General features: G+C 36.7%; 2 protein-coding genes and 1 non-coding gene across 4 annotated transcripts; 2 read left to right on the top strand and 1 right to left on the bottom strand.

The window, feature by feature from the left end:
- Positions 1 to 15,097: 15,097 nt before the first annotated feature.
- Positions 15,098 to 15,204, bottom strand: LOC145038114 (small nucleolar RNA R71). The gene has a single exon (XR_013679181.1). It is a non-coding gene; the product is annotated as a small nucleolar RNA R71 (small nucleolar RNA).
- A 12,685-nt stretch (positions 15,205 to 27,889) lies between these two features.
- On the top strand, positions 27,890 to 31,402 carry LOC145036629 (uncharacterized). 2 transcript variants are annotated; one of them, XM_078985089.1, is made up of 2 exons: positions 27,890 to 30,887; positions 31,030 to 31,402. In XM_078985089.1, the coding sequence occupies exons 1-2, from the start codon at positions 27,890 to 27,892 to the stop codon at positions 31,308 to 31,310; spliced, it is 3,279 nt and encodes a 1,092-aa protein (XP_078841215.1). In that variant the 3' UTR covers positions 31,311 to 31,402. The 2 variants fall into 2 exon arrangements, with proteins under 2 accessions (XP_078841215.1, XP_078841214.1); XM_078985088.1 differs by having other exon boundaries at positions 27,890 to 30,905; positions 31,030 to 31,103.
- Positions 31,403 to 34,942: 3,540 nt separating this feature from the next.
- On the top strand, positions 34,943 to 37,981 carry LOC145036630 (uncharacterized). Its single transcript, XM_078985090.1, has 2 exons — positions 34,943 to 37,350; positions 37,499 to 37,981. Exons 1-2 carry the CDS (start codon positions 35,001 to 35,003, stop codon positions 37,783 to 37,785), a joined length of 2,637 nt encoding a protein of 878 aa, XP_078841216.1. The 5' UTR covers positions 34,943 to 35,000; the 3' UTR covers positions 37,786 to 37,981.
- The last annotated feature ends 34,108 nt before the right edge of the window (positions 37,982 to 72,089 follow it).

The raw sequence follows: 72,089 nt of genomic DNA, 5'->3' as shown, positions 1-72,089 counted from the left end.
ACGAGTTCATCAGGCGGAGGCTAGATTTTTTGACTTTTGAGGTTAGAGAAATTCAACAATGCATCAAATACAAAAGAAAAACGAACTTGTCTCTCATACCACTGTTGGGTTATGAGCAAAACATCAATCCTATGGTGCATATGCAAACCCTAAAGCTTTGGATCTAGGTTTTTCTATTTGTACATGCAATAATCATCCATAGCTCATAAACCCTAATATAGCATCCAACAAAAACAAAATTAACATCTAAAAAACAAGTTAGAAAGTTACCTTTGATTATTGATTGTTGCTCTTGATCTTTTGAGAATCTAGCACCTCAAATTTCATGCCCCTAATGAATCATAAACACCAAAGCAATTGGAGAATCTTGGAAAGAGGGGGAGGAGGCTCAAAAACGGCTCTATGCTCCTTAGGGTTCAAGTGGCCGGTTTTGGGATGCTAGAGGGGTCTTTATATATAGTTGAAGTAATTGGATTTCAGTCAAAGACCTCATCCGGTTGCTTAGGCTCTAAGCAGCCCACAAGAATTTTCCAGAACCTTAGCCCTTTGGCAAAATATGGTTGCCCTAACTCGTTGAGTTCATCAGGTGACTCGACGAGTTCATCAGGCCGAGGCTAGATTTTTTGACTTTTAAGGTTTGAAAAATTCAACAATGCATCAAATACAAAAGATAAACAACCTAGTCTCTGATACCACTATTCGGTTATGAGCAAAACATCAATCCTATGGTGCACATGCAAACCCTAAAGCTTTAGATCTAGGTTTTTCTATCTGTACATGTAATAATCATCCATAGCTCATAAACCCTAGTCTAGCATAACACAAAAACGAAATTAACATCTAATAAACAAGTTAGAAAGTTACCTTTGATTATTTCTTGTTGGTCTTGATCTTTTGATAATCTAGCACCTCAAATGTGATGCTTCTAATGAATCATAAACACCAAAGCAATTAGAGAATCTTGGAAAGAGGGGGAGGAGGCTAAAAAACGACTCTATGCTCCTTAAGGTTCAAGTGGCCGGTTTTAGGATACCAAAGGGGTCTTTATATATAGTTGAAGAATTAGGATTTCAGTCAAAGAACTCATCCGGTTGCTTAGGCTGTAAGCAGCCCACAAGAATTTTCTAGAACCTTAGCCCTTGGACATAATCCGGTTACCCTGACTCGTCGAGTTCATCAGGTGACTAGACGAGTTCATCAGGAAGAAGCTAGATTTTTTGACTTTTGAGGTTTGACAAATTCAACAATGTATTAAATACAAAAGAAAAACGAACTAGTATATTATACCACTGTTGGGTTATGAGCAAAACATCAATCCTATGGTACACATGCAAACCCTAAAGCTTTGGATCTAGGTTTTTTCTATTTTTACATGCAATAATCATCCAAAGCTCATAGACCCTAATCTAGCATACAACAAAAATGAAATTAACATCTAATAAACAAGTTAAACAGTTACCTTTGATTATTGCTTGTTTATCTTGAGCTTTTGCGAATCTAGCACCTCAAATGTGATGCATCTAACGAATCATAAACACCAAAGCAATTGGAGAATCTTGTAAAGAGGGGGAGGAGGCTCAAAAACGATGTTATGATCCTTAGGGTTCAAGTGGCCATTTTTGGGATGCCAAAGGGGTATTTATATATGGCTGAAGAATTAGGATTTCAGTCAAAGACCTTATCCGGTTGCTTAGGCTCTAAGCAACCCACAAGAATTTTCCAGAACTTTAGCCCTTGGATGAAATCCGGTTGCCCTGACTCATCGAGTTGATCACGTGACTCGACGAGTTCATCCGGCAGAGGCTAGATTTTTTGACTTTTGAGGTTTGAAAAATTCAACAATGCATCAAATTCAAAAGAAAAACGAGCTAGTCTCTGATACCACTGTTGGATTATGAGCAAAACATCTATCCTATGGTGCACATGAAAATTCTAAAGCTTTGGATCTTGGTTTTCTTTACTTGTACATGCAATAATCATCCAAAGCTTATAAACCCTAATCTAGCATACAACAAAAACGAAATTAACATCTAATAAACAGGTTAGAAAGTTACCTTTGATTATTGCTTGTTGATCTCGAGCTTTTAAGACACTGGCACCTCAAATGTGATGCCTCTAATGAATCATAAACACTAAAGAAGTTGGAGAATCTTGGATAAAGGGGGAGGAGGCTCAAAAAGGGCTCTATGACCCTTTGGGTTCATGTGGCCGGTTTTGGAATGCTAAAGGGGTCATTATATATAGCTGAAGAATTAGGATTTCAGTCAAAGACCTCATCCGGTTGCTTAGGATCTAAGCAGCCCACAAGAATTGTCAAGAACCTTAGCCCTTGGACGAAATCTAGGTGCCCTGACTGGTCGAATTCATCATGTGACTCGACGAGTTCATCCAGCAGAGGCTTGATTTTTTGACTTTTGAGGTTTGAAAAATTCAACAATGTATCAAATACAAAAGAAAAACGATGTAGTCTCCGATAACACTGTTGGGTTATGAGCAAAACATCAATCCTATGGTGCAGATGCAAACCCTAAAGCTTTGGATCTAGGTTTTTCTATTTGTACATGCAAGAATCATGCAAAGCTCATAAACCCTTATCTAGCATCCAAAAAAACGAAATTAACATCTAATAAAGAAGTTAGATAGTTACATTTGATTATTGCTTGTTGGTCTTGATCTTTTGAGAATCTAGCACCTCAAATGTGATGCCTCTAATGAATCATAAACAACAAAGCAATTGTAGAATCTTGGATAAAGGGGGAGGAGGCTCAAAAAGGGCTCTATGATCCTTAGGGTTCATGTGGCCCGTTTTGGGATGCCAAAGGGGTCTTTATATATAGCTGAAGAATTAGGATTTCAGTCAAACACCTCATACGGTTGCTTAGGATCTAAGCAGCCCACAAGAATTTTCCAGAACCTTAGCCCTTGGACAAAATCCAGTTGCCCTGACTCGTCGAATTCATCATGTGACTCGACGAGTTCATCCGGTAGAGGCTTGATTTTTTGACTTTTGAGGTTTGAAAAATTCAACAATGTATCAAATACAAAATAAAAACGACCAAGTCTCCGATAACACTGTTGGGTTTTGAGCAAAACATCAATCCTATGGTGCACATGCAAACCCTAAAGCTTTGGATCTAGGTTTCTCTATTTGTACATGCAATAATCATCAAAAGCTCATAATCCCTAATCTAGCATACAACAAAAAAAAATAACAATTAATAAACATGTTAGAAAGTTAATTTTGGTTACTACTTGTTGATCTGAGCTTTTGAGAATCTAGCACCTCAAATGTGATGCCTTTAATGAATCATAAACACCATAGTAATTGGAGAATCTTGGAAAGAGGGGGAGGAGGCTCAAAAACAACTCTATGATCGTTAGGGTTCAAATGGCTAGTTTTTGGATGCCAAAGGGGTCTTTATATATAGATAAAGAATTAGCATTTCAGTCAAAGACCTCATCCGGTTGCTTAGGCTCTAAGCAGCCCACAAGAATTTTCCAGAACCTTAGCCCTTGGACGAAATCCGGTTTCCTTGACTCGTCGAGTTCATCAGGTGACTCTACGAGTTTATCCGATAGAGGCAAGATTTTTTGACTTTTGAGGTTTGAAAAATTCAACAAAGTATCATATACAAAAGAAAAACGACATAGTATTTGATACCACTGTTGGGTTATGAGCAAAACATCAATCCTATGGTGCACATGCAAACACTAAAGGTTTGGATCTTGGTCTTTCTATTTGTACGTGCAATACTCATCCAAAGCTCATAAAACCTAATCTAGCATACAACAAAAACGAAATTAACATCTAATAAACAAGTTTGAAAGTCAAGTTTGATTATTGCTTGTTGATCTTGAGTTTATGAGAATCTAGCACCTCAAAGGTGATGCCTCTAATGAATCATAGACACTAAAGAAATTGGAGAATCTTCGAAAGAAGAGGAGGAGTTTCAAAAATGGATATATGATCCTTAGAGTTCAAGTGACCAGTTTTGGGATGCTAAAGGGGTCTTTATATATAGCTGAAAAATTAGGATTTCAGTCAAAGACCTCATCAGGTTGCTTAGGCTCTAAGCAGCCCACAAAATTCTTCTAGAACCTTAGCCCTTTGATGAAATCCGTTTGCCCTGACCCGTCGAGTTCATTAGATGACGCGAACTAGTCTCTGATACCACTGTTGCGTTATGAGTAAAACATCAATCCTATGGTGCATATGCAAACCCTAAAGCTTTGGATCTAGGTTTTTCTATTTGTACATGCAATAATCATCCAAAGCTCATAAACCCTAATCTAGCATCCAACACAAACGAAATTAACATGTAATAAACAAGTTCGAAATCTACATTTGATTATTGCTTGTTGGTCTTGATCTTTTGAGAATCTAGCACCTCAAATGTGATACCTCTAATGAATCATAAACACCAAAGCAATTCGAGAATCTTGGAAGGAGGGGGGGAGGCTCAAAAACGGCACTATGATCCTTAGGGTTCAAATGGCCGGGTTTTGGATGCCAAAGGGGTCTTTATATATAGCTTAAGAATTAGGATTTCAGAAAAAGACCTCATCCGGTTGCTTAGGCTCTGGGCAGCCCACACGAATTTTCCAGAACTTTAGCCCTTGGACGAAATCCGGTTGCCTTGACTTGTCGAGTTCATCAGGTGACTCAACAAGTTCATCAAGTGACTCTACGAGTTCATCCGATAGAGGCAAGATTTTTTGACTTTTGAAGTTTGAAAAATTGAACAACCTATCAAATGTAAAAGAAAAACGACCTAGTCTTTGATACCACTGTTGGGTTATGAGCAAAACATCAATCCTATGGTGCACTTGCAAACACTAAAGCTTTGGATCTTGGTTTTTCTATTTGTACATGCAATAATCATCCAAAGCTCAAAAAACCTAATCTTGCATACAACAAAAATGAAATTAACATCTCATAAACAAGTTAGAAAGTTAAGTTTGATTATTGCTTGTTGATCTTGAGATTTTGAGAATCTAGCACCTCAAATGTGATGCCTCTAATGAATCATAAACACCAAAGCAATTGGAGAATCTTGGAAAGAGGGCGAGGAGGCTCAAAAATGGATCTATGATCCTTATGGTTCAAGTGGCCAGTTTTGGGATGCCAAAGGGGTCTTTATATATAGCTGAAGAATTAGGATTTCAGTCAAATACCTCATCCGGTTGCTTAGGCTCTAAGCAGCCCACAAGAATTTTCCAGAACCTTAGACCTTTGACGAAATCCGGTTACCCTGCTCGTCGAGTTCATCAGGTGACTCAACGAGTTCACCAGGCCGATGCTAGATTTTTTGACTTTTGAGGTTTGAAAAATTCAACAATGCATCAAATACAAAAGAAAAACGCACTAGTCTCTGATACCACTGTTGGGTTATGAGTAAAACATCAATCCTATAGTGCTCATGCAAACCCTAAAGCTTTGGATCTAGGTTTTTGTATTTGTACATGTAATAATCTTCCAAAGCTCATAAACCCTAATATTGCATACAACAAAAACGAAATTAACATCGAATAAACATGTTAGAAAGTTACCTCTGATTATTTCTTGTTAGTCTTGATCTTTTCAGAATATAGCAACTCAAATGTGATGCCTCTAATGAATCATAGACACCAAAGCAATTGAAGTATCTTGGAAAGAGGAAGAGGAGGCTCAAAACCGGATCTATGGTCCTTAGGGTTCAAGTGGCTGGTTTTCGGATGCCAAAGGGGTCTATATATATAGCTGAAGAATTAGGATTTCAGTTAAAGACCTCATCTGGTTGCTTAGGCTCTAAGCAGCCCACAAGAATTTTCCAGAACCTTAGCGCTTGGACGAAATCCGGTTGCCCTGACTCATCGAGTTCATTAGGTGGCTCGACGAGTTCAATCCTTTGGTGCACATGCAAACTCTAATGCTTTGGATCTAGGTTTTTTTATTTGGACATGCAATAATTAAGAAAAGCTCATAAACCCTAATCTAGCATACAACAAAAACGAAATTAACATCTAATAAACAAGTTAGAAAGTTACCTTTGATTATTGCTTGTTGATCTGGAGGATTTGAGAATTTAGCACCTCAAATGTGATGCCTCTAATGAATCATAGACACCAAAGCAATTGGAGTATCTTGGAAAGAGGAGGAGTAGGCTCAAAAAAGGATCTATGATCCTTAGGGTTCAAGTTGCTGGTTTTGGGATGCCAAAGGGGTCTTTATATATAGATGAAGAATGAGGATTTCAGTCAAAGACCTCATCCGATTGCTTAGGCTCTAAGAAGCCCACGAGAATTTTCCAGAACCTTAGCCCTTTGATGAAATCCGGTTGCCTTGACTCGTCAAGTTCATCAGGTGACTCGACGTGTTCATCAGGCAGAGGCTAGATTTTTTGACTTTTGAGGTTTGAAAAACTAAACAATGCATCAAATACAAAAGAAAAACGACCTAGTCTCTTATACCACTGTTGGGTTATGAGCAAAATATCAATCCTATGGTGCACATGCAAACAGTAAAGCTTTGGATGTTGGTTTTTCTATTTGTACATGCAATAATCATCAAAAGCTCATAAAACCTAATCTAGCATACAACAGAAACGAAATTAACATCTAATAAACAAGTTAAAAAGTTATGTTTGATTATTGCTTGTTGATCTTGAGCTTTTGAGAATCTAGCACCTTAAATGAGATGCCTCTAAAGAATCATAAACACCAAAGCAATTGGAGAATCTTGGAAAGAGGGGGAGGAGGCTCAAAAAGGGCTCTATGATCCTTAGGGTTCAGGTGGCCGGTTTTGGGATGCCAAAGGGTTCTTTATATATAGATGAAGAATTAAGATTTGAGTCAAAGACCTCATCCGGTTGCTTAGGCTCTAAGCAGCCCACAAGAATTTTCCAGAACCGAAGCCCTTGGATGAAATTCGGTTGCCCTGACTCGTCGAGTTCATCAGGTGATTCGACGAGTTCATCCGGAAGAAGATAGATTTTTTGAGTTTTGAGGTTTCAAAAATTCAACAATGTATCAAATACAAAGGAAAAACAACCTAGTCTCTGATAGCACTGTTGGGTTATGAACAAAACATCAATCCTATGGTGCACATGCAAACCCTAAAGCATTGGATCTAGGTTTTTCTATTTGTACATGCAATAATCATGAAAAGCTCATTAACCCTAATCTAGCATACAACAAAAATGAAATTAACATCTAATAAACAAGATAGAAAGTTATGTTTGATTATTGCTTGTTGATCTTGAGCTTTTGAGAATCTAGCACCTCAAATGTGATGCCTCTAATGAATCATAAACACCAAAGCAATTGGGGAATCTTGGAAAGAGGGGGGAGGCTCAAAAACGGATCTATGATCCTTAGGGTTCAAGTGGCCGGTTTTCGGATGCCAAAGGGGTCTTTATATATAACTGAAGAATTAGGCTTTCAGTCAAAGGCCTCATTTGGTTGCTTAGGCTCTACGAACCCCACAAAAATTTTCAATAACCTTAGCCCTTTGATGAAATTCGGTTGCCCTGACTCGTCGAGTTCATCAAGTGACTCGACGAGTTCATCAAGCTGAGGCTAGATTTTTTGACTTTTGAGGTTCGAAAAATTCAACAATGCATCAAATACGAAAGAAAAATGACATAGTCTCTGATACCACTGTTCGGTTATGAGCAAAACATCAATCCTATGGTGCACATGCAAACCCTAAAGCTTTGGATCTAGGTTTTTTTAGTTGTATATGCACTAATCATCTAAAGCTCATAAACCCTAATCTAGCATACAACAAAAACAAAATTAACATCTAATAAACAAGTTTGAAAGTTACCTTTCATTATTGCATGTTGATCTTGAGCTTTTGAGAATCTAGCACCTCAAATGTGATACCTCTAATGAATCATAAAGACCAAAGCAATTGGAAAATCTTGGAAAGAGGGGGAGGAGGCACAAAAAGGTCTGTATGATCCTTAGGGTTCAAGTGGCCGGTTTTTTATGCCAAATGGGTCTTTATATATAGCTGAAGAATTAGCATTTCAGTCAAAGACCTCATCCAGTTGCTTAGGCTCTAAGCAGCCCACAAGAATTTTCAAGAACCTTAGCCCTTTGACGAAATCCCATGTCCCTGACTCATCGAGTTCATCAGGTGACTCGACGAGTTCATCAGGCTAGATTTTTTGACTTTTGAGGTTTGAAAAATTCATCAATGCATCAAATACAAAAGAAAAACGAACTAGTCTCTGATACACTATTGGGTTATGAGCAAAACATCAATCCTATGGTGCACATGCAAACCCTAAAGCTTTGGATCTAGGTTTTTTTAGTTCTACATGCAATAATCATCCAAAGCTCATAAACCCTAATCTAGCATACAACAAAAACGAAATTAGCATCTAATAAACAAGTTAGAAAGTTACCTTTCATTATTGTTGGTTGATCTTGAGCTATTGAGAATATAACACCTCAAATGTGATGCCTCTAATGAATCATAGACACCAAAGCAATTGGAGTATCTTGGAAAGAGGAGGAGGAGGCTCAAAAAACGGATGTATGATCCTTAATGTTCAAGTGGCCAGTTTTGGGATGCCAAAGGGGTCTATATATATAGCTGAAGAATCAGGATTTCAGTCAAAGACCTCATTTGGTTGCTTAGGCTCTAAGCAGCCTAAAAGAATTTACCAGAACCTTAACCCTTGGATGAAATTCGGTTGCCTTGACTCATCGAGTTCATCAGGTGACTCTAGGAGTTGATCCGATAGAGGCTAGATTTTTTCACTTTTGAGGTTTCAAAAATTCAACAATGTATCAAATACAATAGAAAAATGATATACTTTCTGATACCAATGTTGGGTTATGAACAAAACATCATTCCTATGGTGCACATGCAAACCCTAAAGCATTGGATCTAGGTTTTTTTTAGTTGAACGTGTTATAATCATCTAAAGCTCTTAAACCCTAATGTAGCATAAAAGAAAAACGAAATTAACATCTAATAAACAAGTTAGAAACTTACCTTTGACTATTGCTTGTTGATCTTGATCTTTTGAGAATCTAGCACCTCAAATGTGATGCTTCTAATGACTCATAAACACCAAAGCTATTGGAGAATCTTGGAAAGAGGGGGAGGAGGCTCAAAAAGGTCTCTATGATCCTTAGGGTTCAAGTGGCCAGTTTTGGGATGCCAAAGGGGTCTTTATACATAGCTGAAGAATTAGGATTTCAGTCAAAGACCTCATCCAGTTGCTTAGGCTCTAAGCAGCCCACAAGAATTTTCCAGAACCTTGGCCCTTTGACGAAATCTGGTAGCCCTCACTCGTCGAGTTCATCAGGTGACTCGACAAGTTCATCAGGCGAAGGCTAGATTTTTTGACTTTTAAGGTTTGAAAAATTCAACAATGCATCAAATACAAAAGAAAAACGAACTAGTCTCTGATACCACTATTGGGTTATGAGCAAAACATGAATCCTATGGTGCACATGCAAACCCTAAAGCCTTGGATCTAGGTTTTTTTTAGTTGTACATGCAATAATCATCCAAAGCTCATAAACCCTAATCTAGCATACAACAAAAATGAAACTAACATATAATAAACAAGTTAGAAAGTTACCTTTCACTATTGCTTGTTGATCTTAAGCTTTTGAGAATCTAGCACCTCAAATGTGATGCCTCTAATAAATCATAGACACCAAAGCAATTGGAGTATCTTGGAAAGAGGATGAGGAGGCTCAAAAACGGATCTTTGATCCTTAATTGTCAAGTGGCCTTTTTTGGGATGCCAAAGGGGTCTTTATATATAGCTGAAGAATTAGGATTTCAGTCAAAGACCTCATCCGGCTGCTTAGCCTCTAAGCAACCCAAAAGAATTTACCAGAACCTTAGCCCTTGGACAAAATCCAGTTGCTCTGACTCGTCGAATTCATCAGGTGACTCGACGAGTTCATCAGATAGAGGCTAGATTTTTTGACTTTTGAGGTTTCAAAAATTCAACAATGTATCAAATACAAAAGAAAAACGACCTAGTCTCTGATACCACTGTTGGGTTATGAACAAAACATCAATCCTATGGTGCACATGCAAACCCTAAAGCTTTGGATCTAGGTTTTTCTATTTGTACATGCAATAATCATCCAAAGCTCATAAACCCTAATCTAGCATACAACAAAAACGAAATTAATATCTAATAAACAAGTTAGAAAGTTAAGTTTGATTATTGCTTGTTGATCTTGAGCTTTTGAGAACCTAGCACCTCAAATGTGATGCCTTTAATGAATCATAAACACGAAAGCAATTGGAGAGTCTTGGAAAGAGGGGGAGGAGGCTCAAAAACTTCTCTATGATCCTTAGGGTTCAAGTGTCCGGGTTTTTGTTGCCAAAGGGGTATTTATATATAGCTGAAGAATTAGAATTTCAGTCAAAGACTTCATCCGGTTACATAGGCTCTAAGAAGCCCACAAGAATTTTCCAGAACCTTAGCCCTTGGACAAAATTCGGTTGCCCTAACTCGTCGAGTTCATCAGGTGAGTCGACGAGTTCATCATACGGAAGCAAAATTTTTTGACTTTTGAGGTTTAAAAAATTCAACAATGCATCAAATACAAAAGAAAAACGACCTAGTCTCTGATACAATTATTGGGTTGTGAGCAATACATCAATCCTATGGTTCACATGCAAACCCTAAAGCTTTGGATCTAGGTTTTTCTATTTGTACATGCAATAATCATCCAAAATTCATAAACCCAAATCTAGCATACAACAAAATAGAAATTAACATCTAATAAACAAGTTAGAATGTTAACTTTGATTATTGCTTGTTGATCTTGAGCTTTTGAGAACCTAGCACCTCAAATGTGATGCCTCTAATGATTCATAAACAACAAAGCAATTGGAGAATCTTGGAAATAGGAGGAGGAGGCTCAAAAACGGCTCTATGATCCTTAGGGTTCAAGTGGCCGGTTTTGGGATGCCAAAGGGGTTTTATATATAGCTGAAGAATTAGGATTTCAGTCAAAGACCTCATCAAGTTGTTTAGGCTCTAACCAATCCACAAGAATTTTCCAGAACCTTAGCCTTTGGACGAAATCCGGTTGCCCTGACTCGTCGAGTTCATCAGGTGACTCTACGAGTTCATTAGGAAGAGGGTAGATTTTTTTTTTTACTTTTGAGGTTTGAAAAAATCAACAATGCATCAAATACAAAAGAAAAATGACCTAGTCTCTGATACCACTGTTCGGTTATGAGCAAAACATCAATCTTATGGTGCACATTCAAACCTAGAAGCTTTGGATCTAGGTTTTTTTTAGTTGAACATGTTATAATCATCCAAAGCTCATAAAGCCTAATGTAGCATACAACAAAAACGAAATTAACATCTAATAAACAAGTTAGAAACTTACCTTTCACTATTGCTTGTTGATCAGTAGCTTTGAGAATCTAGCACCTCAAATGTGATGCCTCTAATGAATCATAAACACCAAAGCAATTGGAGAATCTTCGAAAGAGGGGGAGGAGGCTCAAAAGGCCTCTATAATCCTTAGGGTTCAAGTGGCCGGTTTTGGGATGCCAAAGGGGTTTTATATATAGATGAAGAATTAGGATTTCAGTCAAAGACCTCATCAAGTTGTTTAGGCTCTAACCAACCCACAAGAATTTTCCAGAACCTTAGCCTTTGGATGAAATCCGGTTTCCCTGACTCGTCGAGTTCATCAGGTGACTCTACGAGTTCATCAGGAAGAGGCTAGATTTTTTTTTTTTTTTTACTTTTGAGGTTTGAAAAAATCAACAATGCATCAAATACAAAAGAAAAACGACCTAGTCTCTGATACCACTGTTCGGTTATGCGCAAAACATCAATCCTATGGTGCACATTCAAACCTAAAAGCTTTGGATCTAGGTTTTTTTTTAGTTGAACATGTTATAATCATCCAAATCTCATAAAGCCTAATGTAGCATACAACAAAAACGAAATTAACATCTAATAAACAAGTTAGAAAGTTACCTTTCACTATTGCTTGTTGATCTTGAGCTTTTGAGAATCTAGCACCTCAAATGTGATGCCTTTAATCAATCATAAACACCAAAGCAATTGGAAAATCTTGGAAAGAGGGGGAGGAGGCTCAAAAAGGTCTCTATAATCCTTAGGGTTCAAGTGGCCGGTTTTGGGATGCTAAAGGGGTCTTTATATATAGTTGACGAATTAGGATTTCAGTCAAAGACATCATCCGGTTGCTTAGGCTCTAAGCAGCCCACAAGAATTTTCCAGAACCTTGGCCCTTTGACAAAATCCGGTAGCCCTCACTCGTCGAGTTCATCAGGTGACTCGACAAGTTCATCAGGCGGAGGCTAGATTTTTTGACTTTTAAGGTTTGAAAAATTCAACAATGCATCAAATACAAAAGAAAAACGAACTAGTCTCTGATACCACTGTTGCGTTATCAGCAAAACATCAATCCTATGGTGCACATGCAAACCCTAAAGCTTTGGATCTAGGTTTTTCTATTTGTACATGCAATAATCATCCAGAGCTCATAAACTCTAATCTAGCATCATACAAAAACGAAATTAACATCTAATAAACAAGTTAGAAATTTACATTTAATTATTGCTTATTCGTCTTGATCTTTTCAGAATCTAGCACCTCAGATGTGATGCCTCTAATGAATCATAAACACCAAAGCAATTGGAGAATCTTGGAAAGAGGGGGAGGAGGCTCAAAAACGGCTCTATGATCCTTACGGTTCAAGTGGTCGGTTTTGGGATGCCAAAGGGGTATTTATATATAGCTGAATAATTAGGATTTCAGTCAAAGACCTCATTCGGTTGGTTCGGCTCTAAGCAGCTGATATTGCCATATTTATACCTATTTTTAGGCAATATTTAAGTACTTTTTATATATAAACTGGTAATTTGTTAAGAATAATGGCACTTATGAGTTTTAATGTTATTTGCAGCCAAAAAGAAGACATTTTGAAGAAAAGGGGCTAAAAACGTCAAAGGAAGAAACTTTGGGAGTTAAAAGATTAAAGGAAAAGAAAATCAGGGAAAAGCGAATTCACGACGTGAATATCTTAATATTCAGGACGTGAGTCTATGTTCTAGAAGATATGTGCGTGGGTGAAGGAATCCTTGCCGAACACGGATATCTTGAATTCACGACGTGAATATCTTATTATTCACGACGTGAATGATGAAAATCGGCAAACTATATATATATATTCTTGATCATTACGACTTGAGGAACTTTTGGTGGCTGAGAGGGGTTCCTAAAGATGAAAAATCAGAGGAGAAAAATACCTGGAAGCTGGTTTCAACACCAAGGAAGTAGAAGTACATAAATTGATTCATAGTTTGGTACACTTTAATATGTTTTGGATTATAACATTCGTTTGTTTAACTGTTAATATGTCCAGCTAAATCTAGCAGCTTCTATTAGCTAGATTAAGCTGGAACTCATGGTTTTAATGCATTAGATTTGACTTTAATTGTTGGTGATATGCTTGTGTTGATTGATTTTACCTAGCATGCTTGAATTAGTTATTTAATTGCTTTGAATCCTTGTTCTGTGTAGTTAGTGAACACGATGATGCATGAACTTGAATACCTAATAGTATAGTGAACACTAGTTATTGGAGCTAAGATCAAACCAATCTTAGAATAGTAATTGAATAATTAAATAAAGCTATGTTAGAGAACTTATATTATTACTATAATTGTGTTTTGATTAATCAATCTTTCATGGCTCCAATCTTACTTAATAATTGATTATGTGTTAACTATTGTATGAACATAAATAGAATTACATGAATTGATTAATAATTAGTAGAGTTAGAAGTAAACTACCAATACTATCTTAATTGGTCACTAACATTAATAGTTATAGCCAATGTATAACCATTGAGTGAAAGTGGATTCGAGCTAATATAAGTATTTTATATATTGATTAAGTTATCGTTAAAGAATTAAGTTCATCTAAACTTGCAAAATTAGATAAAAACCCTTTTAGCTTGTTAATAATTAGATCAATTTAATAGTAAATTAGTGACACCATTCCCTGTGATTAACACCCGACTTACCGAAGCTATACTTTAATCTGACTAGGTACACTACCTATAAGTGCATAGTTCATTAAGTTTGTTAGGTTATAAATATTAAAATTAGTGGGTACTTTCGTGCACATCAAGTTTTTGGCGCCGTTTCCGGGGAACGGCTTAGTTTATTTGCTTTAGGTTAATCGATCCTTTTTGTGGGTAAAACTTGCAAAAAGTTAATTTTCCAGCAAAAGTTTTAGTTTTAGTTTTTATTCTCTGTTTTCCAAATTGTTTATTTGCTTATTATTTTTTTTACAGAACTCACGACGTTAATTTTTAGATTCACGACGTGAGAACTGTGAATTTTAGTTTTCTTTAGTTTTTAGTTTATTTGTCTATTTTTGTTCATTTTTACGTTGTCTTTATTTATTATCTATAGGAGTTCATGACTAGAGGCTCAAACACACCTTTGGTGCCACCACCTGAAGATCCCGAGTCTGCAATTAACAAGAAGAAGACGCCCTTACAAGAACTCAAATCAGTGTTTTCAATGAAATCAGGGAAGAAGATTGGGGAGTCAAGTTCATCCTCGAAGAACAAAAGCAAGCTTGAACACTTGGATCAAATACCCTTCCAAACCGAATCCGAGTACGATATCGAGCCCGAATTTGAAGAACATACGAGCAAACTCGAGAACGAGCCAAGGCACGAGATGGCAAATTTTGAGGAAATGTCCATAGGAGCTTACAGAAAGAGGATTCGAGATGATGTTGGTCCAGGCTTAGTACAACTTGCAATCCCTACCACTACCACATTCGAGTTAAAGGGACATATCCTTTCCGCACTAAAGGATAACCCATTCTATGGAAAGGATCACGAGGATGCATTCAAACACTTAGATGAAGTGAATGACATTGCTGATTACTTCAATGTCCCAAATATTAACAAAGACACCATTTTGCTAAGGATGCTCCCCGTTACCTTTAAAGGAGCTGCAAAGGATTGGTTAAAAGCACTTTCACCCGGTACCGTAACTACTTGGGCTCAAATGCGTGAGCAGTTTTTAGGTCAATACTGTCCACCATCCAAGATTGCTAAACTCAAAATGGCAATAGCTAATTTTGAGCAAAACCCAGGAGAGTCACTTTACGAAGCTTGGGACCGTTACAAAGGGTTGTTAAAAAATTGTCCTCAACATGACCTTAAATTTCAACAGGAGGTATCAATATTTTATGATGGGGTAAATGTGATGACAAGACAACTCCTTGATTCTCAAGGACCACTTACAAAGAAAAATCCGGGTGAAGTCAAAGAATTAATTGAAGAATTTGCGAAGCACTCTCATGAATACCACAACCCTAAGCAAGATGGAATTAAAGGCGGTGGAGGAGCCCAAATTGAAGAAATAGCAGCCATGATGGCTACGCTAAATAATATGGACTGGAGGTTGACACAAATGGACCACTCAATTCATGCCATAAGAGTGGGTTGCGAGAGGTTTAGTGGTCCGCACTTGACCAAGGACTGCAATTTAGATGAGTTTGGGAACAAAAAAGCTCAAGTGTGCTACTCGAGTGGGGATAAGTTTGATGAAGACTGGAGGAAACCAATGAAGGAGTCTTTTCCATATGAAGAGTATAAGAAGCAAAAAGAAGAGAAGTATATGAAGACAGGTCGAGGCTTCTATCAAAAGGAGCAGCCACCAGCCGAGAAGAAACCCAATCTAGAGACCATGTTGATGAAGTTTATGGAAGCCTCGAAAAATAGACACGATGCTACTGATTCTATTATTAATGAATAGCAAACTTTAATAAAGAATCAGCAAGCCTCCATCAATAACCTTGAAGTACAACTTGGTCAACTAGTCACTTTGGTTCATGAGAAGTTGTCCCCGAAAAATCCCGAAACGAAGGCCCAATCTCATGTAATGGCCATAGATAATGAAGAAGAGTCCATCTCTAAGTTCTTAGAAGCTTTAGAAGATGAACAACAGTAGCCCGATCCAAAGTTGAAGAAGCCCAAGCTCAAAAATCAAGATGCTGCTGAATTTCAGAATTCACGACGTGAAACATATAAGTTCACGACGTGGGCCCGTCATGAACAGAAAAAATTTATAGCTTCCTCGGTTCATCAGCCGCCCTTTCCTTTTCCTTCCCAGGCTATCCTTAGTCCACTATAAAGAGAGAATATAGAGTTTGTTAAGCACGTGAAGGGTATCCTGATTAATACTCCCTTTGTCGAGTCCTAATCCAAAATTCCCGAGTATCAAAAATTACTACAAGATTTGATAGACACTCGCAAGCAATTAAAGAAGAATTCCAAGGTGATAGACACTCGCAACTGGTTTTGGGATGCCAAAGGGGTATTTATATATAGCTGAATAATTAGGATTTCAGTCAAAGACCTCATACGGTTGCTTCTTCTCTAAGCAGCTGATCTTGCCATATTTATACCTATTTTTAGGCAATAATTAAGTATATTTTTATATATAGAATGGTAATTTGTTTAGAATAATGGTACTTATGAGTTTAAATGTTATTTTTAGCCAAAAAGAAGACATTTTGAAGAAAAGTGGCTAAAAACGTCAAAGGAAGAAACTTTGGGAGTTAAAAGATTAAAGGACAAGAAAATCAGGGAAAAGCGAATTCACGACGTGAATATCTTAATATTCACGACGTGAGTCTATGTTCTAGAAGATATGTAGGTGGGTGAAGGAATCCTTGCCGAACACAGATATCTTAACATTGGCCTTCCCCGGGTGGTAAAGGATCTCGCAATCGTAGTCCTTTACCACGTCCATCCACCGATGCTGCCTCATGTTCAGATTTGGTTGATCCATAAGGTACCTCAAACTCTTGTGGTCCATGAAGATAGTACAGCGAACCCCATAGAGGTAATGGCGCCAAATCTTGAGGGCGAACACAACAACCCCCAGCTCCAAATCATGTGTTAGGTAATTCGTCTCGTGATGCTTCAGCTGGCTCAATGCGTAGGCGATGACATGCCCTCTCTGCATCAGAACTGCGCCCAAACCTGAGACGGACGCATCGCAATATACAACAAAATCCTCCATTCCCTCTGGTAGGGCTAAGATTGGCTCCTCACACAATCTCTGTCTCAGATTCTTGAATGTGGCATGCTGCTCAGGCCCCCAACAAAAGACCACGACTTTCCTTGTTAGCCTGGTTAGGGGTACGACTATCTTGGAGAAATCTTGGATGAATCTCTGATAGTAGCCGGCTAATCCTAGGAAACTCCGAATCTCAGATGGAGACTTCGGAACTTCCCATCTCATCACGGCCTCCACTTTGTCCTCGTCCACTGAAATCTCATCCTGGTTGACGAGGTGCCCAAGGAATTGCACCTTGCACAACCAGAACTCACACTTGGAGAACTTAGCATACAATTTTTCCCTCCTTAAAGTCTTTAGAACCTCCCGCAGATGATCCTCGTGCTCCTCCTGTGTCTTGGAGTAAACCAAGATGTCATCAATAAACACTATCACAGACCAGTCTAACATCAGTCTACACACACGGTTCTTGAGGTCCATGAATGTGGCAGGAGCATTGGTGAGCCAGAAGGGCATCACTATAAACTCGTAGTGGCCATAGCGCGTCCGAAACACAGTCTTCTGCACATCCTCCTCTCTGAACCTCATCTGATGGTATCCTGAACATAGATCAATCTTGGAGAACCAAGATGTCACACCCCGAAAACCGAAGGCGGAAACATTTCCAGGGCAGACTCCACGTTGAGTATCAAATCCAATGTACATAGTAACACAGTAAACACAAAACATTACATTACATAGAATTGTTTACATCTGTTTGAAAGAAAAGTTATACAAGTGTTATATACATATATCATATGAACAAAAACAAAGACGAGTCTTCTAACACTCCGTCTTCTCCAAAAAGGTGGCGGTGTACCTATCTAATGCTACCCTGAGAATACAAGCATTTTGAAAATCAGCATAAAGTTGGTGAGTTCATAAGCGGTTTAGTTTTGAAAAGAATGAGTTCCCTTTTTGTTTTCTGAAAAAGTTGTTATCCAAGAAAATCCCATATTTTCTTATTAGTTAATTATCTTTTCGTTGCTTAATTCGTTTACGAGTTGTTACGTTATTCCAGGAAAATCCCATATTTTCCTAAGTGTTTAGCTGTCCATTCGATAGTTAATTTTTAGTTTAGATTTCGATGTACTAGTAATTACCATACTTATAGTATTAGTTAAGTATTCTGATATCTTAGTTATCCTACATTCGAGTGTTGATAATCTGCTATACTTAGTGGTATTTTCGAATATTTGGATTCAATCAGAAACGTACATTAACAGTATTTTCGATGTTGTGGTGATTTCCAAAAGAGTACCTTAGATGTATTTTCGAATCTCTGGCAACATCCTAAGGCGTATGTATTTGAAACTCAGTCGATGTCCAGAGGCGTACTTTCGAATTAATTTCGAAACTCTGGTGACACTCAAGGCGTACATTAGTTGTATATTCGAAGTCTTGGCATCATCCAAAGGCGTGCTTTCTTATTCGTATTTGTATACCTATTCGTATTCGTATTCCTATATCTATTCTATTCCTATTCGTATACCTATTCGTATTCGTATATCTATTCTATTCGTATTCGTATTCGTATTCGTATTCGTATTTGTATTCGTATTCGTATTCGTTCTATCCTATTAGTTATATTCGTATTTTTATTCGTATTCATATATCTATTCTATTCATATTCGTATTCATTCTATCCTATTAGTTATATTTGTATTCGTATTCGTATTCGTATTCGTATTGGTATTCGTATTCATAAGATCCTATTAGTATTAATGTTAGTTTATGATTAGTATGTTCCTTATACGAAACATAATATGAAACTTAGATTATAACATCTACTAAAGGAATCTACATTTAGTTTGACAATTCACTCTGCAATTCGAACAAATGGTTAGTATGATTTTTGGTATTAAAAGTATACAAAATATGAAACATTTGAACAGAAAATAATAACTTTAAGTACAATATTTCCATATACTTTTGCTTGTATTCCCCCTGAAAACATTTGAAAAAGGGTAGGGGTGTAAACTCACCGGTTGAGGAACGTGTCGGTTTGGATCCTAAACGTCAGTTATGGGTTTGCAGATGCACAAGATTCCTATGTATTATGAAAAGATACACATTTGTATCTAATTAGGACTTGAATTAATTATTAGTTAGGGACAAACACTTCTAATCGCGAAAACACTCCATTACAAGCGTTTAGAGGGACCCGGGTGGCATTTAAGGACACATAAGGCTTGGATATGGAGTTTACACTTCAAGAGTAAACCCACACAAGCGTTTTCGGCCCTGAAGTCCCATTCCCCATGAGTTTACGGCCGTAAACTCATGGTGGGGTGTTCTATGGTGCAAAATGGATTTGAATCAATTGAGGGAGAATTCTAGGGTTAGATTCAATGCATGGGAAAGTGATTTAAGAAATTTAGGGACCATTTAAGGAGTTTACGGCAGTAAACTATATGTTTACGGCCGTAAACTCTTGTACACATGCCCAAAATGTTTCTTGGTGGTTCTCAATTAATCACATGAGATTTTAAGCTATCGGAATTAAAGGTGTCATTTGGCCATGATTTGGGAGTTTATGGCCCAGGAACCCATTTTGGGAGGGTTCATGGTTGTGAACTCCTTAGGGAGTTGTTTTCATTGAGTTTAAGGCTTCCAATTCATTTTTGGTTGATTCTAGAATTTATTCCAAGGCCATTGATGTGTTTAAATGGCAATTTAACACTTAAAAATGAGTTTACTCTCCATGGTATGGAGTTTACAGCCCAAGCATGTTCTTGGGTAGTAAACTCATGTTTACTCCTCAAAAGTTAAGTTCAAGGTGTTCTAAGTCCATTTTGGTAAGCCCCTAAGTCATATCTAAGCTCCAAAGGTCGATTGGAAGGGTTTAAAGGCTCAAAAACCCATTTTATATGTGTTCATGGGCCAAGGGTGTTCAAGGGTTGTAAACACATGATTATGGTCCTATTCCATGATTTGAACTCGAATTTGAAGGTCTAAGATGCTATACTAGGAGCTAAGGAAGTTACCTTGATTATTTGGGGCTTGAATTTTATGATTTTGGACCTTAATCTTGAGTTTGAGGAGAGAGGTTAGAGAGAGAGTAGTGAGAGAGAGGAAAGGCTTCAAATGAAGTCTTTTGAGCTTTAAATAGGTCCTAATCTCGGGACACGGTGGAATTCTACCCGATACCAACGTTAAACAGGGCTTTTGGTCGCACCCGATTAAGTTATCGTAATCCGGCGGGATAGAATTTAGATATTTTCAAATTAATGATTTTTGGCCATTTTCATGAGTTTCTAAGGAATTTGAGCACTCATAAGAATAAAACAAACTTATAATTTTAAATAACTTATCCCAAAATCAGGATTGGAACGAACCGCTATAGACGGGTTTTACGGGCGAAATGGGTTTCTGCGATGGACACCTTCGGGTTGTTACATTATCCCCCCGTTAGAGAGAATTTCATCCCGAAATTCAAAGATTAAGATACAGATCATAAAATGAAAAGAGATGTGGATTAATATACTACTTCGGGTCTTCACGCTTCCAAGTGGAATCGGGTCTCCGCTTGATATTCCAGCGAACCCTCACTATCGAGATGCGGTTTTGTTTCGTACATTTGATCTCTCCGTCCATAATCTCAACTTGTTCTTCCATGGAGGCTCAAACTTTCGTTGACTTCGGTCTCATCTAAGGGATTACTAAGGTATCGTTGGGTAGGCGTTTCTAAGGATTCGAGACGTGGACGACAGAATGGATTGGTGAGCCAGAAGGGCATCACTATAAACTCGTAGTGGCCATAGCATGTCCGAAACACAGTCTTCTGCACGTCCTCCTCTCTGACCCTCATCTGATGGTATCCTGAACATAGATCAATCTTGGAGAACCAAGATGTCACACCCCGAAAACCGAAGGCGGAAACATTTCCGAGGCGGATTCCACGTTGAGTATCAAATCCAATGTACATAGTAACACAGTAAACACAAAACATTACATTACATAGAATTGTTTACATATGTTTGAAAGAAAAGTTATACAAGTGTTATATACATATATATCATATGAACAAAAACAAAGACGCATCTTCTAATGCTCCGTCTTCTCCAAAAAGGTGGCGGTGTACCTGTCTAATGTTGACATGAGAATACAAGCATTTTGAAAATCAGCATAAAGCTAGTGAGTTCATAAGCGGTTTAGTTTTGAAAAGAACAAGTTCCGTTTTTGTTTTCTGAAAAAGTTGTTATCCAAGAAAATCCCATATTTTCTTATTAGTTAATTATCCTTTCGTTGCTTAATTCGTTTACGAGTTGTTACGTTGTTCCAGGAAAATCCCGTATTCGTATTCGTATTCGTATCCGTATTCGTATTCGTATTCGTATATCTATTCTATTCCTATTCGTATTCGTCTTTGTATTCGTATTCGTATTCATATTCGTATTCGTATTCGTATTCGTATTCGTTCTATCCTATTAGTTATATTCGTATTCGTATTCGTTCTATCCTATTAGTTATATTCGAGTTCATAAGCGGTTTAGTTTTGAAAAGAATGAGTTCCCTTTTTGTTTTCTGAAAAAGTTGTTATCCAAGAAAATCCCATATTTTCTTATTAGTTAATTATCCTTTCGTTGCTTAATTCGTTTACGAGTTGTTACGTTGTTCCAGGAAAATCCCATATTCGTATTCGTATTCGTATTCGTATTCGTATTCGTATTCGTATTCGTATTCGTATATCTATTCTATTCCTATTCGTATTCGTCTTTGTATTCGCATTCGTATTCATATTCGTATTCGTATTCGTATTCGTATTCGTATTCGTATTCGTTCTATCCTATTAGTTATATTCGTATTCGGATTCGTATTCGTATATCTATTCGTATTCGTATTCGTATTCGTTCTATCCTATTAGTTATATTCGCATTCATATTCGTATTCGTATTCGTATTCGTATTCGTATTCGTATTCGTATATCTATTCTATTCCTATTCGTATTTGTATTTGTATTCGTATTCGTATTCATATTCGTATTCGTATTCGTATTCGTATTCGTATTCGTATTCGTATTCGTTCTATCCTATTAGTTATATTCGTATTCGTATTCGTATTCGTTCTATCCTATTAGTTATATTCGCATTCGTATTCGTATTCGTTCTATCCTATTAGTATTAATCTTAGATTATGATTAGTATGATTCCTTATACAAAACATAATATGAAACTTAGATTATAACATCTATTAAAGGATTCTACATTTAGTTTGACAATTCACTCTGCAATTCGAACAAATGGTTAGTATGATTTTCGGTATTAAAAGTATACAAAATATGAAACATTTGAACAGAAAATAATAAGTTTAAGTACAAGATTTCCTTGTACTTTTGCTTGTATCCCCCCTGAAAACATTTGAAAAAACATTTGAAAAAGGGTAGGGGTATGAACTCACCGGTTGAGGAACGCGTCGGTTTGGATCCTAAACGTCAGTTTTGGGTTTGCAAACGCACAAGATTCCTATATATTATGAAAACATACACATTTGTATCTAATTAGGACTTGAATTATTGATTAGTTAGGGACAGACACTTCTAATCGCGAAAACACTCCATTACAAGCGTTTGGAGGGACCCGAGTAGCATTTAAGGACACATAAGGCTTGGATATGGAGTTTACTCTTCAAGAGTAAACTCACACAAGAGTTTTCAGCCCTAAAGTCCCATTCCCCATGAGCACTCATAAGAATAAAAAAAAAATTATAATTTTAAATAACTTAGCCCAAAAGCGGGAACGGAACGAACCGCTATAGACGGGTTTTACGGACGAAATGGGTTTCGGCGATGGACAACTTCCGGTTGTTACACAAGATGCTCCCTGAAGCTGGTCAAAGAGGTCATCAATCCTCGGGAGTGGGTAACGGTTCTTCACCGTTACCTTGTTCAGTTCCCGATAATCTATACACATCCGATGCGACCTGTCTTTCTTCTTCACAAAAAGAATCGGGGCTCCCTAGGGAGAACTACTCGTTCTAATGAATCCTTTGTCTAACCGCTCCTACAACTATATAGACAACTCCTACATCTCAAGAAGATCCAGCCGATACGGTGCCCTGGCTATCGAAGCCGCACTGGGGACTAGGTCAATCCTGAATTCCACCTGCTTCTCCGGAGGTATCCCAGGTAACTCCTTGGGGGAATACGTCCGTAAACTCACGCACCACGGGCACATCGCCCACCGTCGCCTTACCCACCTCCCGGATGTCCATAACATAGGCGACATATCTTGCGCAACCCTACTGAAGGTAACGCCTAGCTCTTGCTGCTGAACATACCGCTGGTCCTTGCTGCGGCCTCTCGCCCTGAACTACCAACTTTCCCCCACATGGGGTTCTGATCCGAACCAATTGATGTGCGTAATCTATCACTGCCCCATTGAGGCTAAACCAATCCATGCCTATAATCACCTTGTTCCCGCTCAACAAAATAGGAACCAGGTCTATCAGGTAACGCTCCTCGAACAACCTCAAAACATAGTCCCGATAGACCTCCAATGCTCGTACTGACCGATCGTCCGCAATCTCGACCTCTAGAGGGCAATCCAACATGCCCGAAGACTCCGAAAACTTCTTGCTAAGCACAAGAGAGACAAAATATCAGTTGGCACCCGAATCAAACAACACCTAAAATGGGATTCCGTTCACATGGAATGATCCTAAACAAGGCATATGATATATCAAAATCATAGCGACATAAGTCGACTCCCTACGACTCCTCGGCGCACAAGTCGACTCCCTACGACTCCTCGATCCCTTGAAGATGCTGAAAATGAAGTAAGATCTCCGGATCTACAAGCCCCAACTCGATTTCCAAGCTCCTTTCTTCCTTCCAAGCTTTACAATCCACACAATAACACCACAAATAGCCTTAACTCACACACAAACAACTAGAATTCGATATGAAGCTTTCAAGAGAGTGTTAGGGACAAGGGAGACTGAGTTAAGTTGTTTATATAGGGTGCAAACCCTCAGATTTAGGGTTTCACTTAACCAGCACCTACTCACCGAGTCAGTCTCCCGAATCGTCGAGTCGGTCACTTAAAATGTTCTCACCACATCCCTACTCGATGAGTTGATCCTCTAACTCGTCGAGTCCCAGAGAAAAATACATATACTGAAGAAAACATACCAGGTGTTACATATGATTAGATACATTTAATCACATATGATTATATGTATCTAATCACATGTTATTTATGTAACTAAATATATATAATCACATATTATTTATGTGATTATATGCATTTAATCACATATGGTTGCATGTAGTGGGTAGTGGTGGTATAGTAGAGATAGGTGTTAGCGTATTGTAGGTGGTAGTGGTGGAGGTAGGGTGGGTGATGGTAGTGGTGGTTGGTAGGTGGTGGTGGGTGATGGGTAGTGGTGGTAGTGAAGAGTTGGTGATGGGTAGTGGTTGTAGGTAGTAGGTGGGATGGTGGTGGTGTGTGGTGGTGGTTGGTGGGTGGTGGTGGGTGATGGTGGTCATAGGTGCTATTTGATTTGTGTTGGTTGTAGGTGGTGGTGGTTGATGGGTAGTGGTGATAGTGAAGAGTAGTAGGGTGACAGGTGGGGTGGTGGGTGGGTCGATGGTGGGGGTGTTGATGGGTTAGGGATGAAGGATGGTAGTGTTGGGTGGTTGTGACGTATGGTGATGTTTGGTGGTGAACGGTGGTGGGGGTGACATGTGGGGTGGTAGGTGGTGGTTATAGAGGATGGTGGGTGGTGGTGGTTGGTGTGGGTGATGGGTGGTAGAGACGGGTTGTGGTGATATGTGATGGTGGTGGGTGGGTGGTGGTGCAGATTTCCTTGTACTCATAGAGATATAAATTTGGATCTATAACTTTCATTCCTTGTACTCTTAGAGATAGAAGGATCATTGAGTGTGATAACCTCATTAAATCTTTAACAAGAATTTAGAATTTGAAAAGGGGGAAAGTAGATTTGAAAAGATTTCTAGAGACAGAAAACATATATGAGCTCAAATCTGAGAATAAAACTAGAATTTCTTCCTGTACTCCACTTTTCAAACACAAATCAAGAATAGATCTAGAGAAATAACATCTAGAGAACAACAAATCTGAACATATACTTCGAATCCATATTCTATTTTCCAAATACAAGAGAGATTTCACTTCCACTTCAGAAAACTTACAAAACTTCAAGAACGGAGTGAGATTCGTGAAAAAAAAATTCATCATTTATGATCGTTGCTTGTAATAATCGCTTAGATCTACAAGACTAAGCTTTGATACAAACTATGACTCCAAAACGAAATAACATGCATGGAATAAGAATCAGAATGCTGAATCAATCACATAAAATGAGTTGCAAGTTCTTGTATTATTGTTTGAGAATGGGAATATACAAATAACATGTGATGGGATGTACCCAAATTACTCCACCTTTATTTAGGGGTATACACGGTAACTTGAATTGAAAAGGCAAAGTTGTGTACAAAAATATAGGAGTCTGCTAGAAACTATGAGTCCAAAACGAAATAACATGTGTGGAATAAGAATTAGAATGATGAATCAATCACATAAAATGAGTTGCAAGTTCTTGTATTATTGTTTGAGAATGGGAATATACAAATAACGTTTGATGGGATGTACCCAAATTACTCCACCTTTATTAGGGGTATACACGGTAACTCGAACTGAAAAGGCAAAGTTGTGTACAAAAATATAGGAATCTGCTAGAAATGATATAGAGAGCACATTTGGAGTCCTCGGGAAGACATGACATGTAGTGAAACACATTGCATGAATCTAGGACATAGAAAGAATAAAATGAATAATGTATGCATGTATTATAATGAATAATATGATAACTGAAAATGAAGGTCGAACGATTTGCACGTATGATTAGAATGGCATAGGTAACTTGAAGCAAGTGTTCATAGCCGGTTCGACTTTTTAGCAAGAGTAGTTAAAATTAATAATAGTTAAACGTGTTTTACACTTCGAGAAGACATAGCCGAGCATTTGTACCAAAACAACATAAAGGAAGAGTGGTTTTTTTATATATTTTTTTGACTTTTTCTTAAATCTCGTCTTTTTTTTATTAATGTATTGTTTTTTAAATGAATGGAAAATAGTTTTAAAAAATCTATGTTTTTTTGTTGTATTTTTCATATAAATTTAAATAAAAAATGATGTAGAGTGGTGTTTTATGCCAAGTGGTTATTCTCACAGTTACTAGTTGTATTAGAGTCTTCATATTTATATAAGTATTTGTTGTTTCCAAAAAAAAAAAATCCCAAGTGGTTAAAGGTTGGATGTGATGATGAGGTGGCACCAACCATATTGGTGGTTAGTGGTGAGTATAATGGACTAAATGCATAGATGCAACTAGAAGTTATTTTGTTTATCCATCTAGAAGCTTTACACTTAGAAATATTTGCAATTTGTAGAAGTGACATAATTTTTGTAAAATATGCACTGAAAAAGCCATTTTGAAACAGAAGTAATTCTTTTTTTTTGAAGTCGGGAGATAGATGGCCATTTTGTAATGAAGTTGAAAATATGATATTTGGGTGTTGTTCACTTGCCTCTTTTTTTTTTTTTTTTTTTTTTTTTTGCTAACAAAATTTTAAATCTCCAGATTTTCCCCGGTTCACACGTCCAATGAATTCACAAGGTTCAATTTTTTATTTTAGATAAATTTAAAAGACCGGTACTGGAAGTCTTCTCCATTGACCCATTAATATAGTGTGGACCATGAACATTAATATATGAAGTAAAACACACTCCATTTTGCTGCGTCATTGGTCTACCTACTCTTGCACATAAAGACATTTGGCTACTGAAAGATGGAAATTTCTGTTGACAAAGACTATCATGGCAACTTTTTCCATCAGAAGTTTCAGTTTATGAAGTTATATTTTGTCTTTTCTAAAATTAGTCTGGCCTGTAATTTAGAACAGTATTACCAAAACTAATTTAATTTCGAAAACAAATATACACAATTTGATCAATCTGAAGTAAAACATGTCACTATCTCCATTTACCCATTCACACAGTTTCGACATGACAATCATCTATATATTAGTCATCAGTTACAAACGGATTTATAAAGTAAAACATTCCTTGAGTGAAACTTCTATTAACATTAATCAGAAAACAGAAATAAATGTCTATATAACCAAGGTAAGTTATATAGCTACACTCTTAAATACAACAATAACATATAATATTGTTCTTTTTTTTTGTAATCCTAGCACCTTGGTAAATTTCGGGTTACAAGGAGTTTCATTGCTCTAAGAAAAAAGGATTAATATCTTGACAGATACAATTCAAAGTGTGACGACTCTGGTGGATGGTTGGTACTATTCTCAAGACTATTGCGAAGGCTTATATTGGGCGTCTTAGGAACCAAGAGGTGTTTGATAGCAAGCCAATTGTTGTTCACTCTATTGTGTCTGATATTAAATCTTTTGCTTTCACATAGATTAAGTGTAGAACCAAATTAGGGTCTAGAGAACTGGTGTATCAATCATATGTTGGATTTCTTGTAATTTTCCTAGCTTCTTGCTAGATGCTTTCTCTATAATGTCTTGTTGTTAAAAAAGAGATATAATTCAAAGTGTAATACACTCCTTTGTGGAAAAATATGACACTGAATTCTAACGTAAAAGACACTTCTTGTGTAAAAATATCACAATGCCCAAAATTCCTTTTCGAGTTCGTAAAAGAAAAGCAAACAAGATAAAAAGGTAGCTCAAGTATAAATTACTATAAATTGGTAGACACAGACCATCCTTTTTTATAAAGCAACATGGCAAAGCAAATAACGTACTCCTCAAACTTTTTATTTTACTCCCTAGCTCTACTAATTGTCACACTATCCCTTCTACCAAATTTCGCTTCTGCTACTTCAGAGGAAGCCAATGCTCTTCTTAAATGGAAAGTAGACCTTGAAATCCCAAAAAACTCCTTGCTCTCTTCATGGATTACTCTCCACAGTGCATCGGTTCCATGCACTTCTTGGTTTGGAGTACTTTGCAATGTTGGTGGGAGCATTCAAAGGTTGAACCTCAGTTCATCCGGCTTAAAAGGTACACTTCATCGATTTTCATTCTCTTTGCTACAAAATCTTACACATTTTGATCTCGGCGTGAACAGCTTCTCTGGCCCCATCCCATCAGAAATCCGACTCCTGAACAAACTTGTATATCTTGATTTTTCATTGAATAAGTTTTCTGGAGTAATTCCCCCTGAAATAGGAAATCTGCACCAGCTAAAAAACTTGTATCTATACTCAAACAACATATCTGGCTCCATTCCTTCATCATTGAGTGATTTGACATCTTTGAATCTCCTTTATTTACACCACAATCATCTCTCTGGTCACATTCCTAATGAACTTGGGAAGTTGAAGTCTCTTACTGGACTTTCCATGAGCTACAATCAACTTAGTGGTTCTATTCCCTTATCTCTAGCAAACCTTAGTAGCCTACAACTTTTGTACCTAAGCCAAAATAAATTATCTGGTCCTATTCCTACAGAACTTGGGAACTTGAAGTCTCTCATTGATCTGCAGCTGAGCAACAATAAGCTTAGTGGTTCTATTCCTTCGTCGTTGGGTGATTTGACATCTTTGAATGTCCTTTATTTGGACGAAAATCAACTCTCTGGTCCCATTCCTATTGAACTTGGGAATTTGAAGTCTCTCATTCAACTTGTGATTAACGAAAATCAAGTTAGTGGTTCCATTCCTTCATCATTGGGTGATTTGATATCTTTGAATCTCCTTTATTTGTACCACAATCAACTCTCCGGTCCTATTCCTACTGAACTTGGGAATTTGAAATCTCTCATTGATCTTCAGTTGAGCGACAATCAGCTTAGTGGTTGTATTCCTTCATCACTAGGAAATTTGACATCTTTGAATCTCCTTTATTTGGACCAAAATCAACTCTCTGGTCCCATTCCTATTGAACTTGGAAATTTGAAGTCTCTCACTAGTCTTGCGGTGAGTGACAATCAACTTAATGGGTCTATTCCTTCATCTCTTGCAAACCTAGGGAATCTACAGATTTTGTACCTTCGTGCGAACAAATTATCTGGTTCGATTCCTCAAGGATTGGGAAATTTGGAATTGTTCGAGCTACAAATGGACACAAATCAATTGTCCGGCCATTTGCCTGAAGGTTTGTGCCATGGAGGAAAGCTTCAACTTTTTTCGGTAAATAATAATCAACTCAGTGGGTCTATTTCAAGAGGCTTACAGAATTGCCCTAGCTTAATTAGAGCTCTTTTTAATCAAAATCAATTCAGTGGAGATATATCGAGTAGCTTTGGGGTCTATCCAAGCTTAGATTACCTTGATATCAGCCACAATAATTTTCACGGGCAGCTTTCTCAGAACTGGAGTAAATGCAAGAATTTGACATCCTTAGTGATGGGATCTAACAACATCAGTGGTAGCTTACCACCAGAGTTTGGAAATTTAACACAACTACGAAGACTTGATCTATCTTCAAATCATTTGGTTAGTGAGATTCCAAAGGAGTTTGGGAAGATGAAAAGCATGTTGAATTTATCCTTGGCTAATAACCAACTTTCAGGTACTATACCTGAAGAGTTTGGATCCTATGAACTTGTTGAAGTACTGGATCTATCCACAAACAGATTGAATGGGTCGATACCAAGGAGTATTGGTCGGTGGGCACAAATCCACTACTTGAATCTTAGTAATAACAAGCTCAATGAGAACATTCCACCCGAGATTGGTAAATTGGTTCATCTTACAAAACTTGATTTATCTCAGAATTTGCTCACGAAAGAAATACCAACTGAAGTTTTAAGTTTGAAAAGTTTACAAAAATTGGATCTTTCTCACAATAGATTATCTGGTCCTATTCCTGATGCTTTTACAAGTTTGCCACGCGGGATTGATATCAACCTTTCTTACAATGAGCTCTCCGGTCCGGTTCCCCAAAGCCCCAATTTCGTGAATGCATCTGTAGAAGGCAATCCAGGTTTGTGTGGAAATGTTACTGGAGTGAAACTGTGTGCAAGTCAAATTATGAAGAAGAAACACACTCCCTTTCACCATAGGCTAATCCTTGTAATTATGCTCCCTCTTATCGGGGTATTTTTACTTGGTTCATTCACGTATGGTTTCATTGCTTATCACCAACAAAAGAAAAAGTCTCTACAGAAACCATTGGAAGAAGAAACTGGTGATTATTTCTCCATTACAAATTTTGATGGCAAACTAGTGTACGATGATATCCTCAAGGCAACAAATGATTTCGATGAAGCTTATTGTATTGGGACTGGAGGGTATGGTACCGTGTACAAAGCTGAGATACAACCTAACAATGTGGTAGCTGTCAAGAAGCTTCACCCATCATCATCTGAGAATGTTGATCATAATGGATTCCTTAATGAGGTACGAGCATTAACGAACATAAGGCATCGAAACATAGTGAAACTCTATGGATATTGCTCCCATCCCCGTTACTCATTTTTGATCTATGAATACCTTGAAATGGGAAGCCTTGGATCAATCTTAAGAAGCGATGTCTTAGCAAAAGAATTGGATTGGTTGAAAAGGGTAAGTATTGTAAAGGCTGTTGCTAATGGTTTGGCTTATATGCATCACGACTGCTCACCTCCTATAATTCATAGAGACATTTCCATTGCCAACATCCTTCTTGATTCCGATTATGAGGCACATATTTCTGATTTTGGCACATCCAAGCTTTTAAAGCTAGACTCATCCAACTGGACCGCAATTGCAGGAACCTATGGTTATATCGCGCCAAGTAACATAATTATGTGATGTTAGTTCCACACTTTCTTAAGTTACATAATATATTAATAAGTATATGTTCATACACTATCTATGTTTGAATCTTGTGAGGTTAATATAGCTTTTTTTTATCTCATGTTTTTTTTTGGATGTAGAGCTCGCTTATACGATGGTGCCAACTGAGAAATGCGATGTGTATAGCTTTGGGATCGTGGCACTAGAAGTGATCATGGGAAAGCATCCCGGTGAACTACCAACATTGTCTGTTGATTATCTGGTGTTAGGAAATGTTGGAGATAGTCGGATTCCACTTCCTTCACCACAAGTTGAGAAACAAGTAAATTTGGCGCTCAATCTCGCAAGAGCATGTTTGAACTCAAATCCAAAAGAAAGGCCAACAATGCGCCAAGTTTCAAATCTGTTGATGAAGGCCTGATAATAGTGTACTTTCAATGTTCTTTCTTTTGTCATGTTCTCTATATGCATCCTGATAATATGTATTGATATGAATGCCTACTTGTTATGAAACTTTTCATATGATTTCTTAAATCTTTATGTACTAGATAAACAAATAAGTTAGTGAAGAATGCTATCTCTTTAGAAGCTTCATTTCTGGAAAATCAAGTATTAGTGAAGGACAAATCTGTCACTTAATACTCTTCATGACTGATTAGCTACACAGAAGTTGTCTGTAATTTAGCAACGAACTTTCACTTGCTTTATTTTCAAGTGAAGTTTACCAACAAGCTTTTCCAATAATTGTAACAAGTAGCAAAAATAACAATGGTAGATTAATTACAAATGATAAATTATTTTCTACAGTTTATGTCAAATAAATAACGACTGAAATACAAAAACCAATAGAGTTTTAAACAATATACAGAGAATATTCCCAGTTTGTATCAGTTGCAATTCATCTTAATTCAAAATACAATATTCCCATCAATTGCATGTTGGTGTTGGGAGGCAATCGGTTAGGTGTGTGACAACGAGTGGGGTTTTTTAGTAAGAGATGTGGGATAATTAGTTACCCTGAAAAAGTTTCAACAAAACTAAAAAAAAAAAAGTTAAAATTAAAATATTTGAAAAGTCTCTTGTGTTTTTTTCTATTTACTATGGCCAACGACTCATGGGATTTGACAATGGTTTTTCATCATTCTTCTAATCTCCTACTTTGGCATAATATAATTTTGATGCTATATACCCCCTATGCTACATAACTCATTCATATATACAAATTTTGTATTAGAAAATAGATATTTATATTTTACATTATTGGTAAAATTTGTCTTTAGAGAGATGACAACTTTTAAATATTAACAAGTTTTGCATCTTAAAGCAATTTACATGCAATCGGTTGTTAATTGGAATGGAAGATGTGCTACTAGAAAACCAAACACAGTACCTTTAGTCTCTGCATACTTTCTTTGTCTGAGTTCAAACTTGACACTTTTTTTATACATAAAATCAATTAATGTTATATCCATATCCTGCCATATCATGTTGAAGTGTTTTTATAATTATTCAAGTTATATAATATTAGAATATTCTAAAGTAGAAGATTGAGATTGCAATTAAGAGTTCTAGCATTCAAAATTCAGAATAATCAACATCAAAAGTTGCCCACTAAACATCTCATTATCATATAGCCATTAATGCACTAAGCAAGGTTTTGGTTCATTCATTTACACCTATTTCTGGATAATGCAATGTATATTCTCAATATTTGTACGCGAATCTCTATGTTTATTGGGGTCCACGAGCCTCTTGTGAGCTGCCATTGGCCTAATCTCAAACAGATTTGTAATTAGCAGGATCTATTTCTTTCGTAATCATTTACTTGAAAAATACAATGTATAAGTGCTATATATCATCTTAGTTTCATGGATATTCAATAGATCATGAAAGAGATTGCAAATTGTTTGATTTATGAAAAGTGTTAGTGTGATCGAACTAAAACAGGGGTTCTCCACATTGATGAGCATCAAAAAAAAGAACAATTAAAGATATGATATTTAATGTTGAGCACTTTTTTATGCAAAGATATCATAAGAAAACTAACTAGCTATACTAACAAGCAAATTTAGTTCATCTGAAAGTGGAATGTTAGCTAACATATTAATATCATTGCCTAGGAACCACTACTTCTCTCATATTGTATTGGGTGTGTAGTATTTTTTGGTCAGAATTGACAAATAATTGGAGATCGGTACTTATTTGCTGTAAGTATTCGTTGTTTTCTAATAGTCTATGAATTCATAACACATTTCATCGAACACTTTATATCCATTAGATACAAGGAGTGTTGGAATTAAGATAGTGAAAGAAAATGAGGAAAGAAACCAATACATACCTTCTAATTTGATATCCACTTCAATGATGGTAAAAATAATTGACTTCAAAAAAAAAATGTAAAAAAGATTATAGTCGGTCTAAAAAGGTCTTACAAAATGTTGTAAAAAAATATAAAAGTTGTAAAAAAAAATAATTTGGTAATGTTGTAATCTTCAAGAATCCCTTTTGATAGTGATTTTAATTCCTTTTTTTTTGTGAAATCTAGTTTTCTTACATTAATGGAAAGTTGAACTCATTTAAGTATCCAATTTGTTTTAAAAACTTGAACCCAGAAACATGGGGTGTAACATTAGGAGAAGATTTGAAAAGAAAAAAAAAAACGTAAAGTTCCCTTGAATGATGAACATAAAGGTAAAGTGGTAATTGATAAAGTTGTCATTCTAATGATGTTAATGTCTAGCAAGGAAACACCAAGGGAGGAAGCGAGGACAAGCCTCACAATTGACTTTGCAGCGATAAAACTGTTGAAAATAGAAAAACAGGACTGGATCTATAACAAGTTCCTAACCATGGGGATGAAATTTGTAATTTTCTTAGAAAAAGTTACGGTTTTTTTTTATATTTGATAACATTGAGGTACAACTTGCAAAAGGAAATTTTTGGAGGGTTGGTTGTAAAAGTTAACAAAAAAGTCAGAAGTGATGATTTGGGAAATCCGAATTAAGGATGAAATTCAGGGTAATTGCAAAATGTTGTAAATCCAGCTTAAGAGGAATCGAGTAGAAGCAGTAGCAGAGGGAACTTCTCAAGTTATCTGGGCAACCACAATTTTCTGGCGAGAACATATAAGAAAATCGATTCCATTACAGAAATTTGGTGTAAAAAACTCCATCAAAGATTCAAGCATCAATTTTCATCTCTACTGCAAATTTGATGATTGGAGGCAACATCTAAAGACTGGTTTCATCATGGGAGCCTTGAATCGATGAAAACATAGTTTGGGTTTAGCTCGGATGAGATGTGGATGTCCAGATTTAACCATTCGAACCAGTTTATGAACGATTTCATTCCAGGTACTATGCAGCCCAACTGTTCGATCAAATGCTTCAACCAAACTCATTGGTATGAGGACCAAATTAAACACAGAAACTGGAGAAGGGTTCTACAAACAGTCAAGAAATAATTAACATGATATGCACGTTGGATTTTTGTTTAAATTTACATGAAAAAAACCTGATCAGTCATGGAAGATAATTAAGAACTGTAAGATGAAAAGTTGAGAACCAAAAATTGATTAACATACAAAATGTGCAGGCTCACCGATGGTATGTAATTGGCTAAATTAGAGAAAGGATAAAGGACTGATTGAACACCACTGATTATGAGCTGAACTTGATATTGAAATTGAATACCATGAAACAGGAACGATTGTAGCAAAATAATTGTAAAAAGGAATTGAATGATCATAACAGCTGTCTAATTCGCTGATGACGTTTCATACATTGTCATGACTTGTTCCATGCTTCAAGATTTTCAGTAGTGAAAGAAGTCAAATGTGAACAGCTTATTAATTTGTTTTACCAATGAATCTCGTAGTCATTGCACCAAATTCAGTTCTTCTGTAGGACCCATACGTATACACACAATGTGAACATTTTTTTTCTTCTTCCTAGATGGTCATAAGTAATACAATTCAAAGTGATACATTTCTTTGTTGACATTGACTTGACTTGACTTGAAAAGCATGACGTTAGGTGAAATAAAAATAAAAAGAATAAAGGGTCAAGTATAAATTAGGGAGACACAACCATTATTTTTCAAAAACCAAATAATGACTTCCTTAAACTTCTTACTTTTCTCTCCAACTCTACTAATAATCATTACACTCTCCTCCACACCCAATTTCGCTTGTGCTTCTTTAAAGGAAGCCAATGCTCTTCTTAAATGGAAAGCAAGCCTTGAAATCCCAAACAACGCCTTTCTCTCTTCATGGCTTCTCCTCCCTATGAATTCCAATGCATCATTTCCATGCACTTCCTGGTTTGGAATTGTTTGCAATGCTGATGGGAGCATTCGGAAGTTGAACCTCACATCATCTGGAGTAAAGGGTACGCTTCATCAATTTCCATTCGCATTGCTACACGGTCTTACTCATTTTGATCTCAGTGTTAACAACTTCTTTGGCCCCATCCCACCAGAAATTCGACTCCTCTCCAAACTTATCCACCTTGATTTTTCAGAGAATAAGTTTTCAGGAGTAATCCCACCTAAAATAGGAAACCTGAACCGGCTAACCGTCTTGTATCTATTCTCAAACAATATATCTGGCTCAATACCAATTGAACTTGGGAATTTGAATTCTCTCACTGACCTTCAGGTGGCCTACAATCAACTTAGTGGTTCTATTCCTTCATCACTAGCAAACCTCAAGAACCTACACACTCTGTACCTCCATGAGAATAAATTATCGGGTCCCATTCCTATTGAACTTGGGAATTTGGAGTCTCTTACTCATCTTGCGGTGAGTAACAATCAACTTAATGGTTCAATTCCTTCATCACTAGGAAACTTGGGCAACCTACAATGGCTGATGCTTAAAGATAATAAATTATCCGGTTCCATTCCTACTGAACTTGGGAATTTGAAGTCTCTCACTAATCTTGCGGTGAATCGCAATCTGCTTATTGGTTCTATTCCAGTTTCATTTGGTGATTTGACATCTTTAAATAGCCTTTATATGCACCAGAATCAGCTTTCTGGTCCCATTCCTATTCAGCTTGTGATTTTAAAATCTCTCATTGATCTTAAGTTGAACAAAAATCAACTTAGTGGTTCCATTCCTCCAGAGTTTGGAAATTCAACTCAACTACAAAGGCTTGATCTTTCTTCCAATCGTCTAACAGGTCAGATTCCTAAGGAGTTTGGGAAGATGAAAAGAATGTTGAATTTGTCTTTGGCTGATAACCAACTTTCTGGTATTATACCTCCAGAGATCGGATCTTTTGAACTCATTGAAGTACTTGATTTATCTACAAATAGATTAAACGGGTCGCTACCAATAAGTATCGGTCAATGGGAACATATTCATTACTTGAATCTTAGTAATAACAAGCTCGGTGAGAAAGTTCCATCTGAGATTGGTAAATTAGTTCAACTTACAAAACTTGATTTATCTCAGAATTTTTTGTCAGATGTGATACCATCTGAAGTTCAAGGTTTGCAAAGTTTGCAAAAATTGGATCTTTCTCACAATAGACTGTCTGGTTCTATTCCTAACGCTTTTACAAGGTTGCCACATGGGATTGATATCAACCTTTCTTACAATGAGCTCTCAGGCCCAGTTCCCCAAAGCCCCAACTTTGTGAATGCGTCCATAGAAGGCAATCCAGGTGTTTGTGGAAATATTACTGGAGTGAAACTTTGTGCAAATCAAATGATTAAGAAGAAAAACAATCCCTTTCATCATGGGGTCATCCTTGTAATTATCTTCCCTCTTATCGGGGCAGCTGTTTTACTTGGTTTGTTCACGTATGGCCACATTGCTTATCGACAACAAAAGAAAAGGTCTCCACATAAACCATTGGACGAAGAAAGCAGGGATTATTTTTCCATTACAAGTTTTGATGGAGGAGTAGTGTATGATGACATCTTGAAAGCAACAGATGATTTTGATGAAGCATACTCTATTGGGACTGGAGGATATGGTACCGTGTACAAAGCTGAGATACAACCTAACAATGTGGTAGCTGTCAAGAAACTTCACTCATCATCTGAAAATGTTGATCAAAATGGATTCCTTAATGAGGTACGAACATTAACGAACATAAGGCATCGAAACATAGTTAAACTCTACGGATATTGCTCCCATCCCCGTCACTCATTTTTGATTTATGAATACCTTGAAAAGGGAAGCCTTGGATCAATCTTAAGAATTGATGACTTAGCAAAAGAACTTGATTGGTTGAAAAGGGTAAATATTGTAAAGGTCGTAGCTAATGGTTTGGCTTATATGCATCACGACTGCTCGCCTCCTATAATTCATAGAGACATTTCCATTGCCAACATCCTTCTCGATTCTGATTATGAGGCACATATTTCTGATTTTGGGACATCCAAGCTTTTAAAGCTAGACTCATCCAACTGGACCGCAATTGCAGGCACCTATGGTTATATTGCCCCAGGTAACATAATCTTGTGATTCTTGTTCTACGTCTTAAATTTCATGACATATATAAATATGTATATGTACATATATGTATTTATGTTAGAATCTTGTGGGGTTAATATAGTTTTTTTTTTGTTTTTTTTTTTATGTTTGTTTGGATGTAGAGCTTGCTTATACAATGGTGGCAACCGAGAAATGTGATGTGTATAGCTTTGGGATTGTTGCACTAGAAGTGATCATGGGAAAGCATCCTGGTGAACTACCAACATTGTCTGCTGATTATTTGGTGTTAGGAAATGTAGGAGACAGTCGGATTCCACATCCCTCACCACAAGTTGAGAAACAAGTTGATTTAGTGCTGAGTCTTTCAAGAGCATGTTTGAACTCCAATCCGAATGGAAGACCAACAATGCGCCAAGTTTCAAATCTGTTGATGAAGGATCTGCTTTGAACTGACATCTATTGTCTCTGAAGGATATAGTGTACTTTCAATGTTCTTTACTTTTCTCATGTTTCCTATACGCATCATGTCAATATGTATTCATTTGAATGTGTTTTTGTTGAGAAACTTTACAAATACTTGTAGTTAGCAGATCTTAGAGATTGGGTATTATGTCAGCAAACCCTCGATTGTTGTACTACCCTCGACTGTTGTACTATATAATTGTATATTGTTTTATAACAAAGACAGTGTAATAGTAAACAAAACAACTTGATTGATGTCAAACCCAACTCTAGACTTCAAATTGACTACCTTTATTATTTGTCATCACAGAACAAGTATCTATATACCATACCCTTCAGTGACAAAGGAGATGAAAGATGATTGGATGGTTATCAAGACAAAACCAAGAGGGGTATTTAAAGTCACCGAAGCTGAAATGGAAGTAGATGAAATCTTTCAGGTTGAAGAGAAGTTTGAGTTACCTCTTTACTATTACTCGTGTGAAATGACAGTGCCTAGCCTCAACTATAAAGACGTATGACCAAATATCTAATGACGAGAATGAGGGATCCAGGGAGAAAGATGAAGAAGATGAAGGTTTTGAAGAAATAGATGATGGAAATGGGTTATTTTCTTTAGACTATTAATTTCTTTTGGTTATTTTTTTAATTTCATTTTTTATCGGTTAATTCTTCTTTAATAACACCACCACCATCCTATTTTTTTTTTTAAATGTCACCTATCCCACCACTGTCAAATTAGGTGATGGTGGTGGTGTTGTTTAAAATATTTTATCATCTAAATATTTAAAATAAATTAGGAGACGTGGGGTGAGTGAACTTTTTTTTAGGGTTCTTTATTTTAAATAACAAAGAAAACAATGAAAACAATTTAAAAACAATTAAAAATATAGTAATACAATAAAATAATATTTATTAATATAAATATTATATATTAAAAAATAATTGTTAATTAATTATAATATAAAAAAACTTATCTAATAAAAAAGAAATTATAACTCAATAAAGTAATCTTTTTTAATATATAAGTATTATATATTTAAAATAATACTTATTAATAAATAATAATACAATAAAAGGGAAATAAATCCTTAAAAAGAAATTAAAAAATAATTAATTAAATATAAACTCATAATACAATAAACAAATATTTTTTTAATATATAAATATTATATATTAAAAATAATATTTATTAATAATAATAATAATACAATAAAAAATAATCTAATAAAAATAAATTTAAAAAAGAACTTATATATAATAATAGAATAAAATTTAAATAAAGAGATGGATAAATGAACCTTGTAGTTTGGTTTTAGAAATGGTTTTTGAGGGTAAAATTTGTATTTTGAATAAGTTAACAATGAACTTGTTAAAGTTAACATTAATTTTTAGGCAAAAAATGCATAAAATATCGAAAACTGGATCATTTTTGCATCTCAAAATAATTTTGGACTAAATCATATAATTTTGACAACCACAATGACTATTTTTTGTAATTTTTTCAATATTCAAGGTTGAAATAATATTTTTTTTTTCTCCATTTCTATAGAAACGACCATCATGTTAAGAAATTGAAATTTTCTAATAACTTTTTCAATTTTCATATTTTTTTTTGACAAAAAATCAATTTCAAAAGTTATATTTTCAAACAAAAAAATATTTTTTCAAATAAAATAAAATTTTGAAATATGTTTTTCGATCTAAAAAGTGTTTTTCAAAGTAATTTTACAAATTGGTTTTTTTTTCCGGTTAAAAATCAGCTTTTGAACTTGTTCTTCAGGTTTGGGTTAAGTTTTGAACTTGTTATGACTTTATTAAGTTGTCCATGATGATTTCAAAGGATGATAGAGAAGATGATGAGAGACTCAAACATATGAAAAAACATTTCGAAAATTTGGAAAGTGGGTAGAAATCAGATTTTCTAAGACGGCGGTCATTTTCAAAGAAAACCAAAAAAATATGGTTATTTTTTTGTAACCTTTTCAAAAAATGATGGTCAATAACGTGGTACCTCAATAATATATATATATATATATATATATATATATATATATATATATATATATATATATATATATATATATTAAAAAAATAAGCTTTTATGTATACAAACAGCTGATTAATGAAGTCAAGCATCGCAATACCAACAACGCTTTTAGCGGCATCGCCTGTTGCTGCTAATGCTTGGAATAAATACCGCAATATTTTCCCTCTACAAGTTGTCGCTACTGATAGCCACGTATCGTCGCTAATACCCGTCACTGTTAATGCGTTGACGGGATATACACAACGAAACTGACATTTTCCTCTTCAGTCTTCATTTGATTTCTGTCGATTCCCAGCAATTCCACCATCGATTTGCTGTCGTTTTGCGACTTCCCTCCGTTTGCTTCGTCATATTTTACTCCCATTCATTCTATTCCATCGAGGGTCAACTTTGTCGGCGATGGGAAGTTTAATACCGGCGACCACATGTACAGTTTCTTCCCATTTTCGCTTGATTTGACTTTCTTTTTGTCGATTCTCACTGATTTTGTTGTTTTATGCTTGAAATTTTGGTGTTGGCCGGATTGGGTTGATTTCTAATGTAATTTGACCAAAATAGTTGTTGTTGGCCGAAATTTGGACGGAATACCGCCACCACTAGCCTTAGCCTTATCTACAATTTTTTTTCTATTTTTAAATAATATATGTATAATATGTAGATTTTGTATGTGTTCTTGGAATTTGGATGCATATTATTTGTGATTGTGTATATATGATGTGTATTTATATTATGTGTATGTACACTTGTATTTGTATGTGTTTTTGTAAGTATGTGTAATGTATATATATGTGTAATGTGTGTATAAATGGATGTAATAATGGTGAAAACAGAAAAATTATGTATGTTTGTTTGACATATGTGTATATGTATTTGTATGTATAAGTGTATATGCTTATATATGTATAATTATTTATCATTTGTGATTGTAATGTATGTATAAGTGTATTTTAGTATGTTAATATATATATATATATATATATATATGTGTGTGTGTGTGTGTGTATTATGTACAAGTCTATATGTTTATATTTCTATATGTATAAGTGTATGTATATGTATGATCACTTAACTTGTGTGTTTATATGTAATTTCGAAAGTATAATGCTATAAAGAAAAGTGTATTTGTATGTAAATGTAATATGTGTATTTGTATGTATGCATTGTATGCAATTTGAAAACTACAATGCTATAATGAAAAAAATGAAAAAAAAAGTAGGATGCTATAATGGAAAGTATTATTTTTTATATGTGTATTTGTATGCATAGAAAATTATATATGTAGTTTGTGTATTTCTATGCCATTTGGAAACTATAATGTTATAGATGAAAAAAAAAAATAGGATGCTATAATAGAAAATGTATTATTTTTGTATATGCAATGTGTAACTTTTATTCATATTGTAATTTTACAGTCTATATACTTGGGCGATACTATTCTACGTGATGGCGAATATTATGGTGCTAGGACATGGAGGTGATGGAGCCTTATTATGATATATATTTATTAGCTATTTTTATTATTATATATTTATTAGTTATTTTTATCCATTTATTATAAGCTATCATGACTAATATTTTTAATTATATTTTTCAACTAAGCTTCCCAAAAAAAGAAGAGGCCTAGCAAAAAAAAATCCAACTATCAAAGCTTATACGGGTAAACAAGGGAAAGCATGTGGATTTGGATTTCGATAGAGAGCTCACATATTCCTCTATCGGGAACTATAGTAATTGGTTTACCCATGAGATTCGGAGGTATATGTGGATGAACATCCCTATGAACGTATCTAGTTGGGACAATTTTTCCCCCGCATTAAGGAATGCTACAGTCGTGCATCTAAAGGTAATATGGATAATATTTTAAGTTTAGTTGTGATTGATAGTTAATTAACTAACTTTTTGCATGTGTAGAATAAGTTTGATTTGGATAAGGTTATCTTGGATCCCGAGCATGCTCAGTTGTTGCAGAGTATTGATGCGACTTTACAACGAGTGTTTATAGAGACCGAATAAATAAAGAGCATACTTAATTTTGTAGTCATTGCACCAAAATTCAGTTCTTCTGTAGGACCCATACGTATACACACAATGTGAACATTTTTTTTCTTCTTCCTAGATGGTCATAAGTAATACAATTCAAAGTGATACATTTCTGGTCCCATTCCTATTCAGCTTGTGATTTTGAAATCTCTCGTTGATCTTAAGTGAACAAAAATCAACTTAGTGGTTCCATTCCTCCAGAGTTTGGAAATTCAACTCAACTACAAAGGCTTGATCTTTCTTCGAGTCGTCTAACAGGTTAGATTCCTAAGGAGTTTGGGAAGATGAAAAGAATGTTGAATTCGTCTTTGGCTGATAACCAGCTTTCTGGTATTATACCTCCGTAGATCGGATCTTTTGAACTCATTGAAGTACTTGATCTATCTACAAATAGATTAAACGGGTCGCTACCAATAAGTATCGGTCAATGGGAACATATTCATTACTTGAATCTTAGTAATAACAAGCTCGGTGAGAAAATTCCATCTGAGATTGGTAAGTTACTTCAACTTAAAAAACTTGATTTATCTCAGAATTTGTTGTCAGATGTGATACCATCTGAAGTTCAAGGTTTGCAAAGTCTGCAAAAATTGAATCTTTCTCACAATAGACTGTCTGGTTCTATTCCTAATGCTTTTACAAGGTTGCCACATGGGATTGATATTAACCTTTCTTACAATGGGAAAGCATCCTGGTGAACTACCAACATTGTCTGTTGATTATCTGGTGTTAGGAAATGTGGGAGACAGTCGGATTCCACATCCCTCACCACAAGTTGAGAAACAAGTTGATTTGGTGCTGAGTCTTTCAAGAGCATGTTTGAACTCCAATCCGAATGGAAGACCAACAATGCGCCAAGTTTCAAATCTGTTGATGAAGGATCTGCTTTGAACTGACATCTATTGTCTCTGAAGGATATAGTGTACTTTCAATGTTCTTTACTTTTCTCATGTTTCCTATACGCATCATGTCAATATGTATTCATTTGAATGTGTTTTTGTTGAGAAACTTTACAAATACTTGTAGTAGATAAAAAAAATAAGTCAATGATCATTGCTATACTTCTAAAACTCACTACTATAAACCAAGAACAAGGCCATACACACATCTCCCAAACAAGAAATTATGTAAAATTTTGCTGTTATACTTCTTATATCTATTTCAAGTTTTTATTTATTTTGTAAGTTAAATGTTAATTAATAGTTATTATAATTACATCATATTTCAAAAAGAATACATCCGACCATAATTCGGGTAGCACATCATGTGTTATATACCCTGTAGTATACCTAAGTCATCCAAATATACAAAATATATATTTCTATTTTAGATTATATGATGAGCAAACAAAGCTAACGGTGAGAGATGTCATTGGGAAATTTTATCAGACAGTTGGTATTATAGTGTTGAGCCCAAGACCATGTTTGAACTCCAATCCAAACAAAAGACTAACAATGTGCCATGTTTCAAATTGGTTAATAAAGGATTTGCTTTTAATCAACATCTCTTGCCTGATCAGTTTGGTATACTTTAATTTTAGTGTTCTTTACTTTTCTCAAGTTCCTATGTGCATCATGCCAATAAATATTTATTTGAATGCCTTTTGTTAAAAAAAAAAACGTTATATATGTTTGTATTAGATAAATAAATAAGTCAATGGAAATTGATATGCTTCAAAAACTCACTAGCTGAAACCAAGGAAGGCCATACATACATCCCTCTAACAATAAATTATGAAAAGTTCTGTTGTTATACTTCTTATATCTATTTCAATTTGTTGATCTAGTAACTTAAATGTTTTAAAAATAATAATTCTTATAATGACTTCATATTTTAAAAACGAACACACCTGATCGTAACTTGGTAACACCATCATGTTATATACCATTTATCATGGCTTAGGTGCACTTGGTTGTGGAAGATTGTTTTCTGTTTTCTAGAAAACATTTTTAGAAAATAGAGTTGAGTCTTAGTTTTTAGTTTTCAATGAAAATTTTAGAAAATGCGTTTGTTGAAACCAACGGAGTTTTCAATTTTCCATTTTAGAAATTTAAAAAACTTTAGAAAACTGTAAAAATCACTTTCTTATTTACATAAAATTTTTAAAAAAGAAAATTTTCATTTTCTTGGAAAAAGTTTGAAAACTGAATCAAACAACCCTGTTTTCAAAGTTTTTTACTTTCATGGAAAATTGGAAAATTTCTCACATCCAAACACACCCTCGAAAAATTTCAATCATATATACCAATTTTTCCAAAAATCGGATCTTATGCGACTTTTTGTAGTAAGGTGCTTGTGCCGCAACTACTGCAAGTCTACAATCACATGGAAGGGTTTAGTGGGATGCTATTTTGCAAAGGCCAATAGTTTTAGTTGGGAAATTGATCCAATTTATAGTGGGCTTTTAATTATGTTTGGTTACGTTAAATTGAATCGGTAATGTTATCTTCATCATAAGGCCCGTCACAGAGGGTGGACGATAGGGGTGAGAGTCCGGGGCCCATCTTTTAAAGGGTCCAAAATTTGTATTGACTTTATTTATGATATGTTAGAAAAGATTTATGTGAAGATATAATTAATAATTTTGCATCTCAAAAATCTAGAAGAATTATTTTTCTTTAAATATATGTATTTTTATATTTGAAAATATTATATTTAGAAGCCAGTATAAATAATTTTTTTTTTTCAATTCTTGAGTTATTATAAAAAGGTTAATGAAATTTGTGTATTTTAAGAGCCTTTTTTCCTTTATCGTTTTGGGCCAAAAATATTTTTGGAATGGTCCTGCTTCATCATTTATTTAAAAGGAAATAATCGTAATGGTATTCTAGTTATTTAGGTTTAGTTACATTAATCTAAATATTAAATTGGATTCGGGTTTCGGGTTTGGGGATTAATTGGTAATATTTCTAAGTTTTTATGTTTAATAGGTGAACAACCTTTAGATAGAATTAACGAATAGTGGGTCTTGATTATCGTAATTAATTATGGTTATATGGTGATTTACGAGAATAGGTGTATATGGTAATTTACGGATATGGGATTAGTTGTGCTGACAACTCATTTGACATTAACGCGTTCCTGAGAGTTGATGCACTTTTTTTTTTTGAAACGGCAAATATCATTATAAGACCATGATTAGCAAGTGACTAAATCATGGAAGAGAGACAGCAAAACAAGTTTTAGAAACAGGAAGGAAAAAAAAAAAAAAAAAAAAGCAAATTACAAGAAATGTTCAAAAAGGTGAACAACACATTCCGCCCAACTGCCATAACCCGAAGAGCTCCGGTACCTATACCAATTATAGCATGTGGAGATAATGGTATCCGCCACGTTCGTAGGGGCAGTAAAAGAGTTTTTGAACACCCTATCATTTCTGGCTAACCAGATAGACCAGATGGTACAGTATAGGATCATACTACCAATCAACCTTCTTTTACACCAATTTCCTCCGGAAGCCATCGAATCGAGAAAGTCCAACATGCTGTTAAATCTTCTAGGTTGAAAACCACACCATTTAAAGATCCATTTGTGAACCTCCTAAACAAATTCACAGTTAAGAAGAAGATGAGTTGCCGTTTCCCGTTCATTACCGCACATCGGACAATGTTGGGATTGAGTTTGAACACCCCTTTTATTTAATGAATCCGCCACTGGAATACATCCAAACATAGCTCTCCAAACGAAGCATCGGACTTTGAGAGGTATAAGCTTTGACCAGCAGATAATAGAGCCTTTGTATGATGTCAATTTTGAGTCAATCGTGCGCCTCATGTCACCCACCTTGTACTCACCATCGGAAGTGAGGGAGAAACTGAAACCATAAGATTGAGAAGTATCAGTCACTACCATGTCTCCTATGTCGCGGTATAGACCTAGTAGTTCGTGTAGTTCGACAACCGAGGATGGTTCATGCCTCCAATCCCAAGTAAAACCAGCATCTGTTAAACGATTAGATAGAAGGCAACATTTAACTTTTTCAAGTTTATATAAATGAGGATATTTGACTTGGAATGGGGACTTTCCACACCAGGAGTCCTTCCAAAACAGAATTTAAACATTCCCGTTTGGTATTAGATTGAAGTAATCATGATAGTCAATGTGGAGAGACTCAAGGGCATTAATGGCTTTCTAAATATTATTCCAAACTCCAGAAGTCGTTTTCCTAGCAATATATGTGGCTGGCTTTTTGCTAAGATTATGAATGCTCACTATTACGCGCTTCTAGAGAGTATTGTTTTCATTTATTAGTCTCCACCACCATTTAATCAACAAGGCTAGATTTTGTGCTTTTAGAGTGGAGATGCCAAGGCCGCCATCAGCAATGGGGGCAATGACCTTTGACCAGTCTATCCAATGAATTTTTCGCTTCAACTCCCCACCTCCCCACAGGAAGTTGCGCCTGATTTTTTCCAATTGATCAATAATACCCTGTGGTGCCTTGAATAATGACAAATAATATGATGGAAGACTATTCAGAACTAATTTAATGAGGGTTAAACGACCGCCAAATGACAGCGTTTTGGCTTTCTAGTCAGATAATCTGGACTTGAATTTGTCCAAGATTGGCTGCCAGTGTTTAATTAAACCCATATTTGCCCCCACAGGTATCCCAAGATGGTTGAAGGGGAAGGTACCGGTCGCACACCCCAATATATTGGCCATTGATTGAAGTTCAGAAGGCAGAATTCCAACGCCCAAAAGACAGGATTTGAAGAGATTTACCTTAAGACCGGATGATATGTGAAAGCATTTTAAGAGTGCAGAGAGATTCTTTATACTTGATCGGTCCCATTCGCCCATGAAAATTGCATCATCTGCATAGAACAGATGGGATAGAGTTGGTCCCATTCCAGGTAACCTGATACCATTTAACAAACCAAGCTCTCTAGCCTTATTGATAGCTTGGTTCAAACCTTCCATCGCTATTATAAATAGAAAGGGGGAGAGTGGATCGCCTTGGCGGACACCTTTTGTTATGACGAATTCTTCGGTGGGTGACCCGTTTACTAGCACCGAGGTGCAGGAGGAGGAGAGACATCCCCTAATCCACCATCTTCATTTACCACCAAAGATCAATTGTTCCATGATAGAGTCAAGGTAGTTCCAGTTAACAGAGTCAAAGGCCTTTTCAAAGTCGACCTTGAACATAAATAGCTTCTTGTTACTCCTTTTTGCCCAGGAAAGCACCTCATTCATTATTAACGGGCCATCGAGAATATTCCTTCCTTCAATGTAGGCCGACTGCACCTCATCCACAACCGAACATAAAACCTGCTTAAGCCTGTTTGCAAGTAACTTCGCTATGATCTTATACATGCAACCAATGAGGCTGATGGGCTGTAATCCCCTAGGTTTAACGGATCGGATGTTTTTGGTATTAGAGTGATAAATGAGGAGTTGCAGCCCGGGGCAATGTAACCAAACTTCTCAAATTGTTTAACAAAATCAAAAACGTCATCCTTCATTAGGTCCCATTTGGATTTGATGAGTTTAAACGTGAAACCATCGAGACCTGGTGCCTTTTCCGCCCCGCAGCACCAAACTGCTGATTTTACTTCATCAGGTGAGAAACATGTCTCCAAGAACATTTTTTGATCTTGAGATAGTTGGGCGAAGTTGGGGCTTATGAATTTTGGTCGGTTAGACCAAGACTCATGAAATTTATCAGCAAAGAACTTATGGACTTCCACCTTGATAGCTTTGGGATCAGTCACCCATATATTATCGATCATCAAGCCATGCAATCTGTTCCTTCTACACTTGCTTTTAATGATTCCGTGGAAGTATTTTGTGTTCTCATCCCCATCGCATATCCATTTGGCCTTGGCTTTTTGTTGTATATCACGATTGGCAATTTTTTCAAGTTCAAGAATTTTAACTTTGTCTTCCTTCCACAGAGCCCTTTCTTACTGACTAAGTGGTCTTAACTCTGCGACCTTCTCCAGCCTGTCTACTTTTAATCTCAACTCTTTGAAAACACCTTTCTCCTTTTGATATTCAGAATTCCCCCAAACACATAGCGCTTTCTTTACATGTTTCATCCTGGCAAGGAGAAACCTGTCAGCTGAGCCGAATCCCTTAAAAGATTCTCATGCCACATCAAAGACTTCGTTAAAGGAAGGCCTGTTCATCCAAGAATTAAAGAAACGAAACGGAAGAGGGCCAAAGTCCGCATTGGAGTTGCTTAGGATCAAGGGCGAGTGGTCCGAGTGCTTGCGGGGAAGGGCAATAACAGTAGAGAGAGGTTGTTGATTAATGAAGTTGGGGCATACGAGAAATCTATCGATTTTGCTAAACTTATGTCCTTCCCCCCTGTAGAACATGAATTTTCTGCCTCCCATACGAAATTCATGCAAATCAGCGTCACTAATAAAATCGTTAAAATATGTGGTGGAACGATGGTAGAATTGAGAATTCATTCTGTCCTCCAGTGATCTAACTGCGTTAAAGTCTCCAAAGAACACCCAATTTCCACTAGAAGAGTTTTTCAAGGTGAGTAATTATGACCAGAGATCCCTTTTTGCAGTAATTTATTGTGGGGAATACACATTCACCACCGATGTGATCCCCTGTAGGCCTTTCCAATGTCCAGCAATCATAATGTAATAACGAGAGCTTGTTGAACTGATTTTTGCGAAGATACAAGGGTCCCAAAGACAAATTAGGCCACCAGATCTTCCAGTTGGATTAACTGCTTCCACTTCAAGAAGTTGTTTTTTGATTCTTTCTCTACAAGATTTGTGCTTCAAAAAAAAAAAAACTTTTAAAAAAGTTGCAATTTTTAAGAAGTGACATCATTTCTTATAAATGACCTCATTTTTGTCATTCTTTTTGCTTATTTCAAAAAATGGGTAAATCTTATGTATTCCTCTGTTCACACGATGAATGAGCAAGGTCCATTGATTTATTTTAGATACTTTTGAAAGACCATTGGAACTCTTATCCATTTCCATTGACCCACTAACATAGTGTGGACCCATGAACATTAATGTATGAAGTAAAACGCACTCCACTTGGCTTTGTCATTGGTCTATATAGTCTCCACATAATCAACTTTTTCCGTCATAAAGTTTTGGCTTACGAAGTTAAATTTTGTCGTTTCTAAAATTAGTTTTGTTTGAAATTTAAAACAATAATAATGAAACCAATTTGATTTCAAAAAGTAACTATACACAATATGATCAATTTTATACGTACAATTTTTTTGAGCATGAAACTTTTGTTAGAATTACTTGGAAAAAAATTGAATATTCTCTAACAATTTGATTGAAGTTATAAGGCAGTTCTAATTCCCTAAAAAACATGTTCCTCATAGTACTGTCGCTAATATGTGAAGATAAGGACCCTAAGAGAAAATGTAATGTGCAAACAAAATTGAATATGCCTAAAAATTTGATTGAAGTTGTAAGGTACTTCTAATTCTATAAATAAATAAATAAATAAATAAATAAATAAATAATAATAATAATAATAATAATAATAATAATAATAATAATAATAATAATAATAATAATAATAATAATAATAAAACTTGTCACTAATTCTATAACAAATATTTGAAGATAAATAACGATCCTAAGAGAAAGAATTCATAATGAAATGTAATCCCCAAAAGAATTCTAAGGATGTGTAAAATAATCAGTTATGGAAAATATGAGAAACAACGATAATACAGTTATGGAAGGCTTTGTGTGGTGCGTGTGGAATCCAGGAGTTATGTGAGAATCGACCACGCGGATAGTTAGGGTATGTATTATAAAATTGTAATGGAAAATTTTGTTTCGCAGTCTTATTAACTTTTAATATTACTTTTATATTCTTCTAAATTTTATATTACATATATGGATTTGATTCGCATCATCTCAGGGAATTTAACAAACCCCAACATTTAGAATTGGTGAACGCACTAACATTGTTGTAGCTCATTTTCATGGGTGATTCTCATCTATGTTTTATTTGTATTATTTGCAGGAGGTGAAAACAATAATAATATCTGGCCCAAAACATTCCTTGCTAATAGTAGTTAATTTTTTCAGATAGTTTACATAATATACCATAACAATATAGGAAAATCTATTCCCTTTGGGCTGTTAAGTGATAATAATGTTTATGTCATAAATAATCCATAACTTGGATGTTGGTATGTGTTGAATTGGACATACTTGATAACAGAGCTAGAACTTGTCCAACTATTCTAAATTGATGTTCAATTAAACAAAATTAAGTAAAAGTTCCATCAATTCATCTCTTAGGCATTTCATCAAACACATATTAATATTGCACATTAAGAGGAAAAGATTGGCCGGGTGGAAAGCCAAGTGTCTTTCTTTTGGGGGGCGGTTGACCCTAGTTAAAGAAGTTTTGGGGTCGGTTGCAAGTTATTTGATGTCAATTTATCCGGTGCCTCTTACATTAATAAAGGATCTGGAGAGATTAAGATCAGTGTTTTTTTGGGGTGCATATTTGGATGATCGTCGTATACATTGGGTTAGGTGGGATAAAATCTTGGCCCCTAAAGAGATTGGAGGTTTGGGGATTGGTAGACTCTTTGCCTTTAACAGGGCTTTATTATTACGTTAGAAGTGGAGGTTTTTTCACAAACCTAATTTATTATGGGTGAGGGTGGTCAAAAGCATCTATGGTTTGGGGGATAATAATGGTCCTTTGATTCCGAGGAGACAGGTGTTGGGTCCTTGGAATGGTATTATGAGGATTGTTCAGAATCTTAAGGATAGGGGACTTGACTTCAATAACTTAGCTCATATTAGAATTGGTGATGGGGCGTCTACTTCTTTTTGGCATGATAAGTGTCAAGGCAATAATCCTTTTTTGATTTCTTTTCATCGTGTGTTTGCTCTGGATATGAACCGCTCAGCTAATGTTAGGGATCGTGACATAATTGGGTGGAGTACGGATAATCTTAGACATATACCTAGAGGTGGGATTGAAGAAAGTCAATGGATTTCTTTCTTAGAAGTGGTGCACGGGGTTCAACTCCAACAAGTCTCGGATAGATTGGGTTGGTCTCTTGATAGTTCTAATCATTTTTATGTGTCTTCTGTTCGATATGCGTTGGATAGTGGAAGGCACGTAGGTACTCGGTAGAATAACTTGGTTCCTATTAAGTTGAATATTCTTGTTTGAATAATAGCTTGCAATTATTCCTACGAGGGTGAGACTATAGATTAGAGGTGTTATGGTTTCATCTATCATGTGCGCTATTTCCTTGGCTGCTGTCGAGACTATAGACCACATTTTTGTTGGTTGCCAATGTTGGATTAGTGTCTAAGTCCTTAACTATTTTGGTATGTACGTGACCCTATGGTGCATGGTCCTTTTCGGTTGCCTTCACCAAAGCAACTTGATAGGATGAATTATGGAGAGAGATGATTAATTATGATTTATTAATATATTATGAGAATAATATATTAAAGGAGAAATCATATTGTTTAATTAATATCAGTCAATAATTAATTAAGAATTAATTTAGTGGCTAAATGAGATTAATTAAACTTAGGGGACTAGAACTATCAATTGTGTGATAGTTGAATATTGGGCTAACGGACTCCATATTAGAGGAGTTGACGAATTCTATGTGGAAACCCATTAGAAATCGTCCAAGGCCTCTAAGGATGGAGTCCATGGGCTGCTTAGGGCTTAAGCAGTCAAATTACGGTTTCCTTGTTAGATAACCCTAATAGCCCTACTATTTAAGGACCCCTAGGGCACCAAAAACGTGGCTAAGAGTTTCCTTAGGGTTTCTAGACGTTTTTTTAGTGCCTCTCCTCTTCTCCTTCTTCATCATCTTGCTTTTGGTGTTTGTGAGTCATTAGAGGTGTGACATTTGTGACATTAAGCTTTCACAAGCCAATTACAAAGAGGAATTCATATTGTTATTCTTACATAACAATCAAGGTAAGATTTAAACCCTAATTCATATGTCAATATCATTATTGTATGCTAGATCTAGGTTTTATGGCTTTGGATGATTATTGCATGTTCATTAGACAAACTAGATCCAAAGCTTTAGGGTTTGCATGTATACCATAAGAATGATGTAGTGCTCAAAACCCATCAGTGGTATCAGAGCCTAGGGCTGTTTGTTGATGAATTTGTTGCATATTTGATCATTCTTTGGCTGAAAATCGTTTTTCTTGCTCTCTGCCTGACTGACTCGGCGAGTCAGTGGATGAATTCGGCGAGTCAGGCCGACTCGATGAGTCTAGTCCCTAACTCGGCGAGTCTCGGGGTCAGACAGAGGGAAAACCGGAATTTTATACTCTTTTTGCTGTGGGATAATTACCAAAACGATTTTTACTAATAAAATTCGGATTTTTATGATATTGGGTGATTATCCTTGCCTGAAATCGAATTAGGTCAAAATTAGATAACCACCAATTAATTGTTAATTGATATTATTTGTATTTTGATCTAGAATATTCTTGATAATGTTTTGAAAAGTATCAAAACTTGCCCTCAAGTTTTGGAATTTAAATTTCTGATTACAAGTTTAATTTTGAAATATTTAACTTCTAAACCCTAATGTTTTGAAATGTTTCAAGACTTCCCCTCAAGTTTTGGAATTTAAAATTGTTTGATTAAAAGTTTAATTTTTGAAATTTTAAATTCTTAAACCCTAGGTTTTTGAAAAGTTCAAATTACACCCTCATGATTTTATTAAGTTAATTAAAAGTGTAATTAAAGTAGAGTTATTAAATCCATAATGATATGGTTTATATTTAATTGAATTAAAGGTGTAATTTATAAAATTAAACCACCTAGTATTTTAAAAAGTGTAAAATAGACCCTTGTACTATATATAACATTAAAAGTCTAATATTATATATGTATAACTTAAACTGCTAGGCTTACCCGTTAGTAGGCATCATTCACGAAGCTGGTCTATAAGGGGCGTTTAAGGAAATTGCCTATAAAATGGTGATTGAATGGGTATCCACTCTTAACCATTGCACTCTTGACTAGTGGAGGGTCGTTAGCCGAACGAGTAGGATAGGGAAAACCTTCTCCTCATTAAAAATATAATGAATTATAAAGTAACTAAATATTTTTACAAAATTCTCAATCCTAGTTACTTTATGTAAAAGTGAATTGATGCAATTCCATGAAATTACACTTTGTACCCTTTCTAAGACATTAGTGAAGCGTGTGTGGTTAACCGGCACACTAATTGGATGCTAAGCAAAGGTGGCAAAGGGTGACTCAATGTTTGTCGTAGTTCGGTGCAGCGTGTGTGGTCAACCGGCACATCGAATAGGTGACTGTAACATTGGGGGAACCATGTATATTTGCATGATTATTCACACCCTGTTTTGTGATCCTCGACATCCTAGTCACAAATCGATGGGCATATCGAGATTTAAACATGCTATTGAAAAGTTCGATGAATCTCAAAAGATCTAGGAGTTTTCAATACATTTAAAACTTAAATTCTTTTTCTCTTTTCAAGGTGGAAAATTAGTGAATTGTCATTCACTTACCTTCAAATGTTCTGCAAGTTGGATTACGGCATCCCTCTTCCAATTTGTAGGATATTGTGTTGGGTCCTAGCCTTAATATCTCATTTGGGTGTTTTATTAAGGACTCAATCAACTAACTTGAATTTTCTCCCATTTTGTTGATGTCAAAATCTAACAACTATGGTCTTCCTAAATCCATTGGAAAAAGATTTCCAAATGAAGATGATATTCCACGATTTGATCAAGGAACAAGAAATCACTCTTCACTACCTCCACCTCCCCCTTGTTCTCCCTGATCCACAAGTTCGAAGGCTTGAAAAGTTCAAGCTCACTCAAGCCCTTTTGGCAAGTAAACACAAAGAAGGAAAGTCGGTGTGTGCACACGTCCTAGGGATGAAGTCGCACATTGACAGGTTAAGAATGTTGGGAGTCATTTTCTGTGAGAAGTTGGCTGTTGACTGGGTTCTTCAATCGCTTCCTAATCCATATAGTGAATTCGTAAGAGAGTACTATATGATGGACCACGACGTAACCCTCATCGATCTCACATATATGCTTGTTGCTACTGAATCAGAAATGATTTGGCGCACTGGAGAAGCAAAGTTGATTGGCAGATCTGCCTTCCAAACTTCCATGGACATAGGCGACAGCAACAAAAGGCATGCCATGGTTGAAGAGTTTGACCATAAGAGAAAGGAAAAGTCTGAGGTAGTTGCGTGTGCTGTTCGAAAAGAGTCAATTTTCTTTCATTTCCAAGAGAAGGGGCATTGGAGACAAAGCTGCCCTATATACCTGAGAGATCTAAGAGATGGGAGAGTCAAGACGAATGGCTCTACTTCAGGTATTATCCATTCTCTAACTCTGTTAAATTCCTATTTCATTGATTCTAAATGCATGATGTGATAAGACTACATTTTTGTATTTGTAGGATTAAAGAAAAGAAAGGAAGAAGCATGCCAAGTCTGATCACGAAGAAATGGGTTTCGATCGCACGATTCATGATCGGATTTTTAGAGCTGCTACTTAGAGAGTTATGATAGATTTGTTAGGAATATTTGATTACATAGTTTTCCAGTTGATTTTGCATCGTAAGGACATGTTTTCCGCTGCTTTTGTGAATAAAATAAATTTTGGTTTGACTTATTTATTTATTTATATCCTTGCAATGAAATCGTTGTGGAAAATTGATGTTTGTATCTTTCTATAATAAATGGATGTGATTCTTAGTTATATTATTTTTGGAAATTTTCTGAGTAAGGAAAGATTCTCATCACCCAAGTTTCAATTGGACAAAATCTTCGAATCGTATGATTTGAATCATGTGATGTATGGAAATCTTGATACTTAGAAATTTTAAGACTAATTCCTTGACAAAGAGTCAAGTGAAGGACTAGGAGAACGGGTTCACAATTTTGTGCACCAGTTAAGTCCGTCATAAATAACAATAAGATTATTCCTCATATTTACTAAATGATTAGTAAATGTGGTTATGCTTATAGGATTAAGCATGATTCTGAACCATTGAAAAGTTTCAATGAATGGAAGAACGAATAAGAAGAATCAATTAGGCAAAAAGATAAGAAGTTTCTCTAATCTAAGAAGAAGGGAGAGTACTTCTATATCAGGTTTTATGATCGCCTTAATTGTAAAGAACCATATTACAATTCATCCTCTAAGGACACCTTAGTACACTAGTTTGGCTAAGAAGAGGAATCAGAAATTGCTATAGTGGTTAAGTCGTTAAGATAAATCATACTTCATTCCAATATCAAATATTAAAATTAAGATTGTGACATTGAGTGACATATCTTAAGTAGGTTTGTAATACTTATCAATTGTGGAATAGATGATGTTTTCTTATTCATACACATTTGGAATTTGTAAGTTGTGATGTCTTGAAGAAGACAAAGACCAACTAGAACAAATTAAATTAAGTGTTAGTCTTGATAGAATTTCGCACTAATTCTTGAATATTTGTTTTGTCAAGGAATGTTTCTTGAACAGAGAATCATATATGTCAAGATGTCAGTGGGAGTATAAATGATCTTGAAAAGCTTCAAGAACAAATCAAGAATAAACCTAATCAATGATTACTAGCATACGACTTGAAGTTTACAACCTATCGTGTTGACATGTTCTCATTTTTGTGCCATTCTAGTTTGGTTAACTATGCATATGAGTTCTACGAGTTCTCAATGGGTTGCATAGGAGCAAGGCACCTTGATCAATTTAAAGTGCATTGGAAGATAGGGGTGAGTTGCTCAAGAACTTGGAAGGTATGGTGGGACCCTTGATGGAAAGAAATCAAAGATTAAATAAGTTCAGTCCATATGAGTTGGTTTTGTTGCAATCATTATCTTATGATTATGGTTATGACAAATTCACATGGATAGGAACGCATACACCACAAAATCTAAGTATCATCAGGTTTCTCTCCTTCATGAAAATGATTGTGAGGAAATGCTTTCACTGAGAAAGATTTTGAAGATAAAAGTATGTAATTTGCATCACTTGAATTCGATTATGACTACGACATCCCTCTTCATAGTTCGAATTGTGAGATTTGGCAAATCAGTTTGAACATTCGAGACTTATTGTTATAAGTTCTATAATTGTTTAGACACACATATGGGTTATCTAAGGAAAGGTGTATGAATTTAAGAAGCTTAGATAAAGTCTTATCGAAGCATCTAGTATTAGAAATATGAACTTTTAAATTCAATAAGCATTGTTTTTCTAGAAGTTCAGATGATTTCTGAATACATGTCAAAGTTAGTGGGAGCATAAGTGTTATGCTAGTATGGATATAATCACCATGTTAGTGGGAGCATGGTAATTATGGTAAGTTGCAAGTTGGCAATATTAATTATAGAAAACAAAATTTTCAATTTGCAAAGTTGCAATGTTGAAAAGTTGTTTTGCTATAATTAAGGGAGAGAATTTTATACTTCGATTCGAAATCCAAGAGTGCAGATCAAGAAATTTTAATCAAATTTGTCAAATATATGAATTGCATTCTTAAAATTCGATTATGATTACGACACCCCTTTTTATAATTCGAGTTTTGAGAACTTGGCAAATAGAAATATTATGACAAAAGACTGGTAAAGTATCACATCTTTATGTAAGACTTTATGCTTCGTGTTCCATACGCTTCGGGTATAGGATCAATCGCATGTGCTATAATAATTTAATGTTCTTAAATTTTTCCATATGCCTAGGGTATTAAGAGGGAAAAAGGACTGGAATCGGACATGACTAAGTTTATTAAACAACTATCAAAGGACAAACTAAGGTTCGTCAACGATTGGTCGCTTATGAGCAGTTGGAAGTATAGTAATAGATGGACCATATCGACATTATTATAAATAGATAGGATTCTATTTAGAATGAGTTGTCATATGGAAAATATGGAAATATTTCCATATTGGGAGTTGTATGTTAAGAATCTATATGTCTAGATTAGAAACTTTTATGCAAGAAGGATGTTCAAAGGAATGTACTTTGAATATGGGACTTCGTATCTATGGAATTGTCTTGCAACAATTTCCAATAGATGACTTTGTAATTTCATTACCAAAGTCTTTATGACTTTGGCGTTGTGATATTACGAAGGAATCATTGCATAAAATGTTAGAATCTAATATATTCTATAATTAGCAAGAAATTGATATTCTTACACTTAAGGTAAGGATTGGGATTTGTGAAATGAGTGTGATTGAAAATATGTTCAATTGATCTATTTCACAAAATAAGGACCATAGGAAAACATAGTGTTCATGCTAAGAGCATGCGACAAGTATAGTTATAATTCAAGTAGTAAGTTGATTACCTAAAACAACAAATAATGAGTAATCAATATGGTGATAAATAAAAGGTGTTTTATTAATACTCAAAAGATTGAGGCCATATAGGATTAGTATTATTCTTGTGTTTCACTTTGCATGTTTTGACTTCCTAAATAATTAAATTATTTCACAATAATCAAATTATTCGAACAATCCACAGTTGTTCATATGTTGGAAGTAGGTATGAATGAAGAAAGTCATGAATTGGTGAGTAAATTGTCTAAAATGTGTTAGACATAGCAAAGGTTTGCTGCAACGTTCATGAGTGCTTATGAATATGATTTGTGCATTGGATTAAAACCCACGCTCACTTGGATCGCTTCATGGATTTTATCACGAGTGATTGGTGAGACGATAATATATTATATTCTTGAAAACGAGATGTGTGAGTTGTTTCTTGCAAATCGGTTGCGCATTGATAATATGTAAACGCACCAGTAACTTGGTGTTATAAAACGTATTATTGTGTGTGATTTGGTGAGTGAGTACAAGAGAGCATTGAATCGAAGTTTATCCATTCCTTTTACCCAAAGTGGGATAAAAGCGATATCCGTGGGCCCCTCGATGATTTAGTGATGACACCTAAAGTGCTTGGCCAAGCCGGGACTAAGTTGATGTGTTCAATTGTAGTCTGTTGTCAGTCGTCATAAATCGGAAATCGGGAAACAACACATAGATTGAGAGAATGATTTAAATCTGTGTCTCACGTCAATAAAACATATAGAATGGAGGAATATATTGTTGGATTAATGTCTAAGTCCATAACTATAATTGGTAAGAATTGACCCGACCCGGCATGGTCCATTTGGGTTGCATGGCATCATGCACTTGGATAGACTAAAATGAGAGAAATAACACTTAAGGTTTATTAATATATTATAAGTTCTAATATATTAATTAGGTTATTTAATTAGTATTGATCAAGAATTAATTTGGAATTAATTAAGTGATCAAAAGGAGACTAATTAAATATATGGGTTGATTGTGTAAATCATTCATTCTTATATATGTGGGCTTGTGATCCAAGATTCCTTATGTTGGACTAAGTCCATGGGGTGACCCATGGATGCTCCATGGAGGTTAAAATCCATGGAGCATAAGGAATGGGTAAAGTCACCAGTTACATGGTATAACCCTAATAGCCACCATATAAAAGAATCCCATGGCTCAAGAAATCGTACACTATGTGTGAGGGTGAGGGCAAAACGATTTCATGGAGTGTTCAAGTTTCTCTCAAGTTATTCCAAGTGCTTATGGTGTTGTGTGAACCATTTGAGGTGTCACACTTGGGGCAGTAGGCACTCAAGCTTCATGAAGACAAGCACCAACAAAAGGTATGTTATTCTAACTTGTGTTATTCAAAGTTGTGTATGCTACAATAGTACAATACCTTGGAAAGTTGATATTTGCATGTATAATAGAGAAAACATAGATCCAAGGTATTTAGGGTTGCATGTACACTTAGGAGTGTTAGATTGCTCAAAACCCAACATATATGATCCCTTATCTAAAGGACATGCTTTTCCTAAGATCAGAGCTGACAACGGCCTTTGAAAGATACGATTGCGGATCAGGATCTAAAGTCATACGCTTAATAGTTATTAGACTTATCCAAGTGGGATATTGTAGGATTAGTGTCTAAGTCCATAACTATTTTGGTATGTACTTGACCCGATGGTGCATGGTCCTTTTGGGTTGCCTTCACCAAAGCAACTTGATAGGGTGAATTATGGAGAGAGAGGATTAATTATGATTTATTAATATATTATGAGAATAATAAATTAAAGGAAAAATCATATTGTTTAATTAATATTAGTCAATAATTAATTAAGAATCAATTTTGTGGCTAAAAGAGATTAATTAAACTTACGGGACTAGACCTTTAAACTTTTATACAATTTACGTCCTAATAATTACCAAACAGACCTCAACCTTCAAACTTCTATACAATTTAATCCAAAAATCACATTTTAACCCCCAAATTCTACAATTATGATTTTTAACTCCTCGAAACTAACGCCTTGCTCAATTATTATTGACTTTAGGGCTTCTATGCCTTTATTTATTATTTATTATTTTTTTTAATGGGGTGTTACAACTCTCCCTCACTTAAATTAGATTTCATCCTCGAAATCATTCCTTACCATACCTTACACGCCCCACCACTCTAGTAACATGGTCACTATCCTGGGCACACCCTAGCCTTCCCATGTTGGTTGTGATCAATCTTCGCAAAGCCCTAAAATCCGCAGGCGAACGATTTCCTCGCAACAAGATCATATATAATCATCTGAATTTTGCTGTCTCGAGATGCTATGGATCCCTGAAAGACCACTCTTATTGAATCATTATTGTTGAATCAGTCCACATGTCTCTTAGCTGCCTACTTATCTCCTGATAACTCAGGGCTCCTACTAGAAAAACAGAATCACAGATCTACTTATCCCTGTGATTCACTTATACTTGGCCAAAACTCATATAATCCCATTGTAAGTGAATTAGCATATCCCAAGATATCTGTGACTCTAACCATACATGAAATCCCAAGATACTATTACTGCTGAAACACTGAATTAGCATATCCCACGCTATCCCGAAGTATCGAAATTCCTGAAACACTGAACTGTCTGAAGCAGTATGTTGCACCCTGACTGCCTTCCAAAATCTATCAAGACCTCCCTGGTCTCAAATTATTCATCAGTCATCTGAAATACTGGGTTCCAGCCCGGCTGCGGGGCCAAAGGACTCCCTACTTATTCGCCTCACACGACTTCTGAACGAAATCCTTCTTTAGAACTAGCTGTCACTAGTTACCGTGCCGTTGTGGCTCCAATAACCTTTCAAACTCACCGATCAGGCCCATACGTCGAGTCCGGACATTACCAAATTCGAGGCTAATATTGATTGCTACCTGACTAATGGTAGCCTTATCTCATACGTCCTTAAGCAGTCTATTGCTTCCCTGATCTCAAAACTGTAGTGACGCTCCTACTGTCTTATCACTAGCCCAACCAGATCTAATCCATTTGGGTAAATCCGAAATCCAATCCGTGGATTTCCATATCCTCACTGCTACACCTGAAATGGTGGGTACTACTGTTCCTTCTGCGTCCTAACAACGCATTCAAGCTATCTACCAACCTAGTGAATGTTACGGCTACACCCGCAGACTTACAACACTCTATCACTATCTGACTGCTAGTGAATGCTACGGCTACCCCGCAGTCTTACAACACTTTCCATGCTAACTAGTGAATTCTACAGCTACACCCTCAAACTTACAAAACTTTCCATACTGCCTGATCGCTAGTGAATGCCATGGCTACCCCCTTAGTCTTACAATACTTTTCATGCTAACTGAAAGCTAGTGAATGCTACAGCTACCCCGGTAGTCTTACAACACTTTCCATGCTATCTGACCACTAGTGAATGCTACGACTACCCCTATAGTCTTACAAAACTTTCCGAACCGGGTCGAACACGCACTTGACCTAACACTCAACCGAACTTGATTCCTAACCAAAGCTCTATCCTGGTTCCCGAAACCTATTGTCTGAAAGTCTTGAAGGTTGCCTGTTGCTCAGGCCCTCAACGAAAGGCCACCAACTTCTTGGTCAGTTGGGTCAAGGAAACTCCCATCTCGGAGGAGTCCTGTATAAACCTCCGGTAATAACCCGCTAGACCCAGGAAACTCTGAATCTCAGTTGGAGACCTCGAAATCTCCCACTACATCACGGCCTCTATCTTGGCCGGATCGACCATAATACCGTACGCGAGAATTGAAGGATTCCCACAACTCACATTTGGAGAACTTTATAAAAAGTCTCTCCCCCACTTAGATCCGACTAAGTCTTCACTGTACGCGAGAATTGAAGGATTCCCAATCCTTCTTGTTTTCTAGTATCCCACTGATGACAACTTGTTCTTACCAATGCTAGCGATAAATCACTAGTTGAACCTTGAGATCGCCCCATCCTCTGAAATCTTGAAGAGTACTCTTGAAATCTGGTCCAGTATGACACCTCAATCCATCTCCAATGCTGACACTAGAGGCCTTAATCTTAACTTGGGCTGACGAGTCCTCGTTCCCACTTCCAATATCGCAGCACCACTGAACTCTAACCGAACACAACCCATGCAAAAATACAATTCTCTTGAACATCCAATGACCAAGCAATTGTGCATCTGCTGGCTGCATATGACACTATCCTCTTCCTGCTACCAATACCTTCTTGGTAGCGGTGGTTCCTTGAACTCCAAAGTTCTTTCGTAGAAAGTCGTCGACCATACCTGAACCATGATAGAACCACGGAATGCTAACTTCACTGAAGAACTATCACTCTTACTTTGAACGAGTATCCTTTAAATAATACTCCTGCACAAATCCCGACAAGGATCTAGATTGATAACGGTCCACGCGGAACCCATTCCGCAAGATGCGTCCCTCTATGAATTCATCAAGGACCTTTCGACATGCATAATGGAATATATGATCCTTGATAACCCAAACACTAGCAAGAAATGACCCGAGATCTGACTTATTCAAACTCACCCATAATTCCAAAGCGATACATATTCTCAACATCCATCTAGCAACAGTACAAGACGACATACTTGCAACACTTGGAGGAATACTGATCACCTTCAACTATCATGATCAACCCTGCCACACCTATAGCATCCTAAACCCTTGGAGTGACAAAATCCCTCATGCACTTTCCCATACACGTTGCACTGACTCCGGCCCTGGTGGCCTTTTATTCGATGATCAGAAGTCATGGGTCTCTTCCCGTGACCCCTTTACTATACGCACCTGGCGTGAACCTCTCTTTCCAGGGTGATTCAAATCGATCTCGCATATGCAACTTCTTGGAAACCATCTCCTTCCGGGTCTGACACCTTGTCACACTCGCTAGCTCACTTTCCCATTGCTAAACTGCAACAACCGGAACATCCTTTGTCCCCAAATCGGGTCACTAACTCTTCCCCAAAGCTTCTTAGATTCTTCAAGACTCTCATTGATTCGAGTATGGATCTTGTGCTTTCACTAGTACAGGCCCAATACTACCTTCCACACCTATCCATAATTTCCTTAGAATCCTACCGAATCCTCCAAGTCACTTCCTCAAGCTGGTACACCCAAGTCTCATTGACCCTCACTACTAACCTACTGAAACATATCCTAGGCTTTCCTAGGTTCCCAACTCACCCAGTCCTCAACTGCTGAAAGATTCCTAGTAATATCAACTAGCTACCTCGTGAATATAGCCACATGCAACAGAGATCAGATAATCCTTCAAGTGAAAGACCCATCTCTAGAACGGTTGGACTCAGACAAGAGTTACACAACGGGGTCAAGTCTATCACTCTGAGATTATCCAGCCCGTGTTCCATGTGACTTAGCATATTCACTTAATAGCTAGCTCACATTACTAAGAGTCCCACAAAGCACAAAGCATGCAACATTCAGACAATGGAAAATCTAACCATCATATTCCAATCAAATCATTCTATCCTCTAATCAGGAATCTGTACATGCAATTTAAAGGCTCATACAATCAAGCATAACCTAAACAGGCTATCCTATTACTGACTGATCAGTACTAGCATGCAAGTCTACAAGCACATACAATAGGAATATAAGGCATCCTCCTAGATCCTTAGCCCTAATATAGCATGCAATTCTCATAATCATATCATAACATAACATATCATAACATGTATGGGTATCTTGGGGAAAACTTACTTGAGCTCGGCTGATTGCATACATCACACACCTTGTTCTTTTCAAAGTTCTTTTCTCTTTTCAATTTCTTTTCAAACTTCTTTATATAAAAGGGTTTTACTTTTGAAAATTTTCATACCAAGTCCTTAGTTTAAGTTCAAACACACCCAGGAGTGTGCCCGTATCCCTCAAACCAAGGCTCTGATACCAACTTGTAACATCCCAAAATTCAAGACCAAAATTTCATTTGTATTAGGTTATTATAAAACCAACAGTATAAGAAAACATCCATAATAACATCTCATGTCAAAACCAAAGTGTCAGTAATCAAAACATGTTATCATAAAACCGTACCATAGTGTAATCCCGAAGATCTCATGTGCGGAAAACATAGTGTGATGCGCTGTGATCAAGCTGACTCCTTTCCTTTGAAAACGACTACCTAAAACAAAAACTGTAAACTATAAGCATGAAGCTTAGTGAGTTCCCCCATCATACCACATACCATACTACTAACATACTGTCAGGCATATATGGGTGCCCAACCTACCCCTTCGGTATCTTTCAACTGGTAACCACCTAGCATATCTGGGTGCTGGCCTCCCCTTTGGTCTCTTTCAACTGGTAACCGCCTAGCATATCTGGGTGCTGGCCTCCCCTTCGGTCTCTTTCAACCGGTAACCGGGAGCTAACCTCTCCTTCGGTATCTTTCAACCGGTAACCAGAGACTATTTCACCCCTACCACTATCACATAACAACATAGCATAACATACATGAATATATTGTCAGGCATATCTGGGTGCCCGACCTACCCCTTCGGTATCTTTCAACCGGTATCTGGGGACTATTTCACCCCCTACTACTACCAAATAATAACATATCATGATCATTCTACTAGGCATGCATGGGTACTATCTACCCCTTTGGTATCTTTCAACCGGTAACTAGGGGCTATATCACCCGTACCAGTACTAACACATATTTCATAGCATCCTAGCACATAAAGAATATCAGATAACAACACACCAGATAATTATCACAAAGACAATCATCTAACAAACAATGCCTTCTAGTGGGTCGGTATTGTGGCCGTAGACCCACTCCTACTGGAAGGTAACTCACCTCACACTGGTGAAGTCTCGTAGAAATAATCCCACACTGCTGAAGTCCCGCAGACTCAACCCCAGCTGCTGGATGACAAATTCCCGAACTGTCAATCACAAAAATAACACCCAATTAATAATTGGGTTCCACTACATAACCATGAGTGCATTCTTTCGATAATTACTACATTACCCCAAGCTTGGCTTTATGCAATCCATAGGCCCAATCTATAGGCCCAAAGTCAACTAGGAAATCAAAGCCCAACACATGGCCCAATTTTCCAAATTGGGCCAAGGCCTATACATGGTCTTCTTCTAAGGCCCAACATCATATAATCATTAAGGCCCAAACTATGGCCCAATTATCCAAAATGGGCCCCAACCCCTTACATGGGCCTTACCCTAGGCCCATTAAATTATTCTAGTCCAATTGCTTGACTTTGGATGGCCCATTAATAACACACTCATCAAGGCCCAATAAATAGGCCCAACAATAAACCCAAGTGAAATTAGGGTTTCACATAAAATGACGATTAGAGTTAAGTGTTACTCACTTAACCCATTAAGGACTTAATCCTCTAAGGACATAATCCATTAAGTCCAATATTTCTTACATTAGTCTTTGCCAATGATTATTATTTAATATCTCAAGTTATTAAATAATTCTCGTGTGTCTCGGTTAATTCCCCAAATTAGGGTGTTAATGGCATTAGGGTTTTCCAAACCCTAATTAGGGTTTCCAATCCAAATATTAGCCAATTTATCAATTTGTTGGGATTTTAGGTAAATTATGGCTTTATTGGGCCTATTAGGCCCACTATAATATCATTAAGCCCATTAGGGGTTTTATTTGGGTCAATTAGGGTCCATTAGAGCTTACAGGGCCCATTAGCATTTCAAGCACCCTAAACGAATCGAACTCAACGAGGCAAGCACACCACCACCCGACACGATGGCCGGTGGCGGCAGCCACCACCCTAAGGTAGTGGTTTTCAATTTCTTTCCATTATTCCACTTTTACAATTTACAATGAAAATACCAAAATAAACGCACACACACTACACAAAATAAACACACATACACGCAACCACCATTGTCGTGGCCGGCAGTGACACATGGCGGTAGCCACCACCTCACGATTGTAGCGGTGGCTCTTCCATGAACTCTGGCTAACCGAAACAACCAAACACACATAACTAATAGAAATACAACCACACACACGTAAAACACATAGTAATATATGCACACAACCACCTTGCACGGTGGCTAGTGGCGGCGGAGGATGGCAGTAGACGGCAAGTGGCGGATTGGCGACAACAAACGACGGTGATGACTTGGTATAATCAAAAGGAACGAAAGACTGGAGGAAATAGCTCACGGTTAGCCTCACTGGGGATCTTCCATTCGTTTACGGTCGAAGCTTCCTCGTTCATGGCTCCTCCCGTCAGTCTCGGCGACCAACTGACCGTTCTTAACGTCAATAGCAGCAGCGGGGATGTAACAGTGGCGTAAGTCGACAAGGTAGTAAGCGAGAATGACGGCTATCAAATTCGGAGTGGCTCTAGCACCTTAACAGATGGCGAATAGCGGTGGCTTCGTTCGTCAATGGCCAGGGCTTCTCCCCAGTTCGTTTCTCTGGCAATAATCCGTTCGTTCACAGCCCACACTTCACCATGTACATCTCGAAGTTCGGTCTCGCTTGGTCCTTGTCGCTCAAGGTGTCACCAACAGCAGATGGCGACTTGGTCCGCATCGGAAACGTGAGTGGAAGGGCGGAGGCGAATGGGGAGTCACAAGGTGGTGGCGGCTGAATGAATCCCTAGGGTTAGGGTTTATAGGAAAGCTATATACCCGACCTCCTCAAACCTTTAGCCATAATGCCAAGATCAGCGCTCCCCTTTCTCTTTTTTTTCAAAGTAAATCCAATATTTACTATTTAAACCCTTAATATTAAAATTCATAACAACTTATGTACGAAATTTACCAAACAACCCCCTATCCCCATAATCTCTTCAAATGAAGTCTCATAAATTCCCATTTAGTCCCTGCTTTCGAAATCCTTTACATATTACGTCCTAATAATTACCAAACGGACCTCAACCTTCAAACTTCTATACAATTTAATTCGAAAATCACATTTTAACCACAACTTCTATAATTATGACTTTTAACTCCTCAAAACTAATGCCTTGCTCAATTATTATTGACTTTAGGGCTTCTATGCCTTTATATATTATTTACTATTATTTTAAACGTGGTGTTACAGCAAAGGGGTTGCTCCATACAGGTAGAGGGTTGATAGTGATAACATTTAGATTATGTTCCTCGGGGGTTGCTCCAAGTTGACTTTGGTATTCAGTAATTTTGTATATTGTATATCCACGATTACAATAACAGTATATATATAAGAGATACATTTACACTCATAACCTTCTAATATAGTTATATGCATATCACACTTTAACTATCTAATATTCCCCCACTAGCTAAGGCCGGGGAGCGACCTGTAGCTTGGATCGTAATAAGAGAAACCGTTGTGAGTGCAACGACTTGGTGAACACATCTACAATCTGATCATCCATAGATATAAACTCAAATGAAAGCTTCCGTTGGACCACTTTTTCTAAGACAAAGTGAAAATCAAGTTCAACATGTTTTGTACGTGCATGAATGATAGGATTAGCTGAAAGATACATAGCACCAAGATTATCGCACCACAAAATAGGATCCGACTTAACAGGAACTTGAACTTTACGTAATAGAGTTTTGATCTATGTGAGTTCAGCAACGGTATCGGCTAGGGCCTTGTATTCAAACTTTGTTGACGACCGAGATACAATATGTTGTTTTCGACTAGACAATGATACTAGTTTGGAACCTAGGTAGATAGCCTATCTCCTAGTGGATCGGCGATCATCTGGGATACCAGCCCAGTTAGCATCAAAGAAGTTGGAAGTCGGTCAGTGAGTTTTAATTTGAATCAGTGTAGGCATGGAGGATGGTACTCGAATCGTGCTTAAGGCGCAAACAATAGTTAGCGGTGCCTTGTAAGTAACGAAGAATTCTTTTGACTATTGACTAATGATTCTCAGTGGGGGAGTGCATAAACTGGTAGACTTTGTTAACCGTGAAGGTAATATCCGGACGAGACAATGTGACATACTGAAGAGAACCTACTAATTGGTGATATTTGACCGTATTATCAAACTTGGAATTGTCACCAAGAGTAAGATTCACATTACTGATCATAGGAGATGAGACCAGTTTAGCATCAGAAAAGCCTACACGTTGTAAGAGTTCAAGGATGTACTTTCTTTATGATATAACCATTTCATGACCCTGATGAGTTACTTCAATATTGAAACAACCCATATCCTAAACAATAAAAGATTGGCTAAGACTCTTTACCACTTTATTAATCGCATGTGAGTTGTTTCATGTAAAAATAATGTCACCAACATAGAAAAGCATGTATAAAAGTTTTCCTCGATGGGAGTAAATAAACAAGGACGGATCTGTCTTGGAACCCTTAAAACCAAGGCAATGAATAACTATAGATAGATGGTGGAACCACACTCTAGGGACTTGCTTTAATCCATATAAGGATTTGTGAAGCAAGTAAACTTGATCCGGTATGGCCGAATTAACAAACCCATTCAGTTGTTGAAAATAAATTGTCTCGGTGAGATTACCGTGTAAGAAGGAATTTTGTAAATTGACTTTCCTTAGGGACCATTTATGTGTTACGAATATAGATAGAACAACACAAATAGTTGTCGATTTTACTACGAAACTGAACATCTCCTGATAATCAAAGCTCGGTTCTTGCTGAAGCCCTTTTGCTACTAGTCATGCCTTGTATCGTTTAATCGCCCCTATTTGACCCCTTTTTAATTTTTATACCCATTTACGATAAACAACATTGGAATTTGGAACACATGGCACTAATTTCAAGGTAGCATTCTGCACTAATATCTAGGTAGCATTATGCATTAGGTTGAATACTCTTCTTCCATGGTATTGCATCTCTTAGTATCCCTGTTAGTAATCGTAAAGGTTGTTGGTTCGGTGTCATGAGAATGATTTGGTATGGTAGGAGGTGGAAACATGGAGTTTGGTTAGTTTTGGATTGTGGCATAGGTTGGTGGGTCGAGTACGTGTAAGTTGTTCGGTGTTATAAAAATGAGCAGTAGGTATAAGCGAAGATGGTTGATTGGTGTTTTGGGAACGACGGTGATATGTGTGAATTAGTGATGGTTTGGTCGCCGGTTGTTCATGAGGGGAGGTGATGGGAGGTGTCATATATGTTGAGTCAGATTGTGCAATAGGTGTTGTGGATGGTGAGACAGTGGGTGGTAAGGTAGGATTTGGATAGATTGAGATGTAGGGATTTGGAGTTGTTTTAGTCGAAGAGATTATAGGAGGTATTTGAAAAGGGAAGTATTTTGCATTAAATAGAACATGATGTGCCACATAGATGTGATCAAATTATGGGCCTAAACATTAATAGCCATGATGAGCAGTGTTGTAACCAAGAAACGCACAAGGTTTAGAATGGAAGTCGGTTTTGTGTTTGTTGTATGGAAGGATATGAGGAAAACACTGACATCCAAAAACCGAAAGAAAGGAAAAATCATGTTTATGTTTGAACACATGTTCAAAGGGTGAGGCGTTGGAGGTTGGTTAGGATGGTATTCGATTAATAAGATACATACAGTCTTATAGATTATTATAGCATAACATCATTCTCGATACTAGAACACATTCTAACATATCACTACAACATAGCAGCATACTCGATACCAGAAGAAAGATCTAACAGATCCCTATAGCATCGCTCTACTACCAGATAACCAAAACTAGTAGGCTGACATTGGTGCCTTCGACCCACGGGTACAGTGAGGCGAAACTCACCTCGATAAGCGTGTAGGTAACCATTGTATCAATGAAGAACTCTACCATCTTCAACTCACTTCCAATCACCTACATGAAGATACTTGAGTCAATACCCGATCAAAGGTCATAGTCACTTGCAAGAGTGACCACCTCACATGAAATGACGATTAGGGTTTCACATAAAATGCAGCTACCCACTCACGGTGGCATGCGACTGCTAGAAGAATGTTGGCGATGGGACTACCGTCGTAACGGAGCCAACGACGAGAAAAATGAAGATGGAGGAAGGGAAGAGGGTTGCGCCATTACTAGAGGGAAACAACAAAAATGTTAGCCATGCTCTTCCGAATGCCCACAAAAATGACACCCACACGTCAATCTTCACCTTCGTTGACAACATCAGCAGCGGCCACGGCTTCATTTCTCGATCTCCCCGACTAGCACGATATTAGCTAGTAGATATCGCCTTCATCGGTAGCGGAAGCAGGAGAGATGGTGGTGTTCGATGGCTCACGATTTCACTGACAGCAAGGGTCCACCGATGGTATTGGTTGATCAGAAAGGAAAGAGAATGAGGTAGTGGCGGCTGGAGTATACCATGTGGCGGCTGCTTTATATGAAAGATAGGTTTAGGGCTTCAATGGAGTGAGAGGTAGGAGGGAACAACGGGTTTAAGTCCCCAACTCCAATTCCAAACTTGGATACATTTAAACAAGATCGGTTCCTACTTCCACATTTCATTTTCAATTTAAACCCACTAATTACGAAACAACCCCTGCTTCACAAACTCCTTTACATTTCAAGTCCTAATGTTATAGTATAGACCCCAAATTCTGGATATTATATCATTTAACTCCTTATGGCCAACACTGATAAATTATTACAGATTTAGGTCTAAAAATAAAATAGAAGATACATCTCAAGGTTTTAGGGCTTATAATTTATTTATTTATTTACTTATTTGTTATTTTATTTATTTTATTTTAAACTAAATCTTACAGCAGGCCTCAAATTTATTGAAAGTTGATAGGTCTGGTGTAACATGTTGGCTAGAGCCCATGTCTAGGAGCCAAGAGGATATCATTTATGAGCGGTAGTTTGTAAAGTTAGCCGAAGGTCATTGTCTTGTTCCCAAGGTTGTTGTTAGATCACGGTTAGGGCATTGTGATGGGATATGACCAATCCCACACCTGTTGGATGTTCCATGTTGGATGTTCCAAAAAACAGGGTTTTGATTAGAAGCCTAATTAAATTGATTACGGTTACCTCATCTTTGATTTATGTTGTTGTAGTTCCTCTTCCACATCTAGAGTTACGTCCACGACCACAATTATTTCTGGATATGTTGGTGTAAAAGGCTTGAGCAGGTTGTGCATGAACAGATTGAACTTGAAGGCCATGTTGTGAAAAAAGTTGTTGAATAGCGTGTGGTTGATCCGGTTGAGGAGTGGAAGAGGTAGCACCACGAATAGATGAGGTGTGACTGTTTGTGACAGCTGTGAAAGCTTGATCTGGAAAGATGTTTGTTGCTGATTTCTTGATCATGTAATCATGGTCTGAAAACAAGCCATGAAGTTCTACAAAGGTAGTTGGTATTAACGACCAAGAAGGATTAACTTCAAACCATTATATTCTTCTCTTAGACCCAATATAACTAGCATCACCAAGTCTTTTTCTTTCATTGGTTCGCCTATATTGGCGAGTGCATTAGAATATTCTTGAGCCCGTGTTAGGTATGTAGAGCCAGGTGAGTTTTGAGGGTGTATTCCCTAGAGGAAGTGTGAGGTGCATATGCTCATTCAAGAGATAGCCAAAGATCGTGAGAGGTGTTGCCTAGAACATGTTAGAATAATGAATCATAGATGGTAGAGATGAGAAGCATAAGTATGTGATCATCATTCGAAACCCATGTGTTGTAATCTATGTTTTGTTGGGGGGGGTGTACTGTGTCATATTTGTCTTTTTCTAGATGATGAAGATGGGATAATAATCGGTGGATAGGGAATTGTGCAATCAATATAACTGAAAAAGTTGTTGGTGAGAAGGTATGGTTGGAACATCACCTTCCAGTAACTATAATTGGTAGGAGATAGAGTGAAACAAAATTTATGGTGACAAGGGAGAGTTTTCTTTATTGAGGTAAAAGCTATAAGTGTCATTGATTAGCAACAGAAAGAAGAAGAAAAAAAAATAGAAATTGGATGTTGTTGTAGGTGGAGGAACTGTGGTGAAAATTGTGACATCCCCAAAATCACGGCCAGAAAAGACCGGTTTTGTTTATACTTTATTTCAAAATCAGAGTTATCTTTTAATAAAAGGGTTGCGGAATTTGTCCCAAAACAATAATATGATAAAGATTTATCAAAAGCATTTCCATAGAAATGTATTTCATTAAAAGACTCGGGATGTCATGTTCGTACAGATCAAAAGTATAAACAGTACAATATAAGCCTTACTACATTATTTCATATCTACAGGCCTATATTCGTAATCCCTCGTCCAAAACATCACACCTATGCTCATGCGCCACTACCTGTAATGCATAAAACTGAGTGGGTCAGGCTTGGGAGCCTGGTGAGCACATAGGGTTTTCAACCCACAATAAGTTTATTAATTTCATCAATCAACAATAACCCGATTACCCGTTCCCGTTATCCTCACTTTACGTCCCTAAACACCTATCATAAGGGACCTAGCCTAAGGATCATCATCGGGACGAACACTACTGCTAAGGGGATTCCTCAGCAATAAATGTCCTAATAGGCAACCATGTGGGGGATGGAGTACACCGGTGAACACATCGTTCACAACACCTACAGGTTGCGAGCCTGCTAGTGTTCCACTGGACTGTCTAGAAGAGTCCGTGGTCGTCATCTATACTCCGCTAGATGACTGGATCAACAACAACAACATCGAGGCCTCTCATCATTTTATCACACATCACCTATTACATCTACCCATGTTTTACCCCAACATTTTCGTAGATATAAAATACATATACAGTTTAAATCATTGAAAACATGTATAACAACGTTCATCTAGCATAGATAGCAAGTATTCAGATAATATGCACACATAGCACGTAATTTATATAAAATACTTCATATCTATGTGTAAGTTGAAGGTAACTATGCACTCACCGGAAAA

Source organism: Lactuca saligna, chromosome 3, assembly GCF_052625555.1.
Source record: "Lactuca saligna cultivar CGN05327 chromosome 3, ASM5262555v1, whole genome shotgun sequence".
In the NCBI taxonomy this organism is placed as follows: Eukaryota; Viridiplantae; Streptophyta; class Magnoliopsida; order Asterales; family Asteraceae; genus Lactuca; species Lactuca saligna.
The sequence above is the reverse complement of the archived record's forward strand: the minus strand, read 5'-3'. Positions and strand labels throughout refer to the sequence as shown.

Coding starts and splice junctions, on each gene's coding strand:
- LOC145036629 (XM_078985089.1), top strand. CDS start 27,890: ATGGCAAAGCAAATAACGTACTCCTCAAACTTTTTATTTTACTCCCTA. Junction 30,888..31,029: donor CTATGGTTATATCGCGCCAA/GTAACATAATTA, acceptor TTTTGGATGTAG/AGCTCGCTTATACGATGGTG.
- LOC145036630 (XM_078985090.1), top strand. CDS start 35,001: ATGACTTCCTTAAACTTCTTACTTTTCTCTCCAACTCTACTAATAATC. Junction 37,351..37,498: donor CTATGGTTATATTGCCCCAG/GTAACATAATCT, acceptor GTTTGGATGTAG/AGCTTGCTTATACAATGGTG.